Consider the following 72,089-nt stretch of genomic DNA (forward strand, 5'->3'; position numbering starts at 1 on the left):
TTCCTCAAGGCTCTCACATGTGCAATATAGATGAAAGTGCAAATTTAGTTACTTCTTTTGGTATCCCGTTTGTGATACTTGTTGCCTTTTCAAATGCATCCCAACTATCTTCTATCCCTTGTTGATATTTGTGATGTATTTTAGTTGTTTGTGGTTGAAGTTCATGAATGTACAATAAGATAATATTGAGCCTTTGGCCATGCTATTAAGCAAAAATCTTATTGGTATATTGCATGACTTCGTCTTGGATATCATGCTATTTTTCTTGTGTATCTATTTGGTGTGTGCATGTTTCTTTGTGGATAAATATCTTTGTGATATTGTCCACTTAGAGAAACTTATACACATAAGAGATGATACATCTCCATTTGATATCTTTTTTATTTGTTGCATGTTGATTGGTCATGCTAAGAAATATAATTCATTGAAGACTATGATGATGCTTTTTGCTCATCCATATAATAGTCTTATAATATGCTTTATCATGCCTTTCACATATCTTCTTGGTTGAGCCTTTTATTATGGTGCCTCTTACTTTTTGCTCAACTATTTGTTTGTTGCAAGTGTTAAGCTTATTTCTCTATCTATGATCTATTCCAAATGTTTGTGTTTTAAATGGTAATGAGGGAGTGAGGATTCCATGTTATGCATATTGTATTCAAATACAACATTTTAATTTATGCATGTACCTTGGGGAGCTTCCTCATTTGATTTAGAGCACTATCTTGTGGTGATCATTAGAGTTTGATTCACTTGGTATCTTTTGTTTTTGAATGATATTATGGGAGTGATGATTCCATGTTTGTGCACTTTATACTCCAATGCAAATTGTCTAGTTTTGTGCACAAACCTTGGGGAGCTTCCTCATATTATTTAGAGCAATCTTCTTGATCTTATCATAATATCTATCTTTCTTTTGGTATCCTCTTTGTGATTCATTTGGTTGCTTGCTTCATTTGTTGAAGCTTCTTGACTTTGTTATCTTTTTGCAATCTTTGATCCTATCTATAGTGTGATTCCTTCCGAATATTCGCCATTGGATATGTGCATTTGATTCCACTCAAATTATGAGAAATGCACACGCTATGGAGGAACTCTCACTATATTTGCCTTTTAAATTTTTCACCCATTTCGGCAATTGGTGCCAATGGGGGAGAAGTTTGGAGGGTTTAAGGGAATTTGGTTATGTCTTTGCTTTGTGCTTAAGCATGTGCTTTTATTGCATTGCATCTTGTTGCTTTGCATAGTTGAATATTTAGAGGAAACTCCACTAGGCTTTGAATGCCAATATATGCAATGAAAGTCAAGATCATTCACACATGCATATATTATGGGGGAGTTTGCTCTATATATTCAACTTATTTGTTACTTCAATTCCTTATATAAACCCTCTCAAAGAGATTGTCATCAATTACCAAAATGGGGGAGATTGAAAGTGCATGGAGCCCCCATGTGTGGTTTTGGTAATTAATGACAATCCCTATGGACTAATGTTTGCATTGAGTTATATTTGTAGGAGTTGTCCATAGGCAATTCTTGAACCATATGTTGGCTTCAAGGTTGCAATAAGAAGAAATTGATGAAGGATATCAAGTGTCAAGTATGTCTTGAAGATGAAGATGAAGTGAGCCCTCAAGCTACTTCAAGACATCAACATGATGAAGAATGAAGAAATGAAGTGCAAGTTCAAGATGAGCCATCTCGAAGAGATCCTTTGCTTGAGTCTTGCCATCCATATGGTGATCATGGATATGTGAAGATGCGCTCAAGAAGAAGCTCTCCCATGGTGGATTATGGGGGAGCAATCCACAAGACTTCGTCAAGCAAGCACAAGCAAGAAAGGCGTTCCATCTTGTTGAGGTCAAGATCGTCGTCATCGAGCTCAAGTGGAATGCGCAAGTATAAGGTTTGCTCTTGATAGGGTTTGTTTCTCACCGGTCTCATAGTGTAGTTGGAGACCGGTTTATAGTTTAGTTGCCGTACTATCAAGAGGGCTCTCGAGTGAGTAACTCGATCGTATCGTTCGGAGAAAGCTCAAACCTTTGCATCCTTGCATCATCTTTCTTGGTTGTTATTTGGACCTTATCCATGTGATGTTTTAGAGCTTGTGCTTATTCTCATGACAAGCTCTAGTTCATCGAAAACGGATTTCGCATAGATCACTTGTTGCGTTTCGAGTTTGGTTCATCATCTTTCTTGGTTTTATTTGGATCTTATCCATGTGATGTTTTAGAGCTTGTGCTTATTCTCATGACAAGCTCTAGTTCATTGAGAATGGTTTTTCCATGGGCAACTTGTTGCATTTTCAAGATTGGAGGTTTTACCGGTATGTCTTTTTGAGATAGGTCAAACCTTTCATCATTTGTTTCTATCCTCCTTTGCTGGACTATGATGTTTCTATGCATATTGTTGTAGAGCTCGTTGTTGTGATTTCAACGAGCCCAAGATCATCGAAATCGGAGTCCGGATGCAAAAGTTATGCCCGTTTTAGTTTTGGTGTTTCGCAGCTTTTCTTAGGCCGGATATTTTGGAAATATCCGGGCCGGATTATCCGGGCCGGATATTTCGGAAATATCCGGCCCCCCGAAATCGTCTAAGGACCGGAAGAAAAGCAGCTCTGGATAGGGGCCGGATTTTTGGCCGGATTTTGTCCAGGTTTTGTCTCGAGGCCGGATTATCCGGCCCCGGATAATCCGGCCCCAACTTGGGCCGGAATATCCGGCCCCGTTTTTGCCCAAACGGCTTGATTTTTCTTGGGGGTATAAATACCCCCTTCTTCCTCCTTGGGCTGTGCTTCTCTCACTCTCTCTCTCCTCCATTGTTGAACTAGAGAAGCTTGCTCTATCTCTCAATCCCTCCATGATTCTTGCCCCCATTTGAGGGAAAAGAGAGAGGAGATCTAGATCTACATTTCTACCAATCAAATCCATCTCTTTGTGAGTGGAACTCTCTAGATCTTGATCTTGGTGTTCTTTGTGAATTCCTTTGTTCTTCCTCTCTTATTCCCCCAATAGCTTTTGTAGCTTTGTTGGAATTTGAGAGAGAAGGACTTGAGCATCTTTGTGGTGTTCTTGCCATTGCATTTGGTGCATCGGTTTGAGTTCTCCACGGTGATTCGTGGAGGTGAAAGCAAGGAAGTTGTTACTCTTGGGTTCTTGGAACCCTAGACGGATTCTAGGCCTTTGTGGCGATTTGTTGGGAGCCTCCAATTAAGTTGTGGATGTGTGCCCCAATCTTTGTGTAAGGCCCGGTTTCCGCCTCGAAGGAAATCCCTTAGTGGAACCGTGACCTAGGCCTTTGTGGCGAGGGTCACCGGAGATTTAGGTGAGGCGCCTTCGTGGCGTTCGGTGTGTGGTGTGAGTACCGCATCTTGGGGTGAGGCCTTTGTGGCGTTGGTGTGCATCGAGCAACCACACCTCAAGGTGAGCCTCTTGTGGCGTTCGGGAGCACTAAGCAACCGCACCTCTCCACCGGAGATTAGCACTCGCAAGAGTGTGAACTCCGGGATAAATCATCGTCTCCCGCGTGCCTCGGTTATCTCTATACCCGAGCTCTTTACTTATGCACCTTACCTTGTGATAGCCATCGTGCTTGAAGTTATATATATCTTGCTATCACATACTTGCTTGTATTGCTTAGCATAAGTTGTTGGTGCACATAGGTGAACTCTTGCTTAGAATAAGTTGTTGGTGCACATAGGTGAACCATAGTATATATGCTTTGGGCTTGACAAAGTAAACGCTAGTTTTATTCCGCATTTGTTAAGCCCATCTCGTAAAAGTTTTAAATCGCCTATTCACCCCCCCCCCTCTAGGCGACATCCGTGTCCTTTCAAGTGCAAGTTTGTTTTGTGTGTGCAACATCTGGTACAAAAATGTGATGATATAACATCCTTGTGCATGGAAGTTTTTAGGATGTTTTTGCTACCTGGTCTCTTGGTATTTTTGTGATCATCATGTGGTTGGTGTGCAACATCTGATAGAATTTTTGATACTATAACATGTAGTAGCAATTTTGATTTACTATAACATGCTACTGCAATTTTATCTGGTTAGTTAGTTTTTTGTCCGATGCCATAATGTGTTGTTTTTGCAACGCCTTGTAGCAAATGTTGTGTCCCAGTAACATCTGAATCAGAAACATGTTTTCAAACCTTCTGCCATATATGTGACATCAGTGCACCATTGTCTCAGTAACATTTTTTTGCTAAATGACATCTACACCTGTGTGGACATTTGTTATTTTCTTCCCATAATAACTTCCACCTTGCTTATTTTTCAACAGGCATCAATGACAAAGTCAAGTAGTCATAGGAAAAACAAGTCCGGCAGAAAACACAGTAAGCTAAGCCTTATGCGCAAGAAGCTTACATTGAAGCACAAGGTTTCAGCAATTCATTGTGAGCTACCAAGTGAAGTAGATGTATCTGTTGAACCTGTCCGCGATGAAGGAAATGTTGTTCAAGAAACTGAAAAACAGAATGAAGCAAATGTTGTTGAGGAAGAAGTAGAACCTGTGAAGGTGAGTTAAAGAATCTATAACTTCGTAGTACATCTTCATTTTTTTTACTAGATGTTTTTTTCCTCTCGTGGATGAATTGATGTACATGTTTCTCAGTAAGTCCTAATATATTCTTGTTTTGCTTTTTGCATTCCCATCAAAATGTACATGAATCTACAACATTCATAGTGAAGACAGTGGGCTTTTACCGCGGTAGTTGGCAATTTCTGCAAATTCAGAAACAAGTTGTCTCTTAAAACAAAATCATTAAAACAAATATATCATTCAATTTGTCAAGTATAACATAAACAGTATATAATCTCCTTTCCTAGTTTTACTTAAAGGGTTTTTTTTGCACTTGTTCAAGGTGAAGAGGAAGAAATTACTACAGCGTGCATCCCCAATGAAGCTAGTGAGGTTATATCCTAGCATTACAGATGATCAGATGACAATGATTAGGAATGCAGATTATGGTGGATTATTGGATATAAAATGTTCGAAACTGCAACCTGATCTGTGCAAGTTTCTGATGGAGAGCTTTGATTCAGCATCGTGCAGTTTGGTCTTCCCTGGGAGAGGTTCAATCCCTATCACTGAAGATTCCGTACAAAAGGTTATAAGTGTCCCGTGTGGCAAGATACAAGTGTCGTACGATCTCAATTCAGATGTAATAAAATTCATGCGGGCAGAAATTGGAGTTGTAGGAAAGCAGCAACCAACTATCAAAGCTTTGGAAAAGAAACTTCTCACAATGAAGAAAGCTGACAGCCGGTACCTAAGATTGTTCATAATTTATGGGATGTGCTCCGTGCTAGCTCCTACTACAGGTGTACGCATTAGTCCGAGGATATACTCTTCTTTTATACACATCAAACAAGCAAAAAATCTCAATGTGTGCAAGTTTGCGATAACTATGATCCAGAAAGCAACTCAGTCAAGTTCAGAAAAGGCAATCCTAAAGTCATGCATGTTGTACATCATGGTAACTTCTTTTTCTGCTCCTAATTTGATTTTCATTGATCATATTTTTTTCATGCGAAACAATGTCCTCTTGTCCTTATAGATTTCCCTTTTACATCTCTTACAGGTCAAATACCTAGATTCATTGCAACTAAATGATATGGATATCAGTGATGAAGGGACACGTGTTTCAGTTTGGACAAATGCAATGGTCAGGAAAGCTATTATGCAGGACACTGATGGCGTGTAACTCACACGTTCGTTGGGAACCCCAAGAGGAAGGTATGATGCGCACAGCAGCAAGTTTTCCCTCAGAAAGAAACCAAGGTTTATCGAACCAGGAGGAGCCAAGAAGCACGTTGAAGGTTAATGGCGGCGGGATGTAGTGCGGCGCAACACCAGGGATTCCGGCGCCAACGTGGAACCTGCACAACACAACCAAAGTACTTTGCCCCAACGAAACAGTGAGGTTGTCAATCTCACCGGCTTGCTGTAACAAAGGATTAACCGTATTGTGTGGAAGATGATTGTTTGCAGAAACAAGAGAACAAGTATTGCAAGAGATTGTATTTCAGTATAGAGAATTGGACCGGGGTCCACAGTTCACTAGAGGTGTCTCTCCCATAAGACAAACAGCATGTTGGGTGAACAAATTACAGTTGGGCAATTGACAAATAAAGAGGGCATGACCATGCACATACATATTATGATGAGTATAGTGAGATTTAATTGGGCATTACGACAAAGTACATAGACCGCTATCCAGCATGCATCTATGCCTAAAAAGTCCACCTTCAGGTTATCATCCGAACCCCCTCCAGTATTAAGTTGCTAACAACAGACAATTGCATTAAGTATTGCGCGTAATGTAACTAGTAACTACATCCTTGAACATAGCACTAATGTTTTATCCCTAGTGGCAACAGCACATCCACAACCTTAGAACTTTCTGTCACTGTCCCAGATATCAATGGAGGCATGAACCCACTATCGAGCATAAATACTCCCTCTTGGAGTTACAAGAATCTACTTGGCCAGAGCATCTACTAGTAACGGAGAGCATGCAAGATCATAAACAACACATAGACATAACTTTGATAATCAATATAACAAGTATTCTCTATTCATCGGATCCCAACAAACGCAACATATAGAATTACAGATAGATGATCTTGATCATGTTAGGCAGCTCACAAGATCCGACAATGAAGCACAATGGGGAGAAGACAACCATCTAGCTACTGCTATGGACCCATAGTCCAGGGGTAGACTACTCACACATCACTCCGGAGGCGACCATGGCGGCGTAGAGTCCTCCGGGAGATGATTCCCCTCTCCGGCAGGGTGCCGGAGGCGATCTCCTGGATCCCCCGAGATGGGATCGGCGATGGCGGCATCTCTGGAAGGTTTTCCGTATCGTGGCTCTCGGTACTGGGGGTTTCGCAGCGGAGGCTTTAAGTAGGCGGAAGGGCAAGTCAGGAGGGGGCACGAGGGCCCCACACCACAGGGCCGCGCGGCCAAGGGGGGGCCGCGCCGCCCTAGGGTTTGGGCACCTCGTGGCCCCACTTCGTCTCCTCTTCGGACTTCTGGAAGCTTCGTGGCAAAATAGGACCCTGGGCGTTGATTTCGTCCAATTCCGAGAATATTTCGTTACTAGGATTTCGAAAACCAAAAACAGCAGAAACAAAGAATCGGCACTTCGGCATCTTGTTAATAGGTTAGTTCCAGAAAATGCACGAATATGACATAAAGTGTGCATAAAACATGTAGATAACATCAATAATATGGCATGGAACATAAGAAATTATCGATACGTCGGAGACGTATCAGCATCCCCAAGCTTAGTTCTGCTCGTCCCGAGCAGGTAAAACGATAACACAGATAATTTCTGGAGTGACATGCCATCATAACGTTGATCATACTATTTGTAAAGCATATGTAGTGAATGCAGCGATCAAAACAATGTATATGACATGAGTAAACAAGTGAATCATAAAGCAAAGACTTTTCATGAATAGCACTTCAAGACAAGCATCAATAAGTCTTGCATAAGAGTTAACTCATAAAGCAATAATTCAAAGTAAAGGCATTGAAGCAACACAAAGGAAGATTAAGTTTCAGCGGTTGCTTTCAACTTATAACATGTATATCTCATGGATATTGTCAACATAGAGTAATATAATAAGTGCAATAAGCAAGTATGTAGGAATCAATGCATAGTTCACACAAGTGTTTGCTTCTTGAGGTGGAGAGAAATAGGTGAACTGACTCAACATTGAAAGTAAAAGAATTGTCCTCCATAGAGGAAAAGCATCGATTGCTATATTTGTGCTAGAGCTTTGATTTTGAAAACATGAAACAATTTTGTCAACGGTAGTAATAAAGCATATGTATCATGTAAATTATATCTTACAAGTTGCAAGCCTCATGCATAGTATACTAATAGTGCCCGCACCTTGTCCTAATTAGCTTGGACTACCGGATCATCACAATGCACATGTTTTAACCAAGTGTCACAAAGGGGTACCTCTATGCCGCTAGTACAAAGGTCTAAGGAGAAAGCTCGCATTGGATTTCTCGCTATTGATTATTCTCAACTTAGACATCCATACCGGGACAACATAGACAACAGATAATGGACTCCTCTTTTATGCATAAGCATGTAACAACAATTAATAATTTTCTCATTTGAGATTGAGGATATATGTCCAAAACTGAAACTTCCACCATGGATCATGGCTTTAGTTAGCGGTCCAATGTTCTTCTCTAACAATATGCATGCTTAACCATAAGGTGGTAGATCGCTCTTACTTCAGACAAGACGAACATGCATAGCAACTCACATGAAATTCAACAAAGAGTAGTTGATGGCGTCCCCAGTGAACATGGTTATCGCACAACAAGCAACTTAATAAGAGATAAAGTGCATAATTACATATTCAATACCACAATAGTTTTTAAGCTATTTGTCCCATGAGCTATATATTGCAAAGGTGAATGATGGAATTTTAAAGGTAGCACTCAAGCAATTTACTTTGGAATGGCGGAAAATACCATGTAGTAGGTAGGTATGGTGGACACAAATGGCATAGTGGTTGGCTCAAGTATTTTGGATGCATGAGAAGTATTCCCTCTCGATACAAGGTTTAGGCTAGCAAGGCTTATTTGAAACAAACACAAGGATGAACCGGTGCAGCAAAACTCACATAAAAGACATATTGAAAACATTATAAGACTCTACACTGTCTTCCTTGTTGTTCAAACTCAATACTAGAAATTATCTAGACCTTAGAGAGACCAAATATGCAAACCAAATTTTAGCATGCTCTATGTATTTCTTCATTAATGGGTGAAAAGTATATGATGCAAGAGCTTAAACATGAGCACAACAATTGCCAAGTATCACATTACCCAAGACATTATAGCAAATTACTACATGTATCATTTTCCAATTCCAACCATATAACAATTTAACGAAGAAGAAACTTCGCCATGAATACTATGAGTAGAAGCTAAGGACATACTTGTCCATATGCTACAGCGGAGCGTGTCTCTCTCCCATAAAGTGAATGCTAGGATCCATTTTATTCAAACAAAACAAAAAAAAAAAACAAACCGACGCTCCAAGCAAAGCACATAAGATGTGATGGAATAAAAATATAGTTTCAGGGGAGGAACCTGATAATGTTGTCGATGAAGAAGGGGATGCCTTGGGCATCCCCAAGCTTAGACGCTTGAGTCTTCTTAGAATATGCAGGGGTGAACCACCGGGGCATCCCCAAGCTTAGAGCTTTCACTCTCCTTGATCATGTTGCATCATACTCCTCTCTTGATCCTTGAAAACTTCCTCCACACCAAACTTAGAACAACTCATTAGAGGGTTAGCGACAATAAAAATTAACATGTTCAGAGGTGACACAATCATTCTTAACACTTCTGGACATTGCATAAAGCTACTGGACATTAATGGATCAAAGAAATTCATCCAACATAGCAAAAGAGGCAATGCGAAATAAAAGGCAGAATCTGTAAAAACAGAACAGTTCGTATTGATGAATTTTATCGAGACACCAGACTTGCTCAAATGAAAATGCTCAAATTGAATGAAAGTTGCGTACATATCTGAGGATCACTCACGTAAATTGGCATAATTTTCTGAGTTACCTACAGAGAAAACAGCCCAGATTCGTGACAGCAAAGAAATCTGTTTCTGCGCAGTAATCCAAATCTAGTATGAACTTTTCTATCAACGACTTTACTTGGCACAATAAAACACTAAACTAAGATAAGGAGAGGTTGCTACAGTAGTAAACAACTTCGAAGACACAAAATAAAAACAAAGTACTGTAGGTAAAAACATGGGTTGTCTCCCATAAGCGCTTTTCTTTAACGCCTTTCAGCTAGGCGCAGAAAGTGTGTATCAAGTATTATCGGAGGGTGGTGTATCGTTATTATGAGCTCCCCCATCCGCAGTGGTACTAAGGGCTTTGTCAATTTTAGGCCTATAATAATACTTCTTTGGTTTAGGCACTTTAGAGACATACATAAACTTTTGCTCCTTACCCACATAAGCTTTCTCCTTATATTTAAGAGAAGAAAATGTTGAACCCAAGGTTTCCATAGCTTTTTCAAGTTCATCAATCCTATTGATTTGATCATCATGGACAACACAAGTTCCTAGGACACTAATTCTTTCATCAATTCCTCCTAAGGATTTATCAAGTTCATCAGTTTTATCAAGTAACATTTCCAGTTTAGCTTCAATACTTGGAAAAAAATTCTCTATGGTTTCCAATTTTTTCATAACATCTTCAAGAGAGATTTCAGTTTTAACTTCATCAACAGGGGGTATTCCAAATAGACTCTCAATAATGCAACTAGCTTCTAATGCAGGAGTACTTAGGAAGTTACCTTTTGCGAGACTGTCAAGAACATACCTATTCCAGCTAGAGATACCAACATAAAAATTCCTGAGTAAGATAGTGGTGGAGTGTTTCTTAGTGCACCTATTATGGGCATCACTAATTCTATACCAAGCATCTCTTAAACATTCTCCCCCTCGTTGCTTAAACGTACGAACTTCAACTTCAGGGTTACTCATTTTAGCAGTAGTAAATAAAGCAAACTAGATAAAGTAAATGCAAGTAACTAATTTTTTTGTGTTTTTGATATAGCAAACAAGATAGCAAATAAAGTAAAACTAGCAACTAATTTTTTTGTATTTTGATTTAGTGCAGCAAACAAAGTAGTAAATAAAACTAAGCAAGACAAAAACAAAGTAAAGAGATTGAGAAGTGGAGACTCCCCTTGCAGCGTGTCTTGATCTCCCCGGCAACGGCGCCAGAAAAAGAGCTTGATGGCGTGTAACTCACACGTTCGTTGGGAACCCCAAGAGGAAGGTATGATGCGCACAGCAGCAAGTTTTCCCTCAGAAAGAAACCAAGGTTTATCGAACCAGGAGGAGCCAAGAAGCACGTTGAAGGTTGATGGCGGCGGGATGTAGTGCGGCGCAACACCAGGGATTCCGGCGCCAACGTGGAACCTGCACAACACAACCAAAGTACTTTGCCCCAACGAAACAGTGAGGTTGTCAATCTCACCGGCTTGCTGTAACAAAGGATTAACCGTATTGTGTGGAAGATGATTGTTTGCAGAAAACAGTAGAACAAGTATTGCAGTAGATTGTATTTCAGTATAGAGAATTGGACCGGGGTCCACAGTTCACTAGAGGTGTCTCTCCCATAAGACAAACAGCATGTTGGGTGAACAAACTACAGTTGGGCAATTGACAAATAAAGAGGGCATGACCATGCACATACATATTATGATGAGTATAGTGAGATTTAATTGGGCATTACGACAAAGTACATAGACCGCTATCCAGCATGCATCTATGCCTAAAAAGTCCACCTTCAGGTTATCATCCGAACCCCCTCCAGGATTAAGTTGCTAACAACAGACAATTGCATTAAGTATTGCGCGTAATGTAACTAGTAACTACATCCTTGAACATAGCACTAATGTTTTATCCCTAGTGGCAACAAGACATCCACAACCTTAGAACTTTCATCATCGTCCCAGATATCAATGGAGGCATGAACCCACTATCGAGCATAAATACTCCCTCTTGGAGTTACAAGCATCTACTTGGCCAGAGCATCTACTAGTAACGGAGAGCATGCAAGATCATAAACAACACATAGACATAACTTTGATAATCAACATAACAAGTATTCTCTATTCATCGGATCCCAACAAACGCAACATATAGAATTACAGATAGATGATCTTGATTATGTTAGGCAGCTCACAAGATTCGACAATGAAGCACAATGGGGAGAAGACAACCATCTAGCTACTGCTATGGACCCATAGTCCAGGGGTAGACTACTCACACATCACTCCGGAGGCGACCATGGCGGCGTAGAGTCCTCCGGGAGATGATTCCCCTCTCCGGCAGGGTGCCGGAGGCGATCTCCTGGATCCCCCGAGATGGGATCGGCGATGGCGGCGTCTCTGGAAGGTTTTCCGTATCGTGGCTCTCGGTACTGGGGGTTTCGCAATGGAGGCTTTAAGTAGGCGGAAGGGCAAGTCAGGAGGGGGCACGAGGGCCCCACACCACAGGGCCGCGCGGCCAAGGGGGGGGCCGCGCCGCCCTAGGGTTTGGGCACCTCGTGGCCCCACTTCGTCTCCTCTTCGGACTTCTGGAAGCTTCGTGGCAAAATAGGACCCTGGGCGTTGATTTCGTCCAATTCCGAGAATATTTCGTTACTAGGATTTCTGAAACCAAAAACAGCAGAAAAACAAAGAATCGGCACTTCGGCATCTTGTTAATAGGTTAGTTCCAGAAAATGCACGAATATGACATAAAGTGTGCATAAAACATGTAGATAACATCAATAATGTGGCATGGAACATAAGAAATTATCGATACGTCGGAGACGTATCAGACACACGACCTGATGGTTCGTTCGGCAATGCACCGGTAAAAACTTACAGAAATAGCATATGTAGTTTAACTGTAGTTTTTTTTTGCCTTTTCAACCAAACCATATGATTGTTCTCTGATATATGTTCCTCTCTGTCTATGAATCTGAAGTTGAAACCTGAATATGCGTACACAAGTGCATCTGAATCAATTGAAAGAGATGTATCTGTCGAAAATTCAGCAGCTCATGGGCAGGATAAACTCAACAACCTAAGAAATAGGTCCACTGATATGGATGAATGTATGGAGCAGTCACGTACACTCGGACATGATGAAGACAACACAAACCATCAAGAGCAAAGCGACAACACACATTTTGAAGAACGTGTCGATGATGAATGGAAGTATGGTGACATGAATGAAGAAGAGTTTGAAGATGTCAAACCAGAAGCGTATACTGGGGGGCAAACCATACTTTTTGCAGACCCGGATGTTATTGATAGGTTCATCAGACATAATGTGCCATCTACATGCACAGCGCAAGTAAGCATAAAACAACATTTTCTTACTCTTTTTATGTCTCACCTAGAAAATAACACCCTGACTAAAGTGGAATACAACTTCCATCTGAAAATAACATTTACTCATTGAAATCGAATTGTTACCATCATAGGATTAATTTCTGTAATTATTTTTTACCATAGCTTTTTTCTGCTTCCCAATGTTCCATGTTTTCAAACACCACTAGTAGAATAAGACATACATTTTTTCCCTATTATACAAGAGTGACACCAATTTGAACCAACTTTTCCGGGAAAAAACATCTGAACTAATTTTAACAAAAAAAAAATTGCAAACATTTGTTCAAAATCTTTAGGATGTATCATATTTTTTTTGCTTACAAAACTACTTACAAACTTACTGTCATTTGCAGGAAACCTATAAATTCAAAGATGCAATTGAGTACGCTTGTCATGGTTTTGAAGCAAGCTTGCAGATGCTAGTTCAAAATTTAGTTCACAGTGCGGAGAGTAGAAACAATCCAGATTTCACAGGCCACCAAATCAGCTCGCAAGAAACACTGACAAAAAATAAAGATTCAAAAGCCAACACACAGTTCAAGCAGACAACCACAAGGGGTTTTTCCAAGAAGCAACCATCAACAACACATGATGACAAGACCTTTAGGACGCATTCAGAGATCAATCAGAACAACAATTCTATTTCTATGGGTACAGACGAGGGTTGTGCCAGCAAGTCAGTACCAGATGGACACATAGAAGGATTTGAAGAAGAGTTGAAACAACATATGGGTCCTGCTGATGGCATTACCAAACTAGCCAGTCCACAACCAGTAATCCAAGAACATAGCATTCCAACTATGAGTCCTGCTGAAGATGATGCAGATAATGAGGAGAAAGAACATCCTGATGCCATTTCAGTGAAAGATGTTGAACAAGAAATCAACGAAGACCAAGGCATTCCACCCACAGTTACTGCTCAAGATGATGCAGGCATTCAGCAAGAAGTTGAAATACCAAACAGTGTGTACAAGAGCACAGTGGATCATGTCAACCATGTAGGATGCAACAATGAAGATAAAGGAAATTTATATTCCCTGGATGCACTTGTGGCAGAATATAAGCAGAAAAGGGGGAAAATCAAGAAGATGTTAGTAAAACCGGGACACCAACCGTGAAGAATAACGACAGTTCCACCAATTCAGACAAGCTGACATCAAATCAAGCTGTGGATACTGGAATCTTGGAGCACAAAATGTAACTTACAATAAACTATCCGGTGTGATGTTTGATGATGAAGATAGCTCAGTAAGCAGTGAAGAGAAAAAAGGATAGAGTTCATGCACTGTGTGGGGTTCTCACACATTCACAAGTTAAGCATACCAATCCTGCAAGTTCCAGAGATATCTGACAGTGCGATTCAAGATAATACATCTCAACTAAGGAGCCAGATGTTTCAGGAATTGACAAACAAGCCAGCTCCAGAAGTACCTTCTGGATTGGAATCACTAATTGATGGAAGCAAAACAGATGATATGGATAAATTATTGTTAGACATGGTGCCAAAAGTAGAAGCAAACAAACGGAAAAAGGTCTCGTTCGCAGATGGACCAAGCAAGAAAATGAAGGAGGAATCAGTTTCTTTAGTTCCATCTCCATCAAGATATAGAACAAGATCTGCTTCTCGCGAAGAAATGGCTTCAAGCCCACAGAGAAAGCAGGATATAGGTGAAGCCCAAGTAAAAACAGCAGCAAAAGGAAAAACATTGACGCCAAGAAAGACAACTCATCACCAAGTATCAAGTCCAAGTGACAGCAATTCTCGGAGACAAACAAGACTTTCAACACTGAGCACTATGGCAACAGCAAAAACTGAAAACAAGAAAGATGTAACTCCAAGTTCATCTGGAATCAAAACTACAACCAGTAGCATCCCAAGTTCAGCAAATTTCGACCCAATGGGTAGGAAACTAAACTTCGATAGCACAGAATCTGAAAGGAGAATGCACGCAATGAGGATGGCTCCGGACCCACCACCTTTTGATCTAAGCACACCACCAGAAACTAATGATCAAGATGAATTAGTCGTCAACGAAGCTAACAAAGAAGTGGAGATACAAGAAGCAGAAGCTATGGTTGCAGCACCAACCACCAAGAAAAAAACAGATGCATCAAGGAGCACTACACCTGTGGTTCATGAATATCAAAAGAGAAATGTCAAGATAGGCCACTTAGCAAAATCTCCATTCGTCAACCTAGAATCCAAGAAAAACTACAGTGTTTCCAAGTCAGTGGAAACTTTGTACAACATGGTGTGTGAGCATGGATGGAAGACTAGCTCAACGTCGAATAAAGAAATAGTCATTGATACAACAAATTACTATTGCAACCTCGGGCAGTTGGCAGATTCAGTTGCACCAGGGAAGATGTTGATAAATACAGTAGCTGAGATTGGAATTCACATAATGACATTGGAGAACAAAAATCCTAAGAAATACATAATGCCACTACGTGTTGCTGTAAGTAAACAATCATCGGTTTTTTTTGTACTTTTACATTTTTTCATGCACTTCTTTTTGTCCACATTAATTATGCAGCATGTAATTCCTGCATCTCTTCTACAGAAATATCTCATTGATTCCCGATATGATTTAAAAGATGTTACAAGGTGTTTCGAGAACAGCCCAGCGAACAGGCTTGATCACAAAGAAATTGTAAGTTTGCTAACTTCTAAACTGATTTTTTAAAACAAACATACAGACAATAACATCCTTCATCTATCAGGTTTGTTTCCCGACACTCGAGAAGTGGGCACGAACACCTACAAATGGTTCTGGACACTATTGGTTGGTTGTTCTTAATGTAAGTGCAGAAAGATTTGAGATAATTGACTCGTTATCATCAAGGAAAAAGGGGGAAGCTCTTATGATGGAAGCATGTCACATGCTCATAGCGGGAATCAAGGTTATGTGGAAAAGAGAGTACGCAAAATCAAAAGTGCAAATCGCGAATTGGCCAATAGAAGTTATTGATAGTCCTCGTCAAACAAACACGTAAGATTTTCTTGTTTTTGGTACTTGACAAAGACAAAAAAGTACACTGCTACATCAGATTTTTTGGATATCTCAATATATGTTAACTATGTTGCTGATCCATATGATCTCCTAGGTACGATTGCAGTTTCTTTATGTTGAAGAACCTTGAGGAAAAATATGGAAGGATGGTTTCATCATTCACACAGAAGGACTTGCCAAACATCAGGAAACTATACACTGACAAATGGCTACGCACGGAGAACAAAGCACCTTGGGGCTTATATATCTAGCTATTCTTCTTGATGTTAAGGTAATGAAGCTGCTTCTCATCATTTTTCTAACAGAAAATTTTACTGATAAAGGACAATTGAGTCAAGCAATTACATCTGGAGTTTCTCTGGAATTTTTGTTCTCATTTTTTACACAAAATCACATGCAACTTAACACTTCAATTCAAAGAAGATAAAAATCTTACATAAACAAGAACGTAAATTGCAACATTGATAAATAATATATTCAAATGGACTCTGAAACCATATATCCATGTTAACATAAGAACAAACTCTGAATCCATGTCTACATGTCTAAATCTTAATTACCACCAAGCCATTTCTGTTTCCTATCACTGGAAAAATTGATGAAAAGGGATTTTCTCTGGATTTGCCAATCTTACTGGACAATTCCTTGCATCATGATCTATTTCACCACAAACACTACAAGTAGTTGGGTTAGGCTTCTTTAGCTGGAGTCCACCTTTCTTCCTTTTACTGCATGGTCTTCCTTTAGCTGCAGTAACAGGGGGGTCTTTTGCTTTCTTGTTTATAGATTGAGAAACATCTTCATCCATTCTTCCCTCAAAGGGAGAAGAATCTGAAATATCTTCAGTTGCAACTGACTTGTTTTTCCTCCTCTTCAGTGCATCTGCATTAGCTTTCTTCAAAGCAGCTAGTTCTTTGCGCATTGCAATCATGTGCTTGTCTGCTATTTCTTTTGTTTTCTCAGAAACTGCCAATCCAACCGCGAGTTTTGAAAAATCATTGCAAAGATTTCCATACCGTAGTAACCTCATGTCTTTTCTAGACATTTTCCCTGTTTTTCTCTGTACTGGCTCAACAATGGATGGAACAATATCAGGAGGGGGTAGGGACCACCTAGGTAGAGTGTAGTGCTCAGGTATCTCTCGCACTTCACCAATGTAAGACATTACTTTCATAATGTGGCAACAAAGAATTCCATCCTTGTAAAACTTGCAGCACTGGCAGTTGTACATGAGATTTTCAAGATCAACGTCAACCACATAGGTTCTTCTGCCATAACCATATACAGTACCTTGCACTGGGAAAACCTCAAACACACCACCACCACAATCCCTAGCATTGTAGGATGTTATCTTCCGCAACTCCAGCTGGAAAATGTTGTAGATGGGTAGAGTGTAGGTCTACAAAATTTGATCCTCCATTGGAAAATCTCCCCACAACCTGACAACTTTGTCCATTCCCATGAAATCATGCCCATCCTCAGCAGAATCAATCTTCTCTTGTAATTTCATATACTGCTTGAAGAAATTAAGTAGGCTTTCGTGTGGGCTTATGTACTGCTTCAAAACAGCATTAAACCCTTCACTGCAAGCTGTTGTTTGCAAGAATGGGAAAAAGCGCTTCATGAAATAAGCAGGAACAAAACATTTCCTTAGATCATAGATGTCCTTGAAATGATCATTATCAACAACATCATGTTTTTGGATCATCTCAGCCCATCTAGTTTCAAATTCTTCTTCAGTAACACTATAGTCAATAACATCATTGAAATCTCTTCTCAAGTCTTCTCTTTTGGCTTCCATAGGACCAATTTTTTCCTGAACCTTCTGCATGATATGCCATCTGCAGTTCCGGTGAATGGTGTCAGGGAACACCATTTCAATTGCAGTCCTCATAGCTACATCCTGGTCAGTAATGATGTTCAGAGGGTGCAAACCATCCATTGCTACTAAGAATGTCCGGAATAGCCACTCAAAGTTCGCAACCTTCTCATTCCTCAGGAAACCACAACCAAGCTGTATGGACTGACCATATCTATTGATTCCAATGAATGGTGCGCAAGGCATGTTATACTGATTAGTCATGAAGGTTGTGTCAAACGATATGCAATCATTGTACAGCTTGTACACATCTCTGGCTGCACCATCAACCCAAAAGATGTTCTCAACCCTATTGTCATCATCTAGCTTGTAGTCATAATAAAACCTAGGATCATCCTCTTTTAGCTTCTCAAAGTATTTCAACAACTCAGGGATGTCTTTGATTTTCCGCTCTTCACTATGTTGGGCTCTGTAATTGCTAATGGTTTTAGTACTGTAAGGTACATTCTGCTTGCTTCCATATAATTCCGCCATGATTTGCATAATCCTTCCCGAACTGAGATTTACATTACTTAGCAAATCAATGAACTTCTTCTCTTCTTTTGGAATTTTGTTGTGCGACCTCAAGAATTTTTTCAGAGCAAATTTCTCAACAAATTCATGCGTATGCTCCTCGACAAACTGAGTAACTTCCCATCTGGCACCAGATCTTTTAATCCTCATTTTTGCCTTGCAATCTGCCAATTTTGTGATAGCTCAGTTTCTAATCTTGACAGGAGTAGGTGGTAATGAATTGTTCCCCGTTTTGTTGCAAACAAACAAGCATTTGTCTTTCTCTCCATCTTTTGTAGACTTCCTAGATGATTCAATCCTAACGGAGAAGCCAACATGATGCGCATACCTATTGTAATGTGACAGAGCAGCTTCCCAGGTGTCAAATTTCATGCCAAGAAATGGTGTCTTGGGGGAAAACCCTTCTGGTGTTGACTGAACTTCACCTTCCTCACCACTGTCCTCACTTGGTAAAGTCACACCTGTCTGGAAACCTGATCCAGCGTTAGTGCCTCTGTCCGAAGTGTCCTTCGGGTCGACTTGTGCATCACTACTCTGACCAGCCGAATATGGACCAAATGGCCCAGTTGCATCAACATTTTCCCAATTAGGACCACCATGAGATGTTCCTGCAGCATTGCTATTACTCCCAGGAACAAAACCTTGGTCAGGAGTGCCTTCCCAAACCGGAGGAGCATGAGATGATCCAGCTTCATTGTCATTGCTTCCAGGAGCAAAATCTTCGTCAGCTGGCTCGTTCAGATCAATTCCAAACCAGAAATCAAAACCTCTCGGCATCTGCAACAGTTGCACAGAGTTATAAGAAGAAAATTATATAGTTGAATAACTAAATGAACAAGAATTTCTTGTTTCACATCGCAATTTAATTGCTGTTTTTATGGATGTTGTTCAACATAATTTCATTTCATGTACTAACTAACTACATTTTTTTGCCCTAGGGTACTGAAGTGATTGGTTGAAGATCATGAAAAGACAATTTTTATGGATGAAGATCATGAAAACATCCAGGTGCAGGTACTGAAAATAGTTAACACCAAAAACAAGGATCAAGTAGGACATGAACAATGCTTCTCAGATGTTATTACTGCTGTAGCCGCAGTTTTGTACATTATGTGTGGAACATGGTGATGTAAGTAGTAAGGCATGCATGCTACTACCTAGTATCTTAAGTAGTATCGTCCGGTATCATCCGAAAACTGTTGCAAATGCCGTTACTTTTGGATCAAAATACATCCATCAACTGTTACTATCTAGATGATTTTCCTGTTTGATACATCTTCAGCAAATTACTTTTGGATGGAATCTAATGCATGAACTGAATCAGCTGATGAATTTTCTCCATATGCATAACTGAATTTCTTTTGTTGCTTCTAGAATTTCTCCATATGCATATCCATATGCAACATCATAACTGAAATATAACTGGATGTTGTCATGTTTAAGATTGGCATGATGCTTTTAAAGAGAAAAATGATGTTACTTCTACTGTTTTTTGATGTATCTACTGAAAATTACCAATTTTTATGAACACCAACTAATGCAGAAACTTCAGTGTCAATTACATTGCTATTTTTTTCATCATGTTGCTCAGGATAGGAAACTATCTTTTGAGCAAACTACTGGATACTTTCTTTTGACATATGTACAAAATCATGTGCATAACTGGATTATACTGCCTGAACTTTTTTATAGATGTAAACAGTTCAAGTATATGTAACCAGGTTCAGTGCATGTAAGCAGGATGTAAACAATTCCATTAGATGTAAGCAAGTTCAGTACATGTAAGCAACATGGATGAGCAAAGGTAAGCAAAATTTCTGGGGGTAGATGTTAGCAGGACTTTTGGGGTAGATGTAAAGGAAAAGAGGTTATTCCTTTCTCATGTAGAGGTTAGCTGGTACTTGAATTTCTTTGCTGGCTGACGGGATATTGTTCAAATCCCTGAAAGAGTAGCCAGATCAAGATTGCTGGACAGTTTCTGGTGAGATTGCTGTGTAGTTTCTGGTTCAAATCCACAAAGCTTGATCGCAGATCGAGATCCCTGACGGGATGTTGTTCTAATCCTGGAGGATGTTGATTCGACTCTTCAGATTTGGATCTGGTGGTAGATGTAACTGGATCTGGTTTCAGGGAGCAGGTAGGAAGCAAACGAAGAAGAACGTACGGCAGAGAGGGGAAAGTTCACGTTTTTGGTGCTGTGGATGATCTTCGGGACGAGTTGGTCCCCCTTTTTTGACGATTGGCTGGTGCCAACCTGTGTTCACACGGGACAGCACGTGGTGGTCCACGTTTTTGCTTTTTCAGGAAGTCATTACTGTTCAAAAAAGAAAAGTTTGGGTGACCTGGCTGTAACTTAAAACTAGGCTGATCTGAACGTAGCCGTGTCCTTTATGTTGTTGATATCGTTGTACTTCTGTCATGTTGATGATTTTGTTCATTTAAAGTTGGACTCTTCGAGCTTTCGGTTTAAAATTTTCAGCGCCTTGACGCTGACATGCTTCAACGTCGTGTTGGGTTGGCGGCAACCTACACAACTTCGGTTCCATTCTCGATGGCGCCGAAGGTAGGGATCAGCTTCCAAAAAGTACCACGCGCCGCCATAGATCGATTGGCCGGGGTGGGTTGGCTGCTTGACTGTACTGCGCTAGCGTCAGATGCCAGGCTTGCCAGTCTCTCTAGAACATCCAGTCGGCTCTCGATCGGCTTACTAGAAAGTAGAAACACACACATGTTGACTGGACTAGCCACTAGCTAGAGTCACCTGACAAGATTGAACGCCGATCCATCGGTACGTGGTAGTACTAGAACGTACGTGCTCCTACGTCGTCTTCGTCGTCGTAACTAATCTTCTCGATCCCATGCATACCGCTTGGTCAAGCTCTCCTGGATCGGAAAAGTACAAGCGCACACGTCCACGTCTAGAAGCCATCCCTACGCATCGAACACCCAACAAAAACATGTTAGCCACTGCCCGCTACTAGTCGTGCGTGCACCAAACCCCGAGTTGCGAACACTACATAAGCAGCCATCGGCCATGACCCAGAGCCACATACGCATTACAAAGCGCAGCTGAAGCCTGAAAAGTGATCAACGATCGGGTAGCGCGCGCACGGCTGACTTTTGAACATCAGGTGTACTTGCCGTCTAGCCGGCCGGGCAGCGATCAAGTCGACGGCCATCTAAGCCATGAGCAAGAGGAGCAGGAGCGTCTGGGACATGGCGGCAGAGATGGGCAGCATGGACACGGCCCGCATGCTCATGCTCCTGGCGCAGCACCACCAGCGCTACCAGCTCGGCGCCGTTGGCGGCGCGCAAGCGGCGCCGAGGGCGACGAGCGGCCGCGTGTTCGAGTGCAAGACGTGCAGCCGGCAGTTCCCGACGTTCCAGGCGCTCGGGGGACACCGCGCCAGCCACAAGCGGCCCCGCCTGCACCTCCAGCAGCAGCACCCCGTGCTCGGCGACGGCGACGACAGGGCCGCGCTATGCCTCGGCCGCAAGACGGTTACGCCTCTGCCGCCGCCGCGGCAGCCGGCCAGGCCGAGGGCGCACGAGTGCCCCGTCTGCGGGCTCGAGTTCGCCGTCGGCCAGGCGCTGGGCGGCCACATGCGCCGGCACCGCGTCGAGGCCGAGGCCGGCAAGGCGGTGCCCGGGGAGGCCTCGTGCGGCGACGCCGGAGGGATCTGCCTGGACCTGAACCTGACGCCGTCGGAGAACTGCGCCAAGTGCAGGAGCGTGGCGGGGCTCGCCGGCGCCACCGCCACCGCCGGGCAGGGCGTACATAAGGCGCTCGCCATGCTAGACTGCACGCTTTGAGCATTTCCAAAGCTGCTCATGTTTCTTGCTACTGTTTCATTGATTTTCTTTTCCTGTTGTTCCATTGATTTTTTGGCCCTCTTTCCCTCAACCTGTTACAGTTTCTAGATTTTGGGATCCCCTCCCTGTTCATAGGCTAGCTGGTCTAAACTAAACAAAGTAAACGTCAACTCTTGTACGTATTTCCTTGTTGTAAATAATACTGTACTTCACGAAATTTACTGGTTACGGCCGTCTTCCTCCTCAGAGCCATTTCATGTCAGAACTCAGAACGTGTACATTGATGATGCTCATCTAGAAACTAAGCAGACTTTAAAATAGTTCTGTTCACACTGTTGAGAAAGTCCAACTTTTTTCTGAAACAAAGTCAAAGGATAGACATTTCAAAATGGATTACAAACAAGTAAAGAAAGACACAGCGCAGTCAACCCAACCTGCTTGCACTGCCAACGTCACAACATGGAATTCCCAAGTCCAAGCTATGAAACGGGATGAGGACTGAACTGAAAAGAAAACACTCATTTCCATCAACATCTACAGCAGTTCAAAAACATTTTATAAAAACTTGTCCTCATTGACACTCCACATAAAACATGAACATACGGAAGAATACACGAAAAGAAGGTCTATGCGGAGTACAGTACATGGGATCATTCAAGTGCACACACACATACATGCGTTCATCATTCAGGTGGCCAGGTGGGGCGCATTTTTCATTGACAACCTAAGACAAACTTTTTACCCCCCATGTACAAGACACATGCAGAGCTAACTTTGCATGACTTTGCGCAGTATGCACGGTACAAGGTCGCCAGCATTTTTATATTTCTTGCGAGCTCCATGTTTTTTACAGTTCACGCAGGCTCTATTCAATTTAATTTTACTATATTCCACAAAAATAATCTTAATTATATTCACTCAACATTCATCGAACGGTGGTGCTCACGAGGAAAAGCTTTCCCATTAGACAAAGTACCTTAGCAAAATAAGTTGAGCATGGCTACCGACCTACATCACCTCGGGATATCACACTGCGTTCTGCCATGGAGTTAACCGATTGTCCCAAATGTACCAACCAAAACATTTTAAAAATGAAAATGCAATTACCTACATTTGACTACATTAGAAAGTAGATGTTTCTCGTGATGATAACTTGCAATAAACCAAGAAATTGTAAAAGCTGCACTGACAAGTAATAGTTGCTGCTGCAAAGAATGTAAGAGAACACAAGCAAATAATGAACACGCGAATTTTTTTAAAATAATACGAACTTATCATTTATTTGCAGAAGTAGCACGTGTTTTCAAAAAATTTCAGTTTTATGACTTGATCAGTCAGCTGTTGACCGATCGGTCAGACGTGGACCGATAGGGTGTCGGCTGCTGCTGCCCATGCCGGTAGGCTGCCGATCGGTCACCTAGCTGCCGATCGGTCAGCTAACGGCCGACCACTATGCAGGTACTGCTGCCGGCATGGCCCAGTTGATTAACACATCTGTACCTACTAGCTGCATGCATGCTCCGGCTTATTAGCACCGGCATAGACTACTGCATGCATGCTCCAGCTGATTAGCAGAATCTCCAGGCTAAGAGCATCTCCAGCCGCGTCCCCCAAAACGTCTTCCAAACTGCGCTGAATTGAGCGTTTGGGGGACGTGTTTTGTTCGTGCCGCCTTTGGGGGACGTCGCTCCCCAGCCGCGTCCCCCAAACGCCGCCCCAAATGAATTTTGGTGCACGAAAATAAAGGTTTTCATTCAATTTTGATTATAAATTACAAAGTTTGAATGAAAACGGCTAGATTTCATCTAAACCTACACTACTGACTGCCCGGCGGTGCGTGGAGGAGACGGCGGTTCGCCATTGCTACTGGTGGTGGAGGAGACGGCGGTGGAGCGACGAGGGCTGTGTTTGTTGCCAGCGGGTGTGGTGGCTACCATTGAGCCGGGAGATAGGTATGCCAACTTTCAGAGTCGATGGCGTACGCCGGATCGGCGCGGAGGTTCGGCGGCAGGTACCGCCTCCTTTGCCGGATCTCCACGGTGCGGTCTGGCTCATGCGCAGGGACGGGAGGGACGGGCACCCGGCGGGAGCTGAGCCGCCAGCCGCCAGGCAATTGCATGCCCGACCAGGCCTCGCACGGCATCCATTTCCCGTGCATCAGCCTCCCCAGCGTTACGGGAAGCGGCACCCTTTGCGTCCGCTCCCCCTTCTTGGTGCCGCTGCCGGACGCTTCGAAGTCGTTCTTCTTTCCCATGGCGCTGCGGCGGCGGTGGTGCGAGTGGAGGTGTGGGCGAAGGAGGAACGGGGCCGGTGGACTTTTAAGGCCGGCCGCGCGCGGGATACGATGCCATTGAAGGCGGCACAGAAGCCCAGCCGCCGCCCGCCAGTCCGCCACCTCCGTTAAAACCCCACCGGCGCACCACCGCCAGGACCACAGACGCGGGCCCTCGCCGGGAAACGCCGGGCCGAGATGACGGCGGAGGAGAGGAACCTGCGGGAGAACGCCCTCGAAAGCCCGTCCTGGGCAGGGCGCTTCGAACACGAGCGTGCGGTCGAAGTCGCGCGGACGGACAACCTCTCGGGCGGCCGCTTCAACAACGTCGGCCGCCGTGCCTGGTGGTACGACCGCTCCATCGACGACACGCTCCGCCAGTACGGCTTCCGTCCCCGCGTCCGCGGGCATCGGGAGCCGGTGTACTTCCCGCAGGCAGCCTGCATGGCGCTGGAGCCTACCCTGCAGAGGCCGCCGGAGAGGACCGCGGCGTCCGAAAGCTCACGCACTGGATCGTCGACTGCCGTCGCGCGCACATGCTCGGCCGCGCCTCCTTCCGGAGACGTCATCACCCGCGATGAGGCGAGGCGCGCGCCCTCTGCTCCGGCTCGTCGGACGACGGGGTCGGACCGCCGCTCCCGCGTCAAGGAGGAGGACATCTCGCCACCACTTCCAACGGCGAAAAAGAAATGGTGGGAGAAGGAGACCAAAGCGCAGGCGGCCTCCCATACAACAGTGCCGGCGCCACTACCGGCTAGCACACATGTACCATGCTAGTGCATGCATGTCCCGGCTAATTAGCACCTGCATGGACGAGTGCATGACATGACATGCCCCGGCTGATTAGCACGATGCTACCCTATCGGCCACTAGCTGACCGATCGGCTAGTATGGGACCGATCGGCTTCTAGCTGATTGATCGGCTTTTAGCTGACTGATCGGTAGTTGACCGATCGAGTCACAAAATTGGAATTTTTTGAAAACGCATGTTACTCTTGAAAATAAATAATAATTTCGTATTATTAAAAAAAAATCGCCGAATGAACACATGAGTTAAAACAGTTCATGATAGTCATCCAGTTTTCATCACGAGACGCAGCAAGCAGATTTCAAGATTCTACTGATGGCTAGCATATCTTCAGAAACGAAGTCAAAGGACAAAGATTTGAAAGTGGATTTACAACCAAGTAATAAAAAAAAAGCACGGCGCAGTCAACCGTTCTGTTTGTAGCAACATGAAAACATGCAACTTCTGTATTGCCAACAAATGAAGCCAGAATGAAGATTGAACTCAAAAGGAAGCATTCCTGCCCATCAATATCTTCAGCAGTTCAAAGACGCTTTCTAAAAAATTATGACAACACAAACAGAACAGAATCAGAGGGAAACAATACAGGAAAATGTTTGCCTTTCACAGTTGACATGCTCGTACAAAAGGGTGTTTAAATTAACTTTGTTTGTCATAAACAACTCTAGCCATTGAACATTCGCTAAAAAATGGCGGGTGCTCGTGCGGAGAGTATTCTTCTCTACCACATCATTCGGCTACTACAAAGATAGCACAAAGCATTCTGTCATAAAGTAAAGTGTGTCGCAAATGTAGAATAGTAGATTGAAAGCCTGAAAAAGCAATTACACAAATTGACTACACAGCAGAAAGTAGATGTTTCTCACGATCGCAATACAATATTAACCCCTAGAAATTGTAAAAACTACATTAAAAGTAATAGCTGCTGCAAAAAAAATTAAGGTGACAAAAGTAAAAGAACAGTCACATCATAGTTATCTTCTCGTGTTGCGTAGAACCGATTCCCCTCGCGTCGCTCCCCCAGGCGGCGCTAGGGGCGAAAAATCGCGCCCGCCTCGAACCCACACGCGTAGGACGCCGTTGCCGCTGCCGCCGCCGGCCTTCGCCGCGGCGGTGGCGGCCCCCTTGGCGCCAAAGGCCGTCGAGGGTTCCTTGCTGCGTGGTGGTGACCGGCTCGTGGGGGCGCTGGCGGTCCGGGGGAGAGGATGCCGAGCCGGCGGGCTCGGGCCGATGTGGAGGGCGGTGCGGCGGCCGGCGGCGGGGCGTGATGCTCGGCCGGCGGCTTGGCGCCCGCGGTGGTGCAGGGAGCGCGCCCAGGCGACGCTCGCGGCAGCAAGGCCATCGGGCCCGGGAGAGGGCCGATGGGCTTTGGCGGGCCGGAGGCGCTGGCTGTGCGGCGACCTGCATCGTGCGGCGAGACGGATGGGCACCGTCGGGGTGCTGCTGCTGAGTCTGCAGTGGTGCCGGCGTGGGGTTCTGGCGGCCTTCAGTGGGCGCCGGACCGGCGGCCGGCATGCGTGGTGCCACGCGGCGGCGGATGGAGGCCTCCTGCCTTGATCTGGCCGGCGGTGGCGTGGAGCCCCTCTCCCAACGACGACGACACAAGATTCCTCTCCTTGCGCTGGCGGTCCTCCATCTCCATTTGTCGCTGCTCCGAGGGACCTTGTGGGGATGAGCGGCGGGCCAGGGAGAAATCACGCCGCGCTGACGACGGCGACGCCTGCGGGTGCCGTTTTCCTTCTTGAAGGCGTCGTTTGGCCTCGACTGCAAATCCCCTTCCTCTAGCATCAGGGGAAACCCTAAGTCCGGCATGCCGGTACATGCAGCAGCGGCGCCACGGCGTCGTTACCTCGTTGGGGGTGCTGTAGGAGTTGCTTGGGGAGTCTCTTGGGCGGCTGCTGGAGTTGGTTTTGGTTCCGGTGCAAGGCATGGGCTTTGAGGGCGCAATGTACGCCATTGCCGGTGTTTCCTTGGTGTAGTCTCCTTCGGGTCCGGTCCGAGCCTGCCGTCCACTTGCCGACTTCTTCTCTAGGCGCACGGGTGGGTGGTACGTTGCTCGGGCTGCTGCTTGAAGTCATGGCTGTTCTTCGGAAGCTTCTGGCACCGGTCGTGACGCGGTCTCAGCCTTCGGTGTCGCCAATGGTGCGAAGCTTTCGCCAGGAGTATGGGTGGCGTGTTCCTGGTGGTGCGGTAGATGTGTGCTAGTTGTGCATGGTTGCCTTGTTGTCGGGGTGGTGGATGCCGGGGCGGCGGCCCCGGACGGTTGACGTACGCCGAGGCGGCGGCCTCGGAAGGTCTTGCAACAATGACTTCATGGGGTGTGGTCATGGTCTAGCAAGGCATGGGTGGCGTGTTGGTGCTACGTGGGTAGTGAGCTCGTCGGCCCGGCCTACACGACAAGTTGGTCGGTGTGGCTGGCATGTCGGGGCGGCGGCCCCGGATCTTTTGGCACGACGTTCGTGGTCTGCGGGTGGTCGCCTTGGTAGTTTGGGCTACAAGACGTCCATGTCGTGCGGCGTTGCGGCTCGCCTCCGAGCAGGGGATGTCGGAGCAGCGGCTCCGGGTTTGGTGGTGTGTGTTTGGTCGTCGGTAGTCTGGTTTCGTGTGGGCGATGAGGCTCCGATTTTGTGCGGTTTTTGGGCCGGTTTTCCTCATAAATTCGGCCGCTCTGTATGGTTTTTGGGCCCGGTTTCCCTATTAACTGAGCCAAATCTTCTTCTATTAATATATCGTGCAGCTCACCTGCCGAATTCTCAAAAAAAAATAGTTATCTTCTCAACATTCCTATAATAACAAGCAGACAGTAAACACATAAAGTTAAAATAGTTCATGATAGTCAAGTCCACGTATTCCTCACTAGCCGCAGCAAGCAGATTTCGAGGCTTCTGGATTGTCAGAACCTTCTGTCTTGTTAATCTTGATTGTCTGGTCCTATAAGCACCAACATAATTTTTATATCTAAACTAATTTTAAATAACCATCAACAAAATCCTCTGTATGATTATACCTCAGGCTTGGAATCAGTCTCAGCAAGTCTCTGCTTAATATCTCGGGCAATGGAAAAGAAAACTTGCTCCACATTAAGGTTTGTCTTGGCACTCTGTGAGATACAGGGCACACAGTGAAATTGAAGAAAGTTTATTAGTGAAAGTATCAAACCTTCAGCACAATAACTTACAGTTTCAAAGAACTGGATGCCATATTCGTCGGCCAGTGCTTGTCCCTTTGCAGTAGAAACAGCCTGCAATAACAATTGACTAAGGATTGAACAGTGGGCTACTAATATCAAATGGACAACAGCATGGAGACTACTATATATTACTCCCATCTTTCCAGAATATTTAGGTCATATTTTGTTCCTGAATGCATGTCATTCTACCGAAATCTGAACAGAAGTCATTCTCAGTCATATTAAGTTCCTGAATGCATGTTATTCTACCACTTTGAAATAACTGTATAGAGAATTTTACCTTGCATACTCCCAACATTTTCTATTACCAATGTCATTTGCTACACCATAGTAACACACAACTTCCAACGGCAACAAGGAGCCTAATAGGGAGAAAAAAAAAATTCTACATGCATATTGGTTGAGGTATAATTTCCAAATGTCATGTATTCAAGAGGGAGTAGATACCAAGAAAAGCAAATAACATGGAGATGGAGGATGCCTAGATCAGTACCCTTTTACTTTCATCCATATCAGCCTTGTTGCCTATCAAAATTTTGTTCACATTATCAGACGCATGTTGCTCAATGTTGCGTATCCAGTTCCGTATGTCTGTATGTTAAAAAATAAAGTCAGTTGTCAATATACAAAAGAAACTTTGGTAAAGTTATCAACATTTTCAACGAATGAACTGAAGGACAGTACTGTTGAAAGATGACTCGTCCGTGACGTCATAAACAAGCAAGATACCCATGGCTCCCCGGTAGTATGCTGATAAAAAAATCACTTCATTTGAGAAAGGGTTTCCATATAAGCTTCACAGACCAAGTCTAGCACAAACTGAAACAAACGTCAACCTGTCGTGATAGTCCTGAATCGCTCTTGACCGGCTGTATCCCAAATTTGCAACTTAATGCGCTTGCCATCTAGTTCAATTGTTCTTATCTTGAAGTCAATACTGCAGATATGAATGATTTGAGATGAACAGGGAACACAGTGAAAAATATTTGAGAAGGAAATCGGCGTGTAGTAAAACAAGACATCAAATGATTTATGAAACTAGAAGTCCGTAAAACAATCATTTTGGACACAAAACATACCCGATTGTAGTGATAAAACTAGTAGTGAAGGAGCCATCAGAGAACCGTAGGAGGAGGCAACTCTTGCCAACACCTAGATGCAAAGAAAATAAAGGGAGGATTTCCTATCAGGGTGTTGGCAAAAGAATGTCATGAAAAATATGTTGCAATCTACGAAAAGAGGATTCAAAAAGTCACAAAGAGAAGCATGGCGACATTAGAACTGGCATATCTACCATTATACTTCATAATTCAGATTGTGCCAAACTCATATGTTACCTAGCGATATTGAAACCATACACTAGCTTCTCAAATAGAGCATAAACCGACCTATCACACCAATATTGAATGTCATTTTTATATCTAAAGCACATTATACCCAAGTATTTGATCTCCGAGTTTTATCCTAGCAGTGTCATAATGTGAGCCTCATATACAACCAACTATCTCCAAAAAGGAGTAAAACCTGAAAACAGCTGAGCGAAGTTTTTACAGGACATATTTTTTCCATTCACACTCCTGGATCTTCTCGATATTCACGGACGCAGGGCACACAACTAAATAAACTAGTGTATGCCTGTACACATGCTTAGGCAGTCCGGTGTCAGGTAGCCGCGTCTATCAGATGCTGCCTTCGGTAAAGCATGAAGCAACTATACTTGCAGAAGACTGAAAGCACCACTTCTCAGAGGTTCCCTCAACCATGCGAAGAAAAACATCATCAGGCAATGGATATCATGTATGCCCAACGACTGGTTACAGTAATCGAATGGGGATACCATCCTATGAAGTGCGAACACCCTGAACATACGTAGCAGCAGTGTTCTGAATTCAAGAAACCAAACGTGGTCTATGACTGAAATGAAAAGAGCACAAACTAAGCTACATCCACTCAGGTACTCCCTCCGTTCTCTTTTAATTGACTCAGATTTAGTATAACTTTGTACTAAATTTGAGTCAATTAAAAAAGAACGGAGGAATAGACAGTAAGAATCAGAGCCCTCCTCTGTGATCCTAAAGGCTCGCCCCTTAGCTTGATTATAGCGCATGCCGTTTCAAACTTTTCCAGAGCGTTCGTCAGTGGCTTCGACAACTGAAATCGCTCCCTCAGCAGTTCATCAAGAAACTAAGGAGGAGCTGACTTCCTCGCATCATTGGCACTGCCGCACCAGTGATGGTTAGGGCAATGCCTTATTGCTTTTACCAATCCAAGCAGGCTGCAGCTACCGACACGACCAGTTCATCCACCTGAAACTTACAAGCAACGAAGCCAAGTGCTTCCTAGTTCCTACTACTAAGCGAACGAACGTAGCAAGCCAATCTACACACAACTAGTATTTGCCTCTCACGCGAACCCGCAGCTGCACGAACCAAACACACAGCGAACGCAGGGCGTCAAGAGGCACTCACCGCTGTCGCCGATGAGGAGGAGCTTGATGAGGTAGTCGTAGTCGGCGCGGGCCCTAGCCGGCGGCGCAGCCATCGCGCTGTCCCGCCCCGATGACCTACCGGTGGCTAGCTGACGAGGGAGATGAGAGTGAGGTGATCACGAGCGGGAAGATCAAAGAAACATTGGTGGGCGGGAGCGAGGGAAGAAGCGCCGAATTTGCACCGGTCGATGCGGGGAATCGAATGGAATCGAATCAAGGAAGGGGGCCGCGGATCTGAGGGGATCCTATCGTAGGAACGGGAGTTGTTTTTCCAAGAAAAGAGAAGAGAGGGGCTATTTTGGTCATGAGTGTGACGCTTGCTGTTTGGTGAAGTTTTGCAGCAACTCCGAATTTTGGACTAGTTTTTTTTTTGTTTGTTGTTGGATTTCGTAGTTCATTGAATGTATTATGAAAACATTGACAAAAAAATGATGATATAAATATAATCATCAATCATGTCATGGAATTTCCAATCTAATTTCAAAAAATTGGTCGATACTATTCTCTCCGTTTCAAATTAATTGATCGCAGCTTTGTTTATGCTTGGTCTAGATGTGAATGTATCTAGACGTGTTTCAATGTGTAGATTGAAAGTGCGTCAACTAATTTGGAACGGAGGAGTACTTTGTTTTAATTAGATTACGAATTCAGCCTGTTATTAACAATATGTATCGACACTCAATATTGTCCTTTTTTTCATGTGCCGATATTTATTTAGATTCTGAATTTTTTTTACATGATATGTACATGTAGTATCAATGTTCTGACATCTTTCCATAATAATTTCGGTAACTTCTAAATAGATCGGAATATCCGAAAGTACCCCACTTGTTGGGTTGCTCGATACGTTCTTCATTGCAATGTACTCCTCTTGCCAACATTCCCTCAAAACATCCTCTAGCCAAAACCTATTTTGGATGTTGCTCGAGCAGCTTGTGCGGAGACAACGTGCCACGCGTGCCAGCAGGGGGGACAAGGCGAGGACCGCCCCTTCAAGGGTCACCCCGGCATTGAACTATTCGCTTAGAACTGGTCGTACGAGGGGAATTCGACGATTTAATTGTAACACAACATTAATGTCAAAAGTAAGGAAATAAACCAAATGAAGTATAGTAACTATGACTTGGCATCTATTTAGTGACAAACATGAATATATTAACATGAGATTCTCACTCACATGTCTAATACCAAGCAAAACGACAACCAGTGAGGGAGGCTTGGTGGAACCCATGGAAGAAGAACCTATTGAGCTTGACTCTTGTTTCTTATATATAGTAAGTTGTGTTGTATTTACAATACATACAAACAATTCACCAGACAACAAAGAAATACAATCAACACCTATAACCATTTCACAACCCAGGTCTGCAATTCCTCGAATAAATCATCTGAGGATGATCCCTGGTACTAGTCTTTAGAGGACAAGTCAAAGGTGGTTGATCATTATGCAAAATACAATGGAAAGGAGAGCAAAAGTTGATCCAATAGTAGGCGTTGCGAATAGGTGTCACGGAGTGTAAGAGAATAAAGGACACACAAGATATAATTTTTTTTAGTGATTTAACATGCTTTACTTGTCCGGTGTTCATCGAGGTTTGTTCCTCAAAAGCATCACGAGTATAGGTATGACATATTTGTAATTTTATTACTTTTTTGATTTGTACTATTATTGATGATTATAAATAGATCTGTGAAAATTTTAAAAAAAATCTACCAACGTTGTCAGCTGTTTAGTATAGTAGGTTCACGCAAAGATTTGATCTAGGTGACTACACACCAAAAGAACAACTTTCCAGCCCACGCTTCGTCATGCCACTCCAACACATACAGAGACCGTTCCCAAATCGTTTAAATCATTTCATAATAGGAGAGGGGCCAAAAGTCACCCGAGAAAAGGCATAGAATATACTTTGAATACTCCAAAGCGGATCAAAGCATGGGGCAGGAAAAGGAGAAGTTCCCATATGCTGAAGAATATGCCAAGGGAGATGCCTCACTTAGGTCACAAGGCCACCTAAGCCTCCACTCGCTGAAAGAAACCTCGTATGTGCGCTCTATAAATGGAGCCTAGCCCAGCATCTCCCATGGAGGACTCCTTCACCTGGGTTCTTCCTAAGTATATTACCCCCAACAATGGCTTGATGCTGCTGACAGCATGTAGCTCATGCTGCGTCTTTACTTCTCAGCTTCACCGGCGGCGATGACGGGCGGCGGTGCGCGGTGGAGGTATCTAGGCAGGTGTTAGGCCGTGTAGGGCAACTATACATCTTTGGCAGTGTATTGGTTCTTCATCCACAGGAAGATTGTAATGGAGTGTGTAAACTGTGCCTGCATCCCCCGGGTCCTCTCTAGTAGAAATTCCCCAGCTTGCATTTCTACAATTAAGACTAGTGCTCTCGTTATGGAGGCTACTTTGTACCTGTTTGCGGCGAGCTGGTATATATGTGTGAGATGTCAATTTTTTCATGCTGATCTCTGGAACTGGAAAGTTGTATTGTAAAGAGGGCCAGATGCCGAGTGCTCTCCTATCTCTTGGAGTAGAGTAGCCACTTTGTTACAAAACAATTGAAGTTTTTGTCCTAGCTCAAAGTTCTCAAAGTTTGACCAAATTTTTATATAAAAACATGTTAATATCTACAACAACAAATTTATATAGTACAGAAGTGTTTGGTTGATAAATCTAAAATAATAAAATTGGTGTTTTTTAGTTGATCAAACTTAAAATATTTGGACTTCAGACAAAACTAGAATTTCTATTATTTTCGAAAGGAGGGAGTACGCATTAACTCAGCTAATTGGTAAACAGTAGAGACCATCAATTAACAGAAATATTATTTTCGAAAGGAGGCAGTACACGTTAACTGAGCTAATTGGTAAACGGTACTACCTACTAACCTACATACCGGTTTATTGGGTACTACGTATTTGATGTAAAACTTTGACTGGTAAATTAGCCTACAAAATAGTAGTTATATGTCGCCAAAATTATAAGATTGGAAGCGTCTTTAAAATGTGAAACCAATGGTATATATTTTTTGACATACAGTTAAAATTTTGTTGCCTAAATTACTAGTCAAAGATTACACAAAAGTTTACAGGGAGTAGAGACCATCATCAATTAACAGAAATAAGAACCTTAACAATTAAGACTTAACATATATTGAAAATATTCCAATGAGCTGAGCTACAAAATTTTGGTTGTGGCTATGTGCGCATGGAATGCAGGTCAACATCGCTGGCTTGGTGGTTTTTAGGAGAAGGCGGTGGGAAAGAGCGTGTAATGCAGGCCAACACCGCTGGCTCGATGGTTTTTAGAAGGGTAGGTATGAGGGGAACACAGGGGTACAGGCAGTAGAGACAGCAAGTAAAGAAAGCAAACATACAGCTATGGTAGAATTTTGATGCCTCGGCGCATCAAGCACTTTCATGGACTAATACGACTGTCAGGATTGCCAAATATAATCACATGACTTCATTGAATCAGGATTGCCAAACGTAGGCACATAACTAGTTTGTGTCAGTTTAAAATACGAAATCATTTCGTTGAAAATAAAACTCAAAACCTTTTAGATTGTCCTAAAAAGGAAAAAAATAAAAAGTCAAAGGACTGATATCACAGCATATTCAAAACGGCAGTGGTGCAAAGGAATGAGACATGCCTCTGATCTCAATGGAATAACATCAAGATAGGATATAGATTTCAGAATTAACGACAGGCACAGCTCATAGTTTCAAACAAAGGCACCCAATCCAGAAGTGCATTACAGATTCCAGAATAACTTAACAAGCCGCGGCAGCTAGTCAGACAAAAAAGATAACTTAGGAGTTCTCTGGAAAATATCCTACTAACATATCTGAAGTACTTTCTGAACTTCCACTTCAGTAGAAAAAGCCAAGGACTTTGCCACCAACATTCTTGCGCCTTGCTTCCTCATGGTCCATGATCCCAGCAGAAGTTGTCAGCACAATGTAACCAAACTGCAAATAACAATAGAGAATGTAGATCAAGTTAATTATCACCATAGGCCCAAATGTCAAACACATAGCACTATACAGTTCGCCACAGAAGGTTCCATAGAAAATGTAACCAGGTTAGAGAATGTAGATCAAGTAAATTATCACCAAAGGCCCAAATGTCAAACACATAGCACTATACAGTTCACCATAGCAGGTTGCATTGATAATGTAACCAGGTTAGAGAATGTAGACCAAGTTAATTATCACCAAAGGCCCAAATGTCAAACACATAGCACTATAAAGTTTGCCACAGCAGGTTCCATACAAAATGTAACCAGCATTAAGATCAATCAGGCAACTGACCTGCCGAGATGGAAGAAGCCTGGCAGTCCATCCCTCAATCTCCTTGACACCAACATCAAAGCGAGGACTGATGACACCACACTTGTTCAGCCTGCCATTCAATTCGACCACGATTTTGCCAGACCTGTGATCATCAACGTACTCAAACTCACCGATGTATCCTGCATAAAAGGAAACCAAGTCAGGTAGAGATTCTCGAGGAGTAGTAACAAACTAGATTATGCAAGTCAAAACTAACCGTGCTTCTGCATGACGATAAGGAACTTGATGATGACCTTAGAAGAAGGCCTGATCATGACCTGCCTCTTGCCACGCTTTTCAGCGTTGTACATGGACTTGAGAGCATCATTCAGCACGCTGATTCTCACCATCCTTACCTGAAGAATAACCAACAGTACCACAAAGGGTGCAGAGGTAGTCTTTCAGAAACCATAACTCAAAAAACAGGCTGCCTTATATGCAGGTACAAACATAATAATTTTGACATTTGAACAAGTCAATATTCCAACCTAGGAAGGTCAACTAGGCACAGAAATGTCAAAATGTAGAACATGTCCCTCCATTTTCAGAAAATAAGCCATACACTGCTAGCATGCTTGGAGATTAAAAACCAGCTTTATGCATGTGCAACAAAATATAAGCCAATAACTAACATTTGATTCTGCTCAGCTGTTCCAATCGACATTTCCAGATAAGTCAATACAAGTGCCACGATACATAATGTAGTTATGATGATTGATAACTATCTAACTGAGAAAAAAAGGTAATGAAGTTCCAAAACGGAGCAACACATCCAGCCTAGGTGGATACAAGATGGTTTAAGAATGTACACTGATAAAGAAACGAAGTTATGATTTTTAAGCACAACAACGAAGAGACTAGCAGGTTAGTAACATCAGCTCATAAGTTAGATGAAGAGCTAGATGCAGATTTAAACCGACTTAAGTAAGATACTTGTAAGAAACCAAAAAAGAGTTTTATAGTTCTTTTCTAAAACGCATTTCCTAGATTAATCTGAACTGTATGAAGAGAAATCATGTACGGAGTACAAGTTCATTTTGTTTCTCTTATTTCATCGGCTCCATTCGCAGGCAGGTTAAAACCCAAAACCACTGAAAATGATCTTCAGAAACTATCCATGCTAACACACGAAACTGTAACATATATCCAATCTCATGAACAGGACAGAAAGGTAGAAAACACCAAAGCAATTTATGATTACCAAGGATTTCCAGCCAATTACTTCGCTCCAACACAAACTACCCTACCTCGCTACCAGATCGAACCTAACACGTCTACTCACAAGATGGTGAGTGCACTTGGTGAGCCTAAACGTAACACGTCTGCTCCCAGGATGGTGAGCGCACTGGGTGAGCCTAAACCCTGGCAGTTTGCCGCCGTCGGATCAAGATTCGCCGTCGTACGACTACACATCCTTGATAGCTACGCGCAGACCGGAGGAGCACAAAGAAAGGGAGAGATCGGGGCGCAGGTTTTCTCCTGTGAGTGGTACCTGTAGGGAGCGAGTCGAGCTCTGGCCGTGGCGGCGGCGGCTGCTGCTTGGGAGCGAGAGACGCGAGGAGGAAGGCGACGGCGCAGAGGGGGTTCTTCGGGAGGGCGTGGGATGTTATATGGGTGGATGGATAGCGTCCCTGCAGTCGGATCTGAATCGGACGGCGGTCGTTTGCTTCAAGATAGTTTGCCCTAGAATGACGTCCGTCCCTGGTGCTCACATATGGGCCATAGGAAGACGGCCTCGTTAGAGGCCGAAGTGGAGAGCCCATGTTGGTACGTCCTTCTAACGAGCCGGCCTTTTAGGTTTCTCATCGTTCACCTTGTGTCGATCCGATCCAGCCCATTTGCACCGTCACTACTCACTAGTGATTAGCCTAGGGTGCATGCCGGCTGGACACAACTAGTTGCATCCGTATTTTATTGTCGGATGTCATACTTCTAAACTTTTATTAAGAAATACGAAATAAATCTTAGATATATATTCTTTTGTGTGTTATGCGTCTATGAAGTTTCATCAAACCATTCGAAAATGTCTGGCCTGCAAAAAAAGACAAATGATACGTGAATATTTATGGAATACTATTCACTTTTTATTTTCTTTTTCACCATCGGTCACCTACGGTCATATTTTGTAAGAAATTTTATATGTGCACAAGATACAACATAACCCATGTCCACAATTTTATTTCACATTTTTTTTAAAGTCGAAAGTGTGACATCTGATAATGGGGTGCGGGCACAACTAGTTACGAAATATTCGCGCTCGGACAGGGAAACTCTCAGGTTGCTTGGGAGGATCTCCAGTCCATGATGTACGTGATAAACTGGCTGGATTGGCCAGGAACTTGGGGAGATGGGGACTTGAACTTGTCTTAAGTATAGTACAAGGTAATAGTGAGTCAACTGAAAACACCAATAATACAATTCTAGTGCTCATACCAAAGGTAAAGAATCCTACACTTTTGTTTCAATTCCGACTTATCAGTTTATGCAATGTGTTATATAAAATTGCCTAGAAATTGATAGCCAACCATCTCAAGATGATTCTCCCACAGATGTGTTATTGGTAGACTTGACAACATCATCTTGGCTTATGACTGTTTAAATTTTATCAAGAGGAACAAATCAAAGATGAATAGCTACTATGCTCTAAAACTTGACATGATGAAGGCATATGATCATGTCGAGTGGGGTTATTTGGAGGCTATCATGGTTAAGTTGGGTTTTTTCCAACAATGGATAAATGTGGTAATGGGAATGGTCACATCAGTCTCTTTTTATGTCCTATTCAATGATGGCAAACTTGATGGTTTTAAACCAACAAGAGGTATCTACCATAGCAAGGTGATGGAGTGAGAAATGCTAGGATCAGTAGCCATGCAAGAACTTGTGGAGTGGAGCCAGTCTGAGTCGTGGCCTTAATTGTATCTTCTGCTGCCAATAAAAACTTTGTATTGAGCCATGTGTGTGGCATGTTGTTCTTGTCTTGCCTCGGTAGCCATATAAACCATTTGTAGCACTTTGTGCCTATTTTGTAATGATATTCATGTGAGATGTGACTTTGTGACGTGTGTCTGATGCATGTAAAATGCATACATGAATTTTTTAGTACATATTCTCATATATTTACACAATATACAATGTTATATCGATGTTTTATATTGATTTGGGAGGATTTACCAATGATCTCTTTTATTTGGGTTATAACTCTTCAGAACAGGGAAACATTCTTTTGTGTATTTTTATCTTTCAATAACCTAACGAAGTCAAACGGATTTGAGGTTTTTCGAGGATTAATATTTTATTAAAAGAAGCACCTAGAACACTATAACCTCGCGAACGGAGGCCCGACGGCCAAACGGACCCAGTGGCACGGTCTTACCCAGGTCGCGCTACTCATGCTCATTCACACATCGAGCATCTGCAACCATCCGTCTTCAACCCGACATCAAGATCTTGACCTAAAATGCCTATATAAAGGTCCGCCGACGCATCCTGAAAGGAGGCGGCCACAAAAACACAGAAGCACCAAAATAGTATTAGAAGCACCGAAGATTGTAGAGGGAAACATTGTCGGGGCTACCGCTGGTTGGATCTTCGACCTCTCAAACGTCATCAACACCGCCAACATGATGAAGAAGGAGTAATCCACCTCTAGACTATGGGTTTTGTGGAAGTAGCTTGATCTATCTACATGATTATGGTCATATATATAATTCATATATGGTGGATTTTTTGTTTATGAGTTGATATTTGAGACTTGAATTATATTTATGTGCAAGATGTATTGATCGATGCATATTATGTACCACATTATTAATTACTTGTTACGATCAAACTTGTATGCAAGGGTGTGTGTGGGAGAACGTGTGTATTAGATGGAGTAACATGGTGGTGGGGATTGGATAATGATAGCAAATTCGAGAACTAATATGGCTTTTACCTTTATTTTGTTACCTTACTAGGAAGAAAGTAAATGCATGTGTCATATTGTCATCTAGTGAAATAAAAGGTGATCTTGTTCGTTCGAGGTAGCATATTGGTTATTCAAATATCGTGTCAAAGTACCTAAGTCAATGCTATGTTTATCTTAATTCTAGATTGCATGAAGTTTTCCCTTTCTAGAGGAGTATAGGTGAGATGTGTAACATAATATTTATGTTAGAACATGATGCACATACGGATCAAGTACACATTGAAAGTTCCACCAATATTGTATCTTCCATTAATTGTTCTATGTACATTACACTTTATCAGAGAATAGACAAGTGAACCCATGAACCCTAGTCCATTTTTTATTGTAAGAAATCACTTTTATCACCTTTTACTTTTTGCATTAATTAAATTCAAAAATACAAAAACACTTTTACTTCTGGCAAACACAAACAACCCCCCCCCCCCCCCCAAAAAAAATCGTATTATTTTATTACTTTGTTGCCTAGCTATAGATAGTTTACTTTTATTTATTTATAGTTTTATTTTTTGTTTACTAATATGAAACCTTGTGCTTGACAACCACTTGAGACAAGGCGATTACTTTGGTTTTTAGATGTTGCTTGAAGAGGACAGAAGAAGGGAACCTTGCAATTGCTCGAGAGTTCAATATTAAACTCTCGAGTCACCCTTGTGTGGAAAAGATGCTTGCTACAACACTCTTCACTTGAAGTTCCAACGTGGCACACAGAGTTGTTGCCATCCATATCCAATCATCTTGGGTTGGTGCACGAAGTGATTCACTGCTTTGACAAGATATGTCAAAGTCCAAAGTGTTAGTCTATATACAACTATGGTTTTGATCTTGGTCATCCTCTCCAGTTGATTCTTCTCTTGTTTGCATCTTAGGTTTAATACCTAAAGTGTATGTTGTTAAGCTCATAAATCAAATGCCTCACCTCTGAGTGTTGGCTACATTCTAATCCCCTAACCAAATTCTCTTCTTGTGCTTGTGTGAAGATTGTGAATATTCAAATGAAGATAAACTAGTTTAATTAGGTTCTGATTCAAATTTGTAATCTTCTTTTCATTCTAAATTTTGTGAAGACAATGTAATGTCCCAAATACTAATAAAGTGTGTGTCTGTTATATAGTATCAGATCTTTACTATTGAGAGTTAAGATGTAATATAGTTTGAATTCAAATTTGAATGTAAGATTCAAATTCTATTTTTGAATTCAAATGGTTGTATTTATTAATTTTCCATGTTTTCCTTTTTCTGCTACATATCAACAAGGATTATCTCGAAACCAAACATAACTCTGATGACAACTCCTATTTCAGGAATTATCGTGTTATGATCTCGATCACTTTGAGTTTTAAGCAAAAGAAAAAAATCCCCCACATTTTAAGATGAATACACAAATCCTGAACCCGTGCATATCCTATAAACCTATGGTGTTACAATATCCACCTCTCATCGAAGCCTAGCTTGTGCATCATATTCTTCAGAAAAAACCCGTTTCACTTTATCATACGCTTTACGCATATCTAACTTCATATCACAATAACCAACACCTCTTGGAACGTTTGTTCTTAATGCTATGGACAAATTCATACACCACAAGGAAACTAGCTATACGTCCATGCACAATCCCACTTTGCATTGGAGAATTAACCTCAAGGAAAATATTATTTTAACATGAGTGCCAACATCATTGATTCGATCATAGAGATCACATTGCACAAACTGATTAGGAGAAATTGAGACACCAACTCTGAATCATCAATTTTTGGGATAAAAACCATCATGATATTAATCACACATGTATTTAGATATTGCAATATCTCATGAGTGATCTCCTCACCACATATGTTCCAAAAATTCTTGTAAAAAATTGCATGAAGTCCATCTAGGCTAGGATCTTTGTAGTCTCGAATACTAAACACAACTTTCTTTACATCATGAGAATAAATGGGAGCCACTGATCGTTCATTTCTTGTGTTACCTTTGGTTGAATTTTGTCTAAAACCTTCGAGCCTCTCTCTTTCGTCTGTTATTGGACTGCTCAAAGCCTTGTTGAGTTCACTCTACGCCTTTCTCATTTTTTTCTTTGGATTCTTGACAACCGAAACGTCCCATGCATGCAACACACGATGCAAATGGGCCAGCTTTTCCCACATGCCACCATCAGGGACATCGCTGTTTAAACAAAAAAAAATTGGAAGGGTTGTAGACCCAAGGAATTACTAGTTCCCAACCGCGGGTGGAGTGAAATCCCACAAAAAATTCAGTAACTAAAAGAATAAAAATCTTATATTGAGTCATTTAAATTATAGAATAATCCTTGAACCCAAGAATTAAAAATGACAAGTTCCTTTTTACGCAGGAAAAAAACACTTAGAATAGCCAAACATATTATATTTTTCGAGAAATGCAAAATGATATGGATATGATCGAGGCTGCGGCCTAGGATTGTTCGACCATCTCCCTAAAACCCTTTTCCTTAAGACATTTTGCCTCAAACTTCTTGCATCGCTTGCTTTGATTCGCCACGGGCAACTGAAAATATGTATCAAGAAGAATAGGCCGGTGATCTGACCTAGTGAATTGAAGAGTTTGTACCACAACTCCTGGATGCATTATATTCCAAGCACCATTATCTACCACCCTATCAGGTCTCTCTCTAATTCGACCTTGCTTCCAATTATACTTGTCACCTGAAAAGCCAAGGTGTTGTGGGTATACTTTATAGGTCTACCAATGATAGTGGCTAGATTCGGCAAACCTGGGGGGCCCATAGACGGTGATGGTGGGATACGGCCCATCGGGCGGCCCAGTTGATGTTGATCAAGATGGAGGAAGTCCAGCCCAGAAACAAGGAGTCGTATCCAAACTGACCTATCCTTGGAGTCGGATCTGCCCTGGCCCATCAGGGGTAGCCGGATCTAGTACGGCGTATTAGGAATAGGCGGATCCTTGACGTGCACGGCAATGTAATATTTCGTAGTTAGGCAAGATTGTATTCCGGCTAGTACTCTTCGTAGATACCCTAGATCCTGGCGCCTTTATAAGCCGGATCCTGGGAGCCCTAGAGGCACAACCACAACTCGTTGTAACAATGCGAAAGCACCCAGATAATTCCAGACAAGCAGCAGTAGGCCCTGTTGATACGTGTAAAACGTATCTACTTTCCCGAACACTTTTGCTATTGTTTTGCCCCTAATTTGTGTATTTTGGATACAACTAACACGGACTAACGCTGTTTTCAGCAGAATTTCTCTGGTGTCTTGTTTTTGTGCAGAAATTCAACTTTCGGGAAAATCCTCGGAATTTATACCAAAGGGCCTATTTTACCAGAAAACTCACGGAGCCAGAAGGGCAAGCCAGGTGGAGGCCCGAGGGCCCCACACACCAGGCCGGCGCGGCCCGGGGGGGGCGCGCCGCCCTAGTGTGTGGCCCCCTCGGCTGGCCTCCGACGCCCCCCTCTGGACTACTTAAGGGGTTCGATCTAAAAAACGCGAAAGAGAAGTCGAAGTCGCCAGAAACCCTCCAGTACGCCGCCACATCGCGAAACTCCGTCTCGGGGACCAGAAACTCCGTTCTGGCACTCCGCCGGGATGGGGAATTGGAGGAGATCATCGCCATCATCACCACCGACGCCTCTCCATCGACCAGCAATGCTTTCCCCATCCATGTGTGAGTAATTCCCCCGCTGTAGGCTGAAGGGGATGGTAGGGATTGGATTAGATTGGTCATGTAATAGCATAAGATTATTAGGGCATAGTGCCTAGTGTCCGTAATTGGTACTTTGATGATATTGTTGCAACTTGTTATGCTTAATGCTTGTCACTAGGGCCCGAGTGCCATGATCTCAAATCTGAACATGTTATTGTTTCATCATGATATGCATTGTTTTATGATCTTACCTGCAAGTTGTATACACATGTCGCTGTCCGGAACCAAAGGCCCCGAAGTGACAGAAATTGGGACAACCGGAGGGGATGGCGGTGATGTGAGGATCACATGTGTTCACGGAGTGTTAATGCTTTGTTCCGGTACTCTATTAAAAGGAGTACCTTAATATCCAGTAGATTCCCTAGAGGCCTGATACGTCTCCGACGTATCGATAATTTCTTATGTTCCATGCTTGTTTTATGACTATACCTACATGTTTTGTTCACACTTTATATCGTTTTTATGCGTTTTCCGGAACTAACCTATTGACGAGATGCCGAAGTGCCAGTTCCTGTTTTCTGCTGTTTTTGGTTTCAGAAATCCTAGTAAGGAAATATTCTCAGAATTGGACGAAATCAACGCCCAGAGTCTTAGAATTGGATGAAGCTTCCAGAACACCCGAGAGTCGCCAGAGGGGGGCCACAGGCCCACCAGATGATAGGCTGGCGCGGCCCAGGCCTTGGCCGCGCCGCCTTACTGTGTCGTCGCCTCGTCGACCTTCCGACTCCGCCTCTTCGCCTATATAAAGGTCCCTGACCTAAATCTTCGATACGGAAAAGCCACGGTACGAGAAACCTTCCAGAGCCGCCGCCATCGCGAAGCCAAGATCTGGGGGACAGGAGTCTCTGTTCCGGCACGCCGCCGGGACGGGGAAGTGCCCCCGGAAGGCTTCTCCATCGACACCGCTGCCATCTCCACCGCCATCTTCATCAACGCTGCTGTCTCCCATGAGGAGGGAGTAGTTCTCCATCGAGGCTAAGAGATGTACCGGTAGCTATGTGGTTAATCTCTCTCCTATGTACTTCAATACAATGATCTCATGAGCTGCCTTACATGATTGAGATTCATATGAGTTTTGTATCACTATTCATCTATGTGCTACTCTAGTGATGTTATTAAAGTACTCTATTCCTCCTGCACGGTGTAATGGTGACAGTGTGTGCATCGTGTAGTACTTGGTGTAGGTTATGATTGTAATCTCTTGTAGATTATGAAGTTAATTATTGCTATGATAGTATTGATGTGATCTATGCCTCCTTCATAGTGTGATGGTGACAGTGTGCATGCTATGTTAGTACTTGGTGTAGTTGTGTTGATCTATCATGCACTCTAAGGTTATTTAAATATGAACATTGAATGTTGTGGAGCTTGTTAACTCCGGCATTGAGGGTTCGTGTAATCCTACACAATTAGTGGTGTTCATCATCCAACAACAGAGTGTAGAGTGGTTTTATTATGTGATCAATGTTGAGAGTGTCCACTAGTGAAAGTATGATCCCTAGGCCTTGTCTCCAAATATCGCTATCATTGCTTGTTTCTTGTTTCTTGCATCTGTATTGCCTGCAATATTACCACCATCAACCACACGCCAGTTGTAGCATCAAGCTATTTTCTGGTGTCGTTACTACTGCTCATATATATTCATACCACCTGTATTTCACTATCTCTTCGCCGAACTAGTGCACCTATACATCTGACAAGTGTATTAGGTGTGTTGGGGACACAAGAGACTTCTTGCTTTGTGGTTGCAGGGTTGCATGAGAGGGATATCTTTGACCTCTTCCTCCCTGAGTTCGATAAACCTTGGGTGATCCACTTAAGGGAAACTTGCTGCTGTTCTACAAACCTCTGCTCTTGGAGGCCCAACACTGTCTACAAGAATAGAAGCACCCGTAGACATCAAACACTTTTCTGGCGCCGTTGCCGGGGAGGAAAGGTAAAAGGTACTCACACTCCGGATCTCGGCTACTAAGCTATTTTCCGGCGCCGTTGTAAGTACTCGAAGCTATTTCCTTTAGATCCTGCAATTGCATCTTTTTGTTTCTTGTTTTACACTAGTTTGGCATAATGGAAAGCAACATGGAGCTTTTTATTCTTTTTCCTGAGTTAAGACATGGATGGTTTGATGCGAAAATTAAAAAACCCATGGAACATATTAGTATGAATACTTTGAACACCATTGTTGCTAATGATATGGAAAATTCTAAGCTTGGGGAAGCTGGTTTTGATGAGCATGATCTTTTTAGTCCCCAAAGCATTGAGGAGAAAATTTTCTTTGATGATACTTTGCCTCCTATTTATGATGATTATAATGATAGTAGTCTTTTGGTGCCACCTGTTATGGAGGATAAATTTGATTATGATTACAATATGCCTCCTATATTTGATGATGAGAATAATAATGATAGCTACTTTGTTGAATTTGCTCCCACTACAACTAATAAAATTGATTATGCTTATGTTGGGAGTAGTAATAATTTTATGCATGAGACTCATGATAAGAATGCTTTATGTGATAGTTATATTTATGAGTTTGCTCATGTTGCTACTGAAAGTTATTATGAGAGAGGAAAATATGGTTGTAGAAATTTTCATGTTACTAAAACACCTCTCTATATGCTGAAAATCTTGAAGCTGCACTTGTTTTATCTTTCTATGCTTGTTGCATTATGCTTCATGAACTTGTTTATTTACAAGATTCCTTTTCATAGGAAGCATGTTAGACTTAAATGTGTTTTGAATTTGCTTCTTGATGCTCTCTTTTACTTCAACTACTATTTCTTGCGAGTGCATCATTAAAACTGCTGAGCCCATCTTAATGGCTATAAAGAAAGAACTTCTTGGGAGATAACCCATGTGTTTATTTTGCTACAGTAATTTTGTTTTATATTTGAGTCTTGGAAGTTGTTACTACTGTAGCAACCCCTCCTTATCTTATTTTTATTGTATTGTTGTGCCAAGTAAAGTCTTTGATAGCAAGGTTGATACTAGATTTGGATTACTGCGCAGAAACAGATTTCTTGCTGTCACGAATCTGGGCTGAATTCTCTGTAGATAACTCAGAAAATTCTGCCAATTTACGTGAGTGATCCTCAGATATGTACGCAACTTTCATTCAATTTTAGCATTTTCATTTGAGCAAGTCTGGTGCCTATTAGAAATTCGTCTTTACGGACTATTCTGTTTTGACAGATTCTGCCTTTTATTTCGCATTGCCTCTTTTGCTATGTGGGATGGATTTCTTTGTTCAATTAACTTCCAGTAGCTTTGAGCAATGTCCAGAAGTGTTAAGAATGATTGTGTCACCTCTGAACATGTGAGTTTTTGATTATGCACTAACCCTCTAATGAGTTTGTTTCGAGTTTGGTGTGGAGGAAGTTTTCAAGGGTCAACAGAGGAGGATGATACAATATGATCAAGGAGAGTGAAAGCTCTAAGCTTGGGGATGCCCCGATGGTTCATACCTGCATATTTCAAGAAGACTCAAGCATTTAAGCTTGGGGATGCCCAAGGCATCCCCTTCTTCATCGACAAATTATCAGGTTCCTTCTCTTGAAACTATATTTTTATTCGGTCACATCTTATGTACTTTACTTGGAGCGTCTGTGTGTTTTTGTTTTTGTTTTTGTTTGAATAAATGCTTGTGTGGGAGAGAGACACGCTCCGCTGGTTCGTATGAACACATGTGTTCTTATCTTTTAATATTCATGGCGAAGGTTGAAACTGCTTTGTTAATTATTATATGGTTGGAAACAGAAAATGCTACATGTGGTAATTGGTATGATGTCTTGAATAATTTGATACTTGGCAATTGTTGTGCTCATGTTTAAGCTCTTGCATCATATACTTTGCACCTATTAGTGAAGAAATACATAGAGCTGGCTAAAATTTGGTTTGCATGATTGGTCTCTCTAAGGTCTAGATATTTTCTGGTAAAGGTGTTTGAACAACAAGGAAGACGGTGTAGAGTCTTATAATGCTTGCAATATGTCTTTTATGTAAGTTTTGTTGTACTAGTTCATACTTGTGTTTGCTTCAAACAACCTTGCTAGCCTAAGCCTTGTATTGAGAGCGATTACTTCTCATGCATCCAAATCGTTGAGCCAAAAACTATGCCATTTGTGTCCACCATACCTACCTACTACATGGTATTTCTCCGCCATTCCAAAGTAAATTGCTTGAGTGCTATCTTTAAACACTTCAAAAGTCATTATCTCTTATTTGTGTCAATGTTTTATAGCTCATGAGGAAGTACGTGGTGTTTATCTTTCAATCTTGTTGGGCAACTTTCACCAATGGACTAGTGGCTTCATCCGCTTATCCAATAACTTTGCAAAAAGAGCTGGCAATGGGATTCCCAGTCCCAAATTAATTAACCATCATAATGTTACAAAAATAGACACTCCTCCATGGTATGTGATTGTTGGACGGCACCCGAGGATTCGGTTAGCCATGGCTTGAGAAAGCAAAGGTGGGGAGGAGTGTCATCTAAATAAAACTAAATAAAAAAGGCACTCCTTCATGGTATGAGATTGTTGGCAGGCACCCGAGGATTCGGTTAGCCATGGTTTGTGAAAGTAAAGGTTGGAAGGAGTGCCACCCAAAAATAAAAATGTTTCATGGGAGCCGCTCTTTGAAAGTCTGTCTGGCAAGGGGGTTAGAGTGCCCATTACCATTCGTTGACAACAACAAACACCTCTCAAAACTTTATTTTTATGCTCTCTCTATGTTTTCAAAATAAAAGCTCTAGCACAAATATAGCAATCCATGCTTCCCTCTGCGAAGGGCCTTTCTTCTACTTTTATGTTGAGTTAGTTTACCCATTTCTCTCTATCTTAGAAGCAAACACTTGTGTTAACTGTGCATTGATTCCTACATACTTGCATATTGCACTTATTATATTACTTTATGTTGACAATATCCATGAGATATACATGTTACAAGTTGAAAGCAACCGCTGAAACTTAATCTTCCTTTGTGTTGCTTCAATGCCTTTATTTAGAATCTATTGCTTTATGAGTTAACTCTTATGCAAGACTTATTGATGCTTGTCTTGAAAGTACTATTCATGAAAAGTCTTTGCTATATGATTCAGTTGTTTACTCATTGTCTTTATCATTGCTTTGAATCGCTGCATTCATCTCATATACTTTACAATAGTATGATTAAGATCATGTTGGTAGCATGTCACTTCAGAAATTATCTTTGTTATCATTTACCTACTCGAGGACGAGTAGGAACTAAGCTTGGGGATGCTGATACGTCTCCGACGTATCGATAATTTCTTATGTTCCATGCTTGTTTTATGACTATACCTACATGTTTTGTTCACACTTTATATCGTTTTATGCGTTTTCCGGAACTAACCTATTGACGAGATACCGAAGTGCCAGTTCCTGTTTTCTGCTGTTTTTGGTTTCAGAAATCCTAGTAAGGAAATATTCTCGGAATTGGACGAAATCAACGCCCAGAGTCTTAGAATTGGACGAAGCTTCCAAAACACCCGAGAGTCGCCAGAGGGGGGCCACAGGCCCCCCAGATGATAGGCTGGCGCGGCCCAGGCCTTGGCCGCGCCGCCTTACTGTGTCGTCGCCTCGTCGACCTTCCGACTCCGCCTCTTCGCCTATATAAAGGTCCCTGACCTAAATCTTCGATACGGAAAAGCCACGGTACGAGAAACCTTCCAGAGCCGCCGCCATCGCGAAGCCAAGATCTGGGGGACAGGAGTCTCTGTTCCGGCACGCCGCCGGGACGGGGAAGTGCCCCGGGAAGGCTTCTCCATCGACACCGCTGCCATCTCCACCGCCATCTTCATCAACGCTGCTGTCTCCCATGAGGAGGGAGTAGTTCTCCATCGAGGCTAAGGGCTGTACCGGTAGCTATGTGGTTAATCTCTCTCCTATGTACTTCAATACAATGATTTCATGAGCTGCCTTACATGATTGAGATTCATATGAGTTTTGTATCACTATTCATCTATGTGCTACTCTAGTGATGTTATTAAAGTACTCTATTCCTCCTGCACGGTGTAATGGTGACAGTGTGTGCATCGTGTAGTACTTGGCGTAGGTTATGATTGTAATCTCTTGTAGATTATGAAGTTAATTATTGCTATGATAGTATTGATGTGATCTATGCCTCCTTCATAGTGTGATGGTGACAGTGTGCATGCTATGTTAGTACTTGGTGTAGTTGTGTTGATCTATCATGCACTCTAAGGTTATTTAAATATGAACATTGAATGTTGTGGAGCTTGTTAACTCCAGCATTGAGGGTTCGTGTAATCCTACACAATTAGTGGTGTTCATCATCCAACAACAGAGTGTAGAGTGGTTTTATTATGTGATCAATGTTGAGAGTGTCCACTAGTGAAAGTATGATCCCTAGGCCTTGTCTCCAAATACTGCTATCGCTGCTTGTTTACTGTTTTACTACATCTGTACTGCCTGCAATATTACCACCATCAACCACACGCCAGTTGTAGCATCAAGCTATTTTCTGGTGCCGTTACTACTGCTCATATATATTCATACCACCTGTATTTCACTATCTCTTCACCGAACTAGTGCACCTATACATCTGACAAGTGTATTAGGTGTGTTGGGGACACAAGAGACTTCTTGCTTTGTGGTTGCAGGGTTGCATGAGAGGGATATCTTTGACCTCTTCCTCCCTGAGTTCGATAAACCTTGGGTGATCCACTTAAGGGAAACTTGCTGCTGTTCTACAAACCTCTGCTCTTGGAGGCCCAACACTGTCTACAAGAATAGAAGCACCCGTAGACATCAAGCACTTTTCTGGCGCCGTTGCCGGGGAGGAAAGGTAAAAGGTACTCACACTCCGGATCTCGGCTACTAAGCTATTTTCCGGCGCCGTTGTAAGTACTCGAAGCTATTTCCTTTAGATCCTGCAATTGCATCTTTTTGTTTCTTGTTTTACACTAGTTTGGCATAATGGAAAGCAACATGGAGCTTTTTATTCTTTTTCCTGAGTTAAGACATGGATGGTTTGATGCGAAAATTAAAAAACCCATGGAACATATTAGTATGAATACTTTGAACACCATTGTTGCTAATGATATGGAAAATTCTAAGCTTGGGGAAGCTGGTTTTGATGAGCATGATCTTTTTAGTCCCCCAAGCATTGAGGAGAAAATTTTCTTTGATGATACTTTGCCTCCTATTTATGATGATCTGCAAATGCCCTGCTTTGATTGTTACATGAGTTTCTCTCATCCATGCAACGCCCGTCATCCATCCCTGTGCCTACAGTATTTCAATCCTGCTGTTTACTAAAATCACTACTGCTGTCTTTGTTACTCTGCTGCTGTTATTTCACTACTGCTACTGCTATAAAACTGTTACTACTGATAAACTCTTGCGAGCAAGTCTGTTTCCAGGTGCAGCTGAATTGACAACTCCGCTGTTAAGGCTTTCAAGTATTCTTTGTCTCCCCTTGTGTCGAATCAATAAATTGGGTTTTACTTCCCGCGAAGACTATTGCGATCCCCTATACTTGTGGGTTATCAAGACTGTTTTCTGGCGCCGTTGCCGGGCAGCATAGCTTTATTTGGAGGTTCACTTGGATTGATATTGTTCGCTGCAAATTCTCCATCATGGGTAAATCTCGCGATCCTAAAGTCGCCATATTACCATCCACTACAAGAAAAGGTACAACTCTGAGTACCTCTGCTACTCTTGATTCACCATCTGTGATAAGTCAACTTGTTTCACCGCCGCAAGCTTCACTTGCTGGTACTTCTGCTGAATCTGAAAACTCTCATAATATTGATAATGTTTCTGCTGTGCTTGATGATAGTGGTTCATTGGGATCCTTTCTAGATGCTACAATTGCTAGGTCTAGACAAATTGAAAATGCTGAAACTCCTAATGAAAATGCTGCTACACCTGTTAATTCACCTGAACTTGATTATTCTAGTGATGATCCTGATGAGGATTATGTGGAGCTTAATGATGATTTTATTAATAGATGCAATGCTACTGCTGATGCAAGAAAAATTAAAAAGTTTCTCGCACAATATACTGTTAGACATAAGTTATCTCCTGATCCTAAATTTGCCACATCTCCTATATGCATTAAGGATAAAGATTATGATTTTTCTCTTGATCTATCTCATATAGCTATTGTTGAGAAAACACCCTTTTGTGGTACTGAAAAGGAAAGTGCTGTAGAACACATGAATGAACTTTCTTCTATGAGTAGCTTGTTTTCTGATGATGTCAAGATGCGTACTTATTTTGTTGCTAAAAAATTTCCGTTCTCATTAAAGGATGATGCTAAAACTTGGTATAATAATTTGCCTCCTGGTTCTATTAAAAGTCCAGGTGATTTGCTTGATGTTTTCTTTCGGAAATAATTTCCTGCTAGTGCTCAACATGCTGCTTTACAGAAAATTTATAGCTTTGACCAGGAAGATGGAGAGAAATTTCCTGAAGCATGGGCAAGATTTTGTTCTCTTATCAGGGCTCGACCTAGACATGATTTGGAAAAGCATGATTTACTTAATATATTCTATAGTGGACTAACCGTTGAGTCTAGAGCATATTTGGATAGTTATGCTGGTTGTGTTTTCAGGAAAAGAACTCCAGACGAAGCTGAAGAATTATTGGCTAAAATAGGCCGGAATCATGATGATTGGACTACACCTGAACCAACTCCGACGCCAATATTGAAGAAGAGGGGTTTAATTAAATTGAATGATGAAGATATGAGGGAAGCCAAGAAGTCTCTTAAGGAGAAAGGTATTAGATTCGAAGATGTGAAGAATCTACCTCCCATAGAAAATATATGTGAGATAATTCCCCCTTCATCCATGATTGAGGTAAACTCCCTTCAACGCTTTACTAGGGAAGATATTCCGTATCCGAAACCTCCTGCTCAATGCTTAGATGAGTTTGATAATTATATTGTTAAGCAAGAAAATTTTAATATGAGAGTAGAGAATCATCTAATGGAAAATTCTCAAGCTATTAGCAATTTGCATGATATTGTGGAGAGAACCTCCAATGATGTTAAGATGCTTGTTAAACATTTTCAAATGGTTCAAACTCAAATTAATCAACTCACTAAAGTGAAAAATGACTTGTTAAAAAATAATTCTAAAGAGAAACATGCTTATGAAGTAACAACTAGAGGCAGTGTCTCTACCCAGGATCCTCTATATCCTGAAGGGCATCCCAAAAGAGTTGAACAAGATTCTCAACGAATTGAACCTAGTGCTCCTTCTAAGAAAAAGAAGAAGAAACATAAAAATGTTGTAGAATCCTCTGAACCTGTTAATGATCCTAATAGTATTTCTATTTCCGATGCTGAAACTGAAAGTGGTAATGAACATGATAATGATAATGATAATGATAAGAATGATGCTTCTGATAAAGAAGAGGTTGAGGATGAACCTGAAAAGCATGCTAAAAATAAAAAGTATACTAAAGAAGATTTTATTGCTAAGAAACATGGTAATGAAAGGGAACCTTGGGTGCAAAAGCAAATGCCTTTTCCTGCTAAGAAATTAAAATCAAAGGAAGAAGAACACTATAATAAATTTTGCGATTGGATGAAACCTTTATTCTTGCAAATCCCTTTGACTGATGCTATTAAATTGCCTCCTTATTCAAAGTACATGAAAGATATTGTCACTAACAAAAGGAAAATCCCCAATGAGGAGATTTCCACTATGCTTACTAATTACTCTTTCAATGGCAAGGTTCCAAAGAAGTTGGGCGACCCAGGTATACCGACTATTCCTTGTTCTATTAAGAGTAATTACGTTAGAACTGCTCTATGTGACTTGGGAGCCGGTGTTAGTGTTATGCCTTTTTCTCTTTATAAGAGACTTTATTTAGATAAGTTGATACCTACTGATATATCTTTGCAAATGGCTGATAAATCTACTGCTATTCATGTTGGTATATGTGAGGATGTTCCTGTTCAAGTTACTAATAACTGCTTGATATTAACTGATTTTGTTGTGTTGGAAATGCCTGAAGATGATAATATGTCTATTATTCTTGGGAGACCTTTTCTTAACACCGCAGGGGCTGTTATTGATTGCAATAAAGGAAAAGTTACTTTCAATGTTGATGATAAGGAGCATGCCGTTTATTTTCCCAAGAGGATTGATAAAGTATGTGGAGTTAATACCATTTCTAACGTGAGAACTATCAAAGTTGGAACTATTGATTGTCCTATATATGAGCCTAAAGAAGGATATCAAAATCTTATGATTTGATCCATATCAATACAATTCAAGGTAACATGATTGATTTGAGGTTTATTTCTTCTTATGCTATGTAAAATTTATTTGGTGGCAAGACTTGATCAACCTTGTTAACAAATACTTTTTATATGCATAGAGGAGGTAAACAACATCTCTTTCTTCCTCCACTTGTTCTACTTACTGTAGCATTTTTGTTTTGCAAAGTTCCTTAGTTGTATAGAAATTTCAAAATCTTTTTCTGTCCAGTAATAATAAACTTAATACCCAGAAATGTGCATTTTTCAAAGTTTTCAAAAATTCACAAAATTATACCGTTGGTCCTATTTTTCGAAGAGGCACCTGGGAGCACCTGGGGATGACCAGTGGGGCACCCCAGGGTGGCACCCCACAGGCCGGCGCGGCCTGGAGGGGGGGCGCGCCACCCTGGTGTGTGGGCTCCCCCTTGCCCCACTTCTTTATCTCTTCCTCCCACACTCTTCTCTCTCCCGAAAAAACCAGCACCAGTTTCCTCTCACTCGTGTTTCTGCTCAAGAGCTCAAGATTTCTCGATCTCTTTGCTCAGCCCAGATTTCTATCTGAAATTCGGCACATTTGCTCTCCGGTATGTGACTCCTCCGATTATCCAAGTAGAATTTTGTTTGGTTGAGTATATCTTGAATATTTTGCTGCTGTAGGTAACATGTTTAGTGAGCTTGCATGCTTGTTCTAAGATGTATAAACTAGTTTTGATGCATGATTAGTACTCTAGCAAGTTCCTATAGTAGTTCCCCTCAATTATATGTCACCAAATCAAATTTTATAATGTTTGTTGAAAATTTCAGAAAATGGAGTGTAATAGACATCAACTAAACCAGCAAGAATTGGAGGTGCAACAAGTCATGAGAGTGAACCGCGAAGAGGGAGTATACCCCTCTTACTACCCGTGCACAGATTTCATGAGAAGTGCAGGAATCTTGGGAGATGTTCAGAATCTAATCTCTCGTGCAGGGTTGAATGATTTTGTTGATGGAGAACCATGCCAATATGCAAAATTGACTATGTCTATTGTGCAGGATTTTAAGTTCAATTGGTCGCAATCTAACCCCATGGTTCAGTAAAAATTTATAATAAAACTGTCAACTTGTCATTCGATGATTTTTGTACAGCAATTAGAGTGCCGCAATGGGGATCATGCGAGAAGGTAAGGGGATCGCCGCGAGAGCTCTTAAACCTCTTCGAGATGATTTGTCATGGAAGGAGCTTCTCGGAGGATGGTGGTAAAATTAGTAGCATTCAACTCCCAGCTATCCGCTACTTTGCTTATTTTATTAGTAAGTGCGTTCTTGCTAGAAAGAATGGTAGTAAATTATCTATCCAGGATTTAGCTTTTCTAGCTGTTGCACTACAAAGTAATAGGGCTTATAATTTGGGTGCATTGATAGCCTACAGACTTGCTACTAACTATGAGAAGGGCGGAGTTTGTGGAGGTCTCATCGCCTCTCGTTTACTAGCTTTGCATGGTGTAGAACCTTGATACGTCTCCGACGTATCGATAATTTCTTGTGTTCCATGCCACATTATTGATGTTATCTACATGTTTTATGCACACTTTATGTCATATTTGTGCATTTTCTGGAACTAACCTATTAACAAGATGCCGAAGTGCCAGTTCCTGTTTTCTGCTGTTTTTGGTTTCAGAAATCCTAGTAACGAAATATTCTCGGAATTGGACGAAATCAACGCCAAGGTTCCTATTTTGCCCGGAAGCATCCAGAACACCCGAGAGCCACCAGGGAGGGGGCACAGGCCCACCAAACCACAGGCCGGCGCGGCCAGGGGGGGCCCGCGCCACCCTATGGTGTGGGCACCCCTTCGACCCTCTGGCGCCGCCTCTTCGCCTATTTAAAGCCTCCGTCGCGAAAACCCTGAGACGTTCGACGAAACCAGAGAAAACCTTCCAGAGCCGCCGCCATCGCGAAGCCAAGATCTGGGGGACAGGAGTCTCTGTTCCGGCACGCTGCCGGAATGGGGAAGTGCCCCCGGAAGGCTTCTCCATCGACACCGCTGCCATCTCCACCGCCATCTTCATCACCGCTGCTGCTCCCATGAGGAGGGAGTAGTTCTCCATCGAGGCTCGGGGCTGTACCGGTAGCTATGTGGTTCATCTCTCTCCTATGTACTTCAATACAATAATCTCATGAGCTGCCTTACATGATTGAGATTCATATGATGATGCTTGTAATCTAGATGTCGTTATGCTAGTCAAGTGAATTTTACTTATGTGATCTCCGGAGACTCCTTGTCCCACGTGTGTAAAGGTGACAGTGTGTGCACCGTGTGGGTCTCTTAGGCTATATTTCACAGAATACTTATTCACTGATGAATGGCATAGTGAGGTGCTTATTTATATCTCTTTATGATTACAATGTGTTTTGTATCACAATTTATCTATGTGCTACTCTAGCAATGTTATTAAAGTAGTTTTATTCCTCCTGCACGATGTAATGGTGACAGTGTGTGCATCCGTGTTAGTACTTGGTTTATGCTATGATCATGATCTCTTGTAGATTGCGAAGTTAACTATTGCTATGATAGTATTGATGTGATCTATTCCTCCTACATATGCATGAAGGTGACAGTGTGCATGCTATGTTAGTACTTGGTTTAGTCGAATTGATCTATCTTACACTCTAAGGTTACTTAAATATGAACATTGAATTGTGGAGCTTGTTAACTCCGGCATTGAGGGTTCGTGTAATCCTACGCAATGTGTTCATCATCCAACAAGAGTGTAGAGTATGCATTTATCTATTATGTTATGTGATCAATGTTGAGAGTGTCCACTAGTGAAAGTCTAATCCCTAGGCCTTGTTCCTAAATACTGCTGCGTTACTACTGCTTGTTTACTGTTTCACTGTGTTACTACTGCTGCAATACTACCACCATCAACTACACGCCAGCAAGCTATTTTCTGGCACCGTTGCTACTGCTCATATATATTCATACCACCTGTATTTCACTATCTCTTCGCCGAACTAGTGCACCTATTAGGTGTGTTGGGGACACAAGAGACTTCTTGCTTTGTGGTTGCAGGGTTGCATGAGAGGGATATCTTTGACCTCTTCCTCCCTGAGTTCGATAAACCTTGGGTGATCCACTTAAGGGAAAACTTGCTGCTGTTCTACAAACCTCTGCTCTTGGAGGCCCAACACTGTCTACAGGAAAAGGAGGGGGAAGTAGACATCAAGCTATTTTCTGGCGCCGTTGCCGGGGAGGAAAGGTAAAAGGTACTCACACTCCGGATCTCGGCTACTAAGCTATTTTCCGGCGCCTTGTAAGTACTCGAAGCTATTTCCTTTAGATCCTGCAATTGCATCTTTTTGTTTCTTGTTTACACTAGTTTGGCATAATGGACAAGAATGAGCTTCTTATGCTATTTCCTGATTTAAAACATGGATTGTTTGATGCGAAAATTAAAAAACCTATGGAATCTTATTTGCATGCTGGTAGTAATATTAGTATGAACGCTTTGAACACCATTGTTGATAATGATATAGAAAGTTCTAAGCTTGGGGAAGCTGGTTTTCATGATCTTTTTAGTCCCCCAAGCATTGAGGAGAAAATTTTCTTTGATGATACTTTGCCTCCCATATATGATGATTATAATGATAGTGGTCTTTTGGTGCCACCTACTATGGAGAGTAAATTTTGTTGTGATTATACTATGCCTCCAACACTTGATGAGAATAATAATGATAGCTACTTTGTTGAATTTGCTCCCACTGCAACTAATAAAATTGATTATGCTTATGTGGAGAGTAATAATTTTATGCATGAGACTCATGATAAGAATGCTTTATGTGATAGTTATATTGTTGAGTTTGCTCATGTTGCTACTGAAAGTTATTATGAGAGAGGAAAATATGGTTGTAGAAATTTTCATGTTACTAAAATGCCTCTCTATGTGCTGAAATTTTTGAAGCTACACTTGTTTTATCTTCTTATGCTTGTTACTTTGCTCTTCATGAACTTGTTTATTTACAAGATTCCTATGCATAGGAAGCATGTTAGACTTAAATGTGTTTTGAATTTGCCTCTTGATGCTCTCTTTTGCTTCAACTACTATTTCTTGCGAGTGCATCATTAAAACTGCTGAGCCCATCTTAATGGCTATAAAGAAAGAACTTCTTGGGAGATAACCCATGTGTTATTTTGCTACAGTACTTTGTTTTATATTTGTGTCTTGGAAGTTGTTTACTACTGTAGCAACCTCTCCTTATCTTAGTTTTGTGTTTTGTTGTGCCAAGTGAAGGCTCTATTCGAAGGTTGATACTAGATTTGGATTTCTGCGCAGAAACAGATTTCTATCTGTCACGAATCTGGGCTGTTTTCTCTGTAGAAAAATCAGAAAAATATGCCAATTTACGTGCGTGTTCCCCAGATATGTACGCAACTTTCATTAGTTTTGAGTTTTCTGATCTGAGCAACGGAAGTATTTATTAAAAATTCGTATTTACGGACTGTTCTGTTTTGACAGATTCTGCCTTTTATTTCGCATTGCTTCTTTCGCTGTGTTGGGTGGATTTCTTTGTTCCATTACCTTCCAGTAGCTTTGAGCAATGTCCAGAAGTGTTAAGAATGATTGTGTCACCTCTGAACATGTGAGTTTTTGATTATGTACTAACCCCTCTAATGAAGTTTATGAGAAGTTTGGTGTGAAGGAAGTTTTCAAGGGTCAAGAGAGGAGGATGATATACTATGATCAAAAAGAGTGAAAGCTCTAAGCTTGGGGATGCCCCGGTGGTTCACCCCTGCATATATCAAGAAGACTCAAGCGTCTAAGCTTGGGGATGCCCAAGGCATCCCCTTCTTCATCGACAAATTATCAGGTTCCTTCTCTTGAAACTATATTTTTATTCGGTCACATCTTATGTGCTTTGCTTGGAGCGTCTGTATGTTTCTTGTTTTTGTTTTTGTTTGAATAAATTGGATTACATCATGCTTGTGTGGGAGAGAGACACGCTCCGCTGTTGCATATGAACACATGTGTTCTTAGCTTTTAATATTCATGGCGAAGTTTCTTCTTCGTTAAATTGTTATATGGTTGGAATTGGAAAATGATACATGTAGTAATTGTTATAAATGTCTTGGGTAATGTGATACTTGGCAATTATTGTGCTCATGTTTAAGCTCTTGCATCGTATACTTTGCACCCATTAATGAAGAAATACATAGAGCATGCTAAAATTTGGTTTGCATATTTGGTTTCTCTAAGGTCTAGATAATTTCTAGTATTGAGTTTGAACAACAAGGAAGACGGTGTAGAGTCTTATAATGTTTTCAATATGTCTTTTATGTGAGTTTTGCTGCACCGGTTCATCCTTGTGTTTGTTTCAAATAAGCCTTGCTAGCCTAAACCTTGTATCGAGAGGGAATACTTCTCATGCATCCAAAATACTTGAGCCAACCACTATGCCATTTGTGTCCACCATACCTACCTACTATATGGTATTTCTCCGCCATTCCAAAGTAAATTGCTTGAGTGCTACCTTTAAACAATTCAAAATTTATCACCTCTGATTTGTGTCAATGTTTTATAGCTCATGAGGAAGTATGTGGTGTTTATCTTTCAATCTTGTTGGGCAACTTTCACCAATAGACTAGTGGCTTCATCCGCTTATCCAATAATTTTGCAAAAAGAGCTGGCAATGGGATTGCCAGTCCCAAATTAATTAACAAAAATAGACACTCCTCCATGGTATGTGATTGTTGGACGGCACCCGAAGGATTCGGTTAGCCATGGCTTGTGTAAGCAAAGGTTGGAAGGAGTGCCACCCAAAAATAAAATAAAATGGGAGCCGCTCTTTGAAGGTTTGCCTGGCAAGGGGGTTAGAGTACCCGCTACCATTCGTTGACAACAACATACACCTCTCAAAACTTTACTTTTATTCTCTCTATATGTTTTCAAAATCAAAGCTCTAGCACAAATATGGCAATCGATGCTTCTCCTCTTTGAAGGATCATTCTTTTACTTTTATGTTGAGTCAGTTCACCTATTTCTCTCCATCCCAAGAAGCAAACACTTGTGTGAACTGTGCATTGATTCCTACATACTTGCATATTGCACTTGTTATATTACTCTATGTTGACAATTATCCATGAGATATACATGTTACAAGTTGAAAGCAACCGCTGAAACTTAATCTTCCTTTGTGTTGCTTCAATGCCTTTACTTTGAATTATTGCTTTATGAGTTAACTCTTATGCAAGACTTATTGATGCTTGTCTTTAAGTACTATTCATGAAAAGTCTTTGCTTTATGATTCACTTGTTTACTCATGTCATATACATTGTTTTGATCGCTGCATTCACTACATATGCTGTACAAATAGTATGATCAAGGTTATGATGGCATGTCACTCCAGAAATTATCTGTGTTATCGTTTTACCTGCTCGGGACGAGCAGAACTAAGCTTGGGGATGCTGATACGTCTCCGACGTATCGATAATTTCTTGTGTTCCATGCCACATTATTGATGTTATCTACATGTTTTATGCACACTTTATGTCATATTTGTGCATTTTCTGGAACTAACCTATTAACAAGATGCCGAAGTGCCAGTTCCTGTTTTCTGCTGTTTTTGGTTTCAGAAATCCTAGTAACGAAATATTCTCAGAATCGGACGAAATCAACGCCAAGGTTCCTATTTTGCCCGGAAGCATCCAGAACACCCGAGAGCCACCAGGGAGGGGGCACAGGCCCACCAAACCACAGGCCGGCGCGGCCAGAGGGGCCCGCGCCACCCTATGGTGTGGGCACCCCTTCGACCCTCTGGCGCCGCCTCTTCGCCTATTTAAAGCCTCCGTCGCGAAAACCCTGAGACGTTCGACGAAACCAGAGAAAACCTTCCAGAGCCGCCGCCATCGCGAAGCCAAGATCTGGGGGACAGGAGTCTCTGTTCCGGCACGCTGCCGGAACGGGGAAGTGCCCCCGGAAGGCTTCTCCATTGACACCGCTGCCATCTCCACCGCCATCTTCATCACCGCTGCTGCTCCCATGAGGAGGGAGTAGTTCTCCATCGAGGCTCGGGGCTGTACCGGTAGCTATGTGGTTCATCTCTCTCCTATGTACTTCAATACAATAATCTCATGAGCTGCCTTACATGATTGAGATTCATATGATGATGCTTGTAATCTAGATGTCGTTATGCTAGTCAAGTGAATTTTACTTATGTGATCTCCGGAGACTCCTTGTCCCACGTGTGTAAAGGTGACAGTGTGTGCACCGTGTGGGTCTCTTAGGCTATATTTCACAGAATACTTATTCACTGATGAATGGCATAGTGAGGTGCTTATTTATATCTCTTTATGATTACAATGTGTTTTGTATCACAATTTATCTATGTGCTACTCTAGCAATGTTATTAAAGTAGTTTTATTCCTCCTGCACGATGTAATGGTGACAGTGTGTGCATCCGTGTTAGTACTTGGTTTATGCTATGATCATGATCTCTTGTAGATTGCGAAGTTAACTATTGCTATGATAGTATTGATGTGATCTATTCCTCCTACATATGCATGAAGGTGACAGTGTGCATGCTATGTTAGTACTTGGTTTAGTCGAATTGATCTATCTTACACTCTAAGGTTACTTAAATATGAACATTGAATTGTGGAGCTTGTTAACTCCGGCATTGAGGGTTCGTGTAATCCTACGCAATGTGTTCATCATCCAACAAGAGTGTAGAGTATGCATTTATCTATTATGTTATGTGATCAATGTTGAGAGTGTCCACTAGTGAAAGTCTAATCCCTAGGCCTTGTTCCTAAATACTGCTGCGTTACTACTGCTTGTTTACTGTTTCACTGTGTTACTACTGCTGCAATACTACCACCATCAACTACACGCCAGCAAGCTATTTTCTGGCACCGTTGCTACTGCTCATATATATTCATACCACCTGTATTTCACTATCTCTTCGCCGAACTAGTGCACCTATTAGGTGTGTTGGGGACACAAGAGACTTCTTGCTTTGTGGTTGCAGGGTTGCATGAGAGGGATATCTTTGACCTCTTCCTCCCTGAGTTCGATAAACCTTGGGTGATCCACTTAAGGGAAAACTTGCTGCTGTTCTACAAACCTCTGCTCTTGGAGGCCCAACACTGTCTACAGGAAAAGGAGGGGGAAGTAGACATCAAACCTCACCATCTTGATATTCAACTTCCCATAGAGAAACTTGACATAGTCTCCATGATTAAACATGAATTTGTTTCTGATTCATCTAACTTGAGTAACCTGTCTTACAAGATAACATTTTACAAGAAGACTTGGAGAACAACTAAGAAAACTGAAAAACTAGTAGGATTGCATGCACCTGTTCTATTTAACCTTGATTCTAGGGAGGATTGGTCAGTCACGGAAGGTGCATTGAATGCATACATAGAGGGAGGAGGTCATCATGCAAGAGACAACATGGAGGAGGCCGAGGAACACCTCGACTCGTCATCCGATGCAGCAAGTTCTTCGCATCAACATTTTGGGCATGTGGAGCCTCCACGTTTTTCTTCTGCATCGGGACCTCACTATGACTACGCCATGTATGATCCACCGGCGTGGAACAGCGACCCTCGCTGGGGTTGAACTCCACTTAGGCCAAAAGCCTAAGCTTGGGGGGAGGTATACCGGCAACACTCATTCTTTGCATATTATGGTTGCTGGATACTTGTATATACTTGTTTAGTTTCTTTGAGTGGTTTTCTAATGAGAGGGAGATGATATTTGGGGAAGTGCTGCCTGAAAAACAGATTCTGGACTGTTACCGAAAAAATTCTCAAAAATAGCCAGAACGTTATTTTGCGAAGCCAATTTTTGTGCATGTTCCCCAGGTTGTTATCTAACTTTCATTAGTTGAACATTTTTCGATTTGAGCAGCGGAAGAATTTCTTAAAAATTGGTTACTGCACTGCTATCAAGTTTGACGAATTTTTGCTGCTTTGTGTTTATGTGACTCTTCTAGTTTCCATTTTCTTGTTTGCTTTGTTTCTTTCCTAAAACACAAAAGGAACAAAAATATTTCTGTTGTTTCTCTTCACCATTTGTTTATTTTGGTTTCTTGCATTTATTTTGCTTTATTTGCTATCGTTGGTTTGCTATAAGAAAATCCAAAAAGATTTTGCTTTTGTTTGCTTGTTTTCTTTTGTTCTTGTTTCCAATTCGAAAACACCAAAAATATTTGATGTTCTTCTTTGGTTTTGTAAAGTTCATTATGAGTTCAATGGTCTTCGGTGGCTGGAGCGTGGTTTTCATTTCATATTATCCAAGCTACACAAGTGAAAGGCAATAATGACGATCTACGACAATTATTTGTGGTGAGAGGCTGGTATGAACTCTATTTGTTTTCATTTTTGTACATATACTCATCCATGTGAGCATGCTTAGTTGGTTCATGTGAGGTATATGTCATTTAAGAAAGTCTAGTAGTTCATGATCTCTCATGTTTAGCTCCAATTTATTAATATGAGTATTTTATTCATGAATAGGTATGACATTGTGGTATCCTCCTCTGAATAATTCATTTGAATCGACTTGGCACATGCTCACGCATGCATATGACTGAACAAAAGTCAATTAAGCCTCTATGATTTACATTGTTTTAGAGTTCTTGTATCACTTTTATGCCTCCGTTAATTTATTTTGCCGCAAGCATGATTATGACAGTGACTGCTCTCTTGATTTGTCGCTCCCTAGTCTATTGCTAGCCTTCACTTGTACTGAGCGGGAACGCTGCTCGTGCTTCCAAACCCCTGAAAACCAAGTTGTTCCAAAGTGTCCACCATAAATACCTATGCATGGCATTTCAAACCATTCCAAGTAAATTCTCATGCGCAACCTTTAAAACCTTCAAAATGCTTCTCAATTTGTGTTAATATTTTATAGCTCATGAGGAAGTATGTGGTGTTTATCTTTCAACCTTGTCATTTACTTTAGACGGACTTTCATAATAAGAGCTGGCAACGGGGTGCCCAGCCCCAACTAATAACTTCATTAATAATTCTCTTCACATGTTTTGCTCTGATTCATCAGGAAGCAATTTAATTTTGCAAATAGACACTCCTCCATGGTATGAGATTGATGGAAGGCACCCGAGGATTCGGTTAGCCATGGCTTGTGTAAGCAAAGGTTGGGGGGAGTGTCGCCCATAATAAAACTAAAGTACATGTGTAAACAAAAGAGAAGAGGGATGATCTACCTTGCTGGTAGAAATAACGTCCTTCATGGGAGCCGCTCTTGAAAGTCTGGTTGGCGAGGTAGTTGGTGTACCCATTACCATTCGTTGACAACAACAAACACCTCTCAAAATGATTTTACTCCTGTTTTAAAAATAAAAAGCTCTAGCGCATGTTAATCCCTGCTTCCCTCTGCGAAGGGTCAATCTTTTACTTTTATGTTGTGTCTCCATCCTTTCTTTGAGCACCTTCTTGAGAGCACAACTGCCATTCTTAGTGTAATATGCTTGTCCCAAAATATGATTGACTGTGGTATAACTTTGATGCTTTTATCTTTGACAATCTCTATTTCTAGTCTTTCTATGAACCTCAGAGAAGCCTGGGCATTTATGTTTTGCTGTTCAAATTCGGGCAAGCGAGATACCACTTTATCATACCCTTTTATGAACATTGCAATCCTGCTTATAGACATGATTCATGATGCTTATTATTAATTGTTGGTACCTTTCCATGATTGACATAGCTATTAGATGATCTTATTTGCATGTACCTTATGATGAACTGCCTAAGTGTTAGCCATATCATGAGAATATTTACATCATATGAGCAAATGTGTTCGTGAAAGTTCTTTTATCGCACTCAGTTGTTAACTGAATTTCTTGAGGACAAGCAATAAGCTAAGCTTGGGGGGAGTTGATACGTCTAAAACGTATCTACTTTCCCGAACACTTTTGCTATTGTTTTGCCCCTAATTTGTGTATTTTGGATACAACTAACACGGACTAACGCTGTTTTCAGCAGAATTGCTCTGGTGTCTTGTTTTTGTGCAGAAATTCAACTTTCGGGAAAATCCTCGGAATTTATACCAAAGGGCCTATTTTACCAGAAAACTCACGGAGCCAGAAGGGCAAGCCAGGTGGAGGCCTGAGGGCCCCACACACCAGGCCGGCGCGGCCCAGGGGGGCGCGCCGCCCTAGTGTGTGGCCCCCTCGGCTGGCCTCCGACGCCCCCCTCTGGACTACTTAAGGGGTTCGATCTAAAAAACGCGAAAGAGAAGTCGAAGTCGCCAGAAACCCTCCAGTACGCCGCCACATCGCGAAACTCCGTCTCGGGGACCAGAAACTCCGTTCTGGCACTCCGCCGGGACGGGGAATTGGAGGAGATCATCGCCATCATCACCACCGACGCCTCTCCATCGACCAGCAATGCTTCCCCCATCCATGTGTGAGTAATTCCCCCGCTGTAGGCTGAAGGGGATGGTAGGGATTGGATGAGATTGGTCATGTAATAGCATAAGATTGTTAGGGCATAGTGCCTAGTGTCCGTAATTGGTACTTTGATGATATTGTTGCAACTTGTTATGCTTAATGCTTATCACTAGGGCCCGAGTGCCATGATCTCAGATCTGAACATGTTATTGTTTCATCATGATATGCATTGTTTTATGATCTTACCTGCAAATTGTATACACATGTCGCTGTCCGGAACCAAAGGCCCCGAAGTGACAGAAATTGGGACAACCGAAGGGGATGGCGGTGATGTGAGGATCACATGTGTTCACGGAGTGTTAATGCTTTGCTCCGGTACTCTATTAAAAGGAGTACCTTAATATCCAGTAGATTCCCTAGAGGCCCGGCTGCCACCGGCTGGTAGGACAAAAGATGTTGCGCAAGTTTCTCATTGCGAGCACGTACGACTATATACGGAACACATGCCTATGGATTACTTTGTACTTGGACACCGCTTTATTATTATCTGCAAATGCCCTGCTTTGATTGTTACATGAGTTTCTCTCATCCATGCAACGCCCGTCATCCATCCCTGTGCCTACAGTATTTTAATCCTGCTGTTTACTAAAATCACTACTGCTGTCTTTGTTACTCTGCTGCTGTTATTTCACTACTGCTACTGCTATAAAGCATTACCTCGATAAACTCTTGCGAGCAAGTCTGTTTCCAGGTGCAGCTGAATTGACAACTCCGCTGTTAAGGCTTTTAAGTATTCTTTGTCTCCCCTTGTGTCGAATCAATAAATTGGGTTTTACTTCCCGCGAAGACTATTGCGATCCCCTATACTTGTGGGTTATCACCTGTCCTCAAGCAGGTGTTCCGAAGCTGGGTAAATCACGTACCACCACCCCGAGTGCTCTCCTCCCTATGCCCCCTACTTCTCCCCCCCTCCGTGAGGATCCCTCCTCCGGGGTATTGTGAAAATAGGCAACGACACAAGGTCCTCCAAATCACAATTTGCCGGAGCATCTTGGAAGGCTTGCATATAACTATTGGTTCTAGGATTACACCCTTCCTTCTCATGAGCAAAGAGGGTCTCATTAAAGTCACCAATCACCACCCAAGGCAGATTATGGTTCTTGTTCTACTCCCTTAATTTGTCCCAAGTTTTATACATGTCTTCCCACTTAGGCTCTCCATAGATGCCCGTTAGTTTGCACACCTTATGAGTACTCTTAATAATTCGTACATCAACATACTTTGGCGTTGAGAAAATTTGTTGTAACTTTATCTCCTTTTCCAGAAAAAAAGAACTCCCCACATTCTACCATCACTTGGATTCACAATTTTATTGTCCATTTGTAGCTTCATACATAGAAAATCAGCCGGCTAATCATCAAGATGTGTCTAAAATAAATAAAAAATAACATCAGGATTATATCGCCTCCGGACAACCGAAAGCGCACAAACTGTCGAGGCATTTTACAAGCCCTGACAGTTCAGATATACTATTTTCATTACGACCGAATAGGTTCCTCGAAGGAACCCACCGATTCTAGTGAAGGGGAGACATCTCCATCTTTCTTTGGACGATTTTTACAGTCATTCTCGTTACTCTCACCACCATTATCTCCTATACGAGGGTCACCATCTGTTACCATGACAACAACATCGTTTCCTCCATCCCAAGTATTTACATCTTCTACCACAACGGTCTCCTTATTATCAAGCAACACGAATCAGTGATATGTCTATCATCCATAACTTAATCGTTCTTAGCTGGACTAGAACATGTATCTGCGAGGTCTTCCTCATGTGTTTGTCCCTTGATACGTCTCCGACGTATCGATAATTTCTTATGTTCCATGCCACATTATTGATGTTATCTACATGTTTTATGCACACTTTATGTCATATTCGTGCATTTTCTGGAACTAACCTATTAACAAGATGCCGAAGTGCCAGTTGCTGTTTTCTGCTGTTTTTGGTTTCAGAAATCCTAGTAACGAAATATTCTCGGAATTGGACGAAATCAACGCCCAGGGTCCTATTTTGCCACGAAGCTTCCAGAAGACCGAAGAGGAGACGAAGTGGGGCCACGAGGTGGCCACACCCTAGGGCGGCGTGGCCCCCCCTTGGCCGCACGGCCCTGTGGTGTGGGCCCCTCGTGCCGCCTCCTGGCCTGCCCTTCCGCCTACTTAAAGCCTCCGTCGCGAAACCCCCAGTACCGAGAGCCACGATACGGAAAACCTTCCAGAGACGCCGCCGCCGCCAATCCCATCTCGGGGGATTCAGGAGATCGCCTCCGGCACCCTGCCGGAGAGGGGAATCATCTCCCGGAGGACTCTACGCCGCCATGGTCGCCTCCGGAGTGATGTGTGAGTAGTCTACCCCTGGACTATGGGTCCATAGCAGTAGCTAGATGGTTGTCTTCTCCCCATTGTGCTTCATTGTCGGATCTTGTGAGCTGCCTAACATGATCAAGATCATCTATCTGTAATTCTATATGTTGCGTTTGTTGGGATCCGATGAATAGAGAATACTTGTTATGTTGATTATCAAAGTTATGTCTATGTGTTGTTTATGATCTTGCATGCTCTCCGTTACTAGTAGATGCTCTGGCCAAGTAGATGCTTGTAACTCCAAGAGGGAGTATTTATGCTCGATAGTGGGTTCATGTCTCCGTGAATGCGGGAGTGAGAAACCTCTAAGATTATGGATGTGTTGTTGCCACTAGGGATAAAACATTGGTGCTATGTTCAAGGATGTAGTTACGATTACATTACGCGCAATACTTAATGCAATTGTCTGTTGTTAGCAACTTAATACTGGAGGGGTTCGGATGATAACTTGAAGGTGGACTTTTTAGGCATAGATGCATCTTTGGATAGCGGTCTATGTACTTTGTCGTAATGCCCAACTAAATCTCACTATACGCATCATAATATGTAGGTGCAGGGTCATGCCCTCTTTATTTGTCACTGACCCAACTGTAATTTGTTCACCCAACATGCTGTTTATCGAAAGGGAGAGACACCTCTAGTGAACTGTGGACCCCGGTCCAATTCTCTATCTTGAAATACAATCTATCGCAATACTTGTTCTCTTGTTTCTGCAAACAATCATCATCCACACTATACATCTAATCCTTTGTTACAGCAAGCCGGTGAGATTGACAACCTCACTGTTTCGTTGGGGCAAAGTACTTGGTTTGTGTTGTGCAGGTTCCACGTTGGCGCCGGAATCTCTGGTGTTGCGCCGCACTACATCCCGCCGCCATCAACCTTCAACGTGCTTCTTGACTCCTACTGGTTCGATTAAACCTTGGTTTCTTACTGAGGGAAACTTGCCGCAGTGCGCATCACACCTTCCTCTTGGGGTTCCCAACGGACGTGTCAACCACACGCATCAAGCAAATTTCTGGCGTCGTTGCCGGGGAGATCAAGACACGCTGCAAGGGGAGTCTCCACTTCCCAATCTCTTTACTTTGTTTTTGTCTTGCTTAGTTTTATTTACTACTTTGTTTGCTGCACTAAATCAAAATACAAAAAAATTAGTTGCTAGTTTTACTTTATTTGCTATCTTGTTTGCTATATCAAAAACACAAAAAAATTAGTTACTTGCATTTACTTTATCTAGTTTGCTTTATTTACTATTGCTAAAATGGCTACCCCTGAAAATACTAAGTTGTGTGACTTCACAACCACAAATAATAATGATTTCTTATGCACACCTATTGCTCCACCTGCTACTACAGCAGAATTCTTTGAAATTAAACCTGCTTTACTAAATCTTGTTATGCGAGAGCAATTTTCTGGTGTTAGTTCTGATGATGCTGCTGCCCATCTTAATAACTTTGTTGAACTATGTGAAATGCAAAAATATAAAGATGTATATGGTGACATTATAAAATTAAAATTGTTCCCTTTCTCATTAAGAGGAAGAGCTAAAGATTGGTTGCTATCTCTGCCTAAAAATAGTATTGATTCATGGACTAAATGCAAGGATGCTTTTATTGGTAGATATTATCCCCTGCTAAAATTATATCTTTGAGGAGTAGCATAATGAATTTTAAACAATTAGATACTGAACATGTTGCACAAGCATGGGAAAGAATGAAATCTCTGGTTAAAAATTGCCCAACCCATGGACTGACTACTTGGATGATCATCCAAACCTTCTATGCAGGACTAAATTTTTCTTCGCAGAATTTATTGGATTCAGCTGCTGGAGGTACCTTTATGTCCATCACTCTTGGTGAAGCAACAAAGGTTCTTGATAATATGATGATCAACTACTCTGAATGGCACACGGAAAGAGCTCCACAAGGTAAGAAGGTAAATTCTGTCGAAGAAACCTCTTCCTTGAGTGATAAGATTGATGCTATTATGTCTATGCTTGTGAATGATAGGCCTAATGTTAATTCTAATAATGTTCCGTTAGCGTCATTGGTTGCTCAAAAAGAATATGTTGATGTGAATTTCATTAAAAATAACAATTACAATGATTCTAGGCCATATCCTGCTAATGGTAACTCTTATGGTAGATATGTTTCACCTAATGAGGAAAAGATGCTAGAAATTGAAAGATCCACCAAGAGCTTTATGCAATCACAATATGAGCAAAATAAATTGTTTACTAAAACTATGAATGAGCAATCTACCTTGTTGAAGAATATAGGGAATCAACTTGAAAATCTGAATAGGGAGATCTCGGGGTTGCAAACTAAACTTGCTAATGCTGAAAACCGAATCTCATACATGTCTGCATCACAATCTTCTTTAATTAATAAAATGGCTGCTAAACCTGAGGATTTAGATAATAAAATTGTTACTACAGCAAATGCCATCCAAGTTAGAATTAATGAGAATATAAGATTAATGGCTGAACTGCGTGCTAGGTGGGATAGAGAAGAAAATGAAAAACTAGCTAAAGAGAAAAATATAGCTAAAGTTTGGACTATTACCACCACAAGTAATGTTGATTCTTCACATGTTGCTGCACCTCCTACTATTAATGGTAAAATAATTGGTGTTGGCAATGTTTCTACTCCTAGTGCAAGGCGTACAAAACTGCCCGAAACTGCTAAAACTGCTGAAACTGCCTGTGATAAAGCTGCTGAAATTTTTTCCAACATTGGGGATGATGATCCCATTGCTTTAGATTATAATGGTTTGAATTTTGATGTTTGCCACATCTCTGAAGTTATAAAGTTCTTGCAAAAACTTGCTAAAAGTCCTAATGCTAGTGCTATAAATTTGGCTTTCACGCAACATATTACAAATGCTCTCATAAAAGCTAGAGAAGAGAAACTAGAGCACGAAGCCTCTATTCCTAGAAAGCTAGAGGATGGTTGGGAGCCCATCATTAAGATGAAGGTTAAAGATTTTGATTGTAATGCTTTATGTGATCTTGGTGCAAGTATTTTCGTTATGCCTAAGAAAATTTATAACATGCTTGACTTGCCACCGCTGAAGAATTGTTATTTGGATGTTAATCTTGCTGATCATTCTACAAAGAAACCTTTGGGGAAAGTTGATAATGTTCGCATTACCGTTAACAATAACCTTGTCCCCGTTGATTTTGTTGTCTTGGATATTGAATGCAATGCATCTTGTCCCATTATATTGGGAAGACCTTTTCTTCGAACCGTTGGTGCTATCATTGATATGAAGGAAGGTAATATTAAATATCAATTTCCTCTCAAGAAAGGTATGGAACACTTCCCTAGAAAGAGAATGAAGTTACCTTTTGATTCTATTATTAGAATAAATTATGATGTTGACACTTCGTCTCTTGATAATACTTGATACACACTTTCTGCGCCTAGCTGAAAGGCGTTAAAGAAAAGCGCTTATGGGAGACAACCCATGTTTTTACTACAGTACTTTGTTTTTATTTTGTGTCTTGGAAGTTGTTTACTACTGTAGCAACCTCTCCTTATCTTAGTTTAGTGTTTTGTTGTGCCAAGTAAAGTCGTTGATAGAAAAGTTCATACTAGATTTGGATTACTGCGCAGAAACAGATTTCTTTGCTGTAACGAATCTGGGCTGCTTTCTCTGTAGGTAACTCAGAAAATTATGCCAATTTACGTGAGTGATCCTCGGATATGTACGCAACTTTCATTCAATTTGAGCATTTTCATTTGAGTAAGTCTGGTGCCTCGATAAAATTCGTCAATACGAACTGTTCTGTTTTGACAGATTCTGCCTTTTATTTCGCATTGCCTCTTTTGCTATGTTGGATGAATTTCTTTGATCCATGAATGTCCAGTAGCTTTATGCAATGTACAGAAGTGTTAAGAATGATTATGTCACCTCTGAACATGTTAATTTTTATTGTCACTAACCCTCTAATGAGTTGTTCTAAGTTTGGTGTGGAGGAAGTTTTCAAGGATCAAGAGAGGAGTATGATGCAACATGATCAAGGAGAGTGAAAGCTCTAAGCTTGGGGATGCCCCGGTGGTTCACCCCTGCATATATCAAGAAGACTCAAGCGTCTAAGCTTGGGGATGCCCAAGGCATCCCCTTTTTCATCGACAACATTATCAGGTTCCTCCCCTGAAACTATATTTTTATTCCATCACATCTTATGTGCTTTTCTTGGAGCGTCGGTTTGTTTTTGTTTTTTGTTTTGTTTGAATAAAATGGATCCTAGCATTCACTTTATGGGAGAGAGACATGCTCCGCTGTAGCATATGGACAAGTATGTCCTTAGGCTTTACTCATAGTATTCATGGCGAAGTTTCTCCTTCGTTAAATTGTTATATGGTTGGAATTGGAAAATGATACATGTAGTAATTGCTAAAATGTCTTGGGTAATGTGATACTTGGCAATTGTTGTGCTCATGTTTAAGCGCTTGCATCATATACTTTGCACCCATTAATGAAGAAATACATAGAGCATGCTAAAATTTGGTTTGCATATTTGGTCTCTCTAAGGTCTAGATAATTTCTAGTATTGAGTTTGAACAACAAGGAAGACGGTGTAGAGTCTTATAATGTTTACAATATGTCTTTTATGTGAGTTTTGCTGCACCGGTTCATCCTTGTGTTTGTTTCAAATAGCCTTGCTAGCCTAAACCTTGTATCGAGAGGGATTACTTCTCATGCATCCAAAATACTTGAGCCAACCACTATGCCATTTGTGTCCACCATACCTACCTACTACATGGTATTTTCCGCCATTCCAAAGTAAATTGCTTGAGTGCTACCTTTAAAATTCCATCATTCACCTTTGCAATATATAGCTCATGGGACAAATAGCTTAAAAACTATTGTGGTATTGAATATGTACTTATGCACTTTATCTCTTATTAAGTTGCTTGTTGTGCGATAACCATGTTCACTGGGGACGCCATCAACTACTCTTTGTTGAATTTCATGTGAGTTGCTATGCATGTTCGTCTTGTCTGAAGTAAGAGAGATCTACCACCTTATGGTTAAGCATGCATATTGTTAGAGA

General features: G+C 41.9%; 4 protein-coding genes across 4 annotated transcripts; 1 reads left to right on the forward strand and 3 right to left on the reverse strand.

Annotated features, from left to right (window-relative positions):
• Window positions 1-16,566: 16,566 nt before the first annotated feature.
• On the reverse strand, window positions 16,567-18,525 carry LOC127340081 (protein FAR1-RELATED SEQUENCE 5-like). The gene is made up of 2 exons (XM_051365860.1): window positions 17,431-18,525; window positions 16,567-17,349 (listed from the first exon to the last, which is right to left on the reverse strand). The coding sequence occupies exons 1-2, from the start codon at window positions 18,523-18,525 to the stop codon at window positions 16,567-16,569; spliced, it is 1,878 nt and encodes a 625-aa protein (XP_051221820.1).
• A 2,834-nt stretch (window positions 18,526-21,359) lies between these two features.
• Window positions 21,360-22,405, forward strand: LOC127344644 (zinc finger protein ZAT6). Its single transcript, XM_051370956.2, has one exon. The coding sequence runs from the start codon at window positions 21,562-21,564 to the stop codon at window positions 22,186-22,188; it is 627 nt and encodes a 208-aa protein (XP_051226916.1). The 5' UTR covers window positions 21,360-21,561; the 3' UTR covers window positions 22,189-22,405.
• Window positions 22,406-26,049: 3,644 nt separating this feature from the next.
• On the reverse strand, window positions 26,050-31,257 carry LOC127344645 (ras-related protein RAB1BV). Its single transcript, XM_051370957.2, has 8 exons — window positions 30,927-31,257; window positions 29,538-29,610; window positions 29,295-29,395; window positions 29,143-29,208; window positions 28,952-29,049; window positions 28,447-28,509; window positions 28,276-28,368; window positions 26,050-28,199 (listed from the first exon to the last, which is right to left on the reverse strand). Exons 1-8 carry the CDS (start codon window positions 30,997-30,999, stop codon window positions 28,125-28,127), a joined length of 642 nt encoding a protein of 213 aa, XP_051226917.1. The 5' UTR covers window positions 31,000-31,257; the 3' UTR covers window positions 26,050-28,124.
• A 3,351-nt stretch (window positions 31,258-34,608) lies between these two features.
• Window positions 34,609-36,891, reverse strand: LOC127344646 (small ribosomal subunit protein uS8z/uS8w). The gene is made up of 4 exons (XM_051370958.2): window positions 36,780-36,891; window positions 35,505-35,643; window positions 35,267-35,427; window positions 34,609-34,924 (listed from the first exon to the last, which is right to left on the reverse strand). The coding sequence occupies exons 2-4, from the start codon at window positions 35,635-35,637 to the stop codon at window positions 34,826-34,828; spliced, it is 393 nt and encodes a 130-aa protein (XP_051226918.1). The 5' UTR covers window positions 35,638-35,643; window positions 36,780-36,891; the 3' UTR covers window positions 34,609-34,825.
• Window positions 36,892-72,089: the final 35,198 nt, after the last annotated feature.

This window comes from Lolium perenne, chromosome 3 (assembly GCF_019359855.2).
Source record: "Lolium perenne isolate Kyuss_39 chromosome 3, Kyuss_2.0, whole genome shotgun sequence".
Classification (NCBI taxonomy): domain Eukaryota; kingdom Viridiplantae; phylum Streptophyta; class Magnoliopsida; order Poales; family Poaceae; genus Lolium; species Lolium perenne.

Coding starts and splice junctions, on each gene's coding strand:
- LOC127344645 (XM_051370957.2), bottom strand. CDS start 30,999: ATGGCTGCGCCGCCGGCTAGGGCCCGCGCCGACTACGACTACCTCATC. Junction 29,050..29,142: donor GGACGAGTCATCTTTCAACA/GTACTGTCCTTC, acceptor TTTAACATACAG/ACATACGGAACTGGATACGC. Junction 28,200..28,275: donor AGACTGATTCCAAGCCTGAG/GTATAATCATAC, acceptor TGGTGCTTATAG/GACCAGACAATCAAGATTAA.
- LOC127344646 (XM_051370958.2), bottom strand. CDS start 35,637: ATGGTGAGAATCAGCGTGCTGAATGATGCTCTCAAGTCCATGTACAAC. Junction 35,428..35,504: donor TATCGTCATGCAGAAGCACG/GTTAGTTTTGAC, acceptor CCTTTTATGCAG/GATACATCGGTGAGTTTGAG. Junction 34,925..35,266: donor GGCTTCTTCCATCTCGGCAG/GTCAGTTGCCTG, acceptor TGTTATTTGCAG/TTTGGTTACATTGTGCTGAC.
- LOC127344644 (XM_051370956.2), top strand. CDS start 21,562: ATGAGCAAGAGGAGCAGGAGCGTCTGGGACATGGCGGCAGAGATGGGC.
- LOC127340081 (XM_051365860.1), bottom strand. CDS start 18,525: ATGAGGATTAAAAGATCTGGTGCCAGATGGGAAGTTACTCAGTTTGTC. Junction 17,350..17,430: donor ATTTCATGGGAATGGACAAA/GTTGTCAGGTTG, acceptor AACATTTTCCAG/CTGGAGTTGCGGAAGATAAC.